The 62,466-nt window shown below is 39.3% G+C and overlaps 1 protein-coding gene across 1 annotated transcript; it reads right to left on the bottom strand.

The window, feature by feature from the left end:
* Nucleotides 1-13,998: 13,998 nt before the first annotated feature.
* LOC149822704 (DEA(D/H)-box RNA helicase family protein) lies at nucleotides 13,999-44,441 on the bottom strand. The gene is made up of 9 exons (XM_089980000.1): nucleotides 44,348-44,441; nucleotides 43,248-43,897; nucleotides 18,052-18,327; nucleotides 17,651-17,974; nucleotides 16,911-17,102; nucleotides 16,680-16,835; nucleotides 16,246-16,613; nucleotides 15,993-16,150; nucleotides 13,999-14,538 (listed from the first exon to the last, which is right to left on the bottom strand). The coding sequence occupies exons 2-9, from the start codon at nucleotides 43,614-43,616 to the stop codon at nucleotides 14,159-14,161; spliced, it is 2,223 nt and encodes a 740-aa protein (XP_089836126.1). The 5' UTR covers nucleotides 43,617-43,897; nucleotides 44,348-44,441; the 3' UTR covers nucleotides 13,999-14,158.
* Nucleotides 44,442-62,466: the final 18,025 nt, after the last annotated feature.

The raw sequence follows: 62,466 nt of genomic DNA, 5'->3' as shown, positions 1-62,466 counted from the left end.
TTGATTCTTTATGTCTTTGTGTATTGTTGATTTTGCATAAATAATCTCGCATTTGGTTAGAGAGAATAGCAGAATAACAATATTAATGGATTGTGTATTGTTGATTTTGTATAAAGGATCTCTCATTTGGTTAGAGAGAATAGCAGAATAACAATATTAAAAAACCAATAGAATGGGTTAGATACCAACGTATTTATAAAGATAATCTTAATATGCTAAAGCACTGATAATAAATTGTATTGTAGTACATGAAAATATTATATTTCATAGAGAGGTGTTCATCTCCATGACTCATATGATTCATTCTTGTTATACAGGATAACATGTGAACCCATTAAATTGAGATAATGGTATGAACCTCGATTTAATGCACTTTTAGTGTCAATGAGTCAAGTGAGAGAATGTTGAACATTTTGGGTCTGGGTCAAACTCATCATGTGACTCGGTTTGACATTATTAGTGGGCTAGTTAGTAGGTGAAGGTTACGTGTATATGGAGAGACCACATTCACGTAACCACCCCTATCTTTCCTTATAAAAGGCAAAGAAAGACATAACGTATGATGAGAGCAATCAGCCCTTTAACCCCCACTACAAGAAAAATGTTAATTAGCGACAGAAATTTGCGACGGATTTTTTCCGTCGCAAATTAGCGACAGATTAGCTAGAGAAAACTTTCTTCATGAATCCGTCGCTAAGTAGCGACGGATTAGCGATGAAAGTTGTTTCATAGCTAATCTGTCGCTAATTAGCGACGGATTAACGACAACAAATTTTTCGTCGCTAATTCTCAATACAAGAAAAACATTTTAGAGAGGGATTTAGCGAGGGAATTTTTTCGTCGCTAATTAGCGACGAAAAAATTCTCTCGCTAAATCCCTCGCTAATTTTCAATTTAAACCGAGCGCAGAATTTTCCCTCTCTCCCCGTTCGAAATTTAAATCGATCGCGCTCGATTTAAACCGAGCGGCGTTGGAGAGCATGTACATGAGAGTGGTGGACGGCGACGCCGGAGGACGATCGGCGATCGCTGGAGGACGTCGGTGCCGGTTCACGGAGGACGGTGACGCCGGAGGACGGTCGGCGATCGTTGGAGGACGTCGGTGCCGGTTCACGGAGGACGACGACGTCGGTTCACGGAGGACGGTGACGCCGGAGGACGGTCGATGATCGCTGGAGGACGTCGGCGCCGGTTCACGGAGGACGACGATGCCGGTTCATGGAGGACGGCGACGCTGGTTCACGGAGGATGACGGCGACGTCGGTTCACGGAAGATGACGGCGCCGGTTCATGGAGGACGGCGATGCCGGAGAGCATCGGTTCACGGAGGCTGGTTCTGTGCATGCAATGCCTGTCGGGTGCGGTATAAGTCTGGCTTATTGCTGCCGGAATACCGCCCGACAGGGATCAATTTTCTTTTATTTATTTTTTTAAAATTTAGCGACGGATTAGCGATGGATAATGTTCATCACTAATCTGTCGCAAATTAGCGACGAAATTAATGACAGATAAGTTTTTCTGCTAATTAGCGAGCAAAAAATCGCGATGGCCTCTATCCATCGCTAATCCTTCGCTAAGCCGTCGCTAAACAGTTTAGCGACGGATTAGCGATGGATATAGGCCGTCGCTAATCCACGATTTTCTTGTAGTACCCATACAGTGCCCACATTCTGATATTTGCTGGGTTCAGTGTTCTGCTCACCGTCGACCTAAGGCCTGGGCTCATTGTGGGTATCGACCGGCTGAGGAGAACACCGAGCACCCGCACATCGTTTCAATGGCGTCTTCAGGTACGCGCATTTACATTTTGGTTATGTTTATGTGAATACGCCAACAACGTCGTCTTGTATCCTTCAACCAGGGAAGGATTACTGTTCGTTTAGTGGAGGATATTGGGCAGTGCTGCGATGCTGTGAATGAAATCAGTAAAAGCTATGCACACGCAGCCAAGGGAGAGGTCAGCCCTACGATCTCCATTAATAATATAGCAATATCTTAAGGGGGAGGCTGGTTTGGTGGACTAGTTCGGCTGCGAAGAAGGTGAGACTGGGGGTTTTCAAGCATGAAAGGTTGGAAGACATGGAGGCCTCATCAGAGGGTGTACACTGGCGACAGATAGATGTCAATCTGGCTTTTCTCTCCTCCCGTAAAGACCATATTTTGTGCATAGACCAGAAGTCATTCAAGAGAACATGGCTTTCGTCGCTGACCAGATGTGTGCAATCCGGAGGGCTCTTTTGGCAAGATCTTCTACCGATCTCGTCCTGGACCATCAACGATGTGTTGCTGGGCGCGTTCCTGTTCGCCAGGGTGATTCCATGCTGCGGCTCATGAAGATTACTACCCGTCTTAGACCTGAAACACCGGGTTGGTGGTGTTCCCGTTGCGCGACCTTGAACGCACTATCCTCCTCGCATTGTCTACGCTGAGTCTTTGATCGTGACTCACGTCACCCACACCTTTTCACCGTTGTGCCGGTTGATGATCGGCCTACAGCACGAGGCGCCATGGATGAACAAGTTTGGACGGTGGTCAAGTCAAGAAGGACGAAGCGTTTGGAAAGGAGGGCGTGTCATGCCATAGAATCGAGAATGGTCTCCGGGGACTGGACGTGTCCCTCTTTCAAATATCGTAATTTCTGACGAAGAAGGCGCTGTCGTTTGTGAAAGAATGGTTATGCTCCTTCGACTTCTGACGTATCTCTGAAGATCTGCGTGCAGGATGAAACTCTGAAAGTTCGTCCCTCTTCATCTTGCTCCACTGCTAACGTCGCTGAAGTGGCCTCTGCAGTCCCCGCCGGTGACCCTATGCATCCCCGTACCTATCCTCATGATGGAGTCATCTTCTTCGGCCAAATACGTTGTCCCCTGCAAGGAGAAATGAGAAGGGGATCATTCTTCGACAGCCTACCTGAGCCAAGTGCCACAGTCCGTTGTTGGTCAGAGCATGCACATAGCCGGAAACTCCCTGGTGCGTCAATGACCGCCGTGAAGGCCTCCAGAAGTGTAGCGCGATCTTCAAAGAGCAATCATGGGTTGGATCAGATTGCTATCTACAAGGTTAGTAACCGTAGCGGCGTAGCCAACAAAATATTCTTTCCTTTTTTGGGCCAATGAGAATTCTGGCCTCTCGAAAATGGAAGGATTAAATAAAAAGGCCTAAAACATTCTGTTCACTTTTTTCAAAAACCACAAACCGTTACACCGTCTTTTTTTGGCATGGACCCGATCTGGAAGCTCCAAAAGGTAACATATTGGGCTCGGGCTCCAAAACTATCGTTAATTCGGATCTTTGGGTGGATCTTGGAGCACCTTGCTCGGATCAGAGCTAGGATCTGAATCCTATTTTGGCTCCAGTAACTACAGACGAGCTGTTTAGTTGAAAATGCTTGGAGCCTGCTCAGTCTTAGTCCCAATACTATGAGCCGATACAGCAAGTCGAGCTCAGTGCCGCACGGACTAAGTCGGGCCCGATGTGCGAAGCAGGTTATATGTTCCCCCCGCCAAAACACACAGGTGCGTGTTCTCGGGTTTGAATGAGCGCCACGTATGTAAGCACGTGGGGCTCATTTCCCCGTGTGTGTCAGCATCACTTAGCATCGGAATCTGGTGTGTTTGCAAAAACTTAAGTACCCTTTCCCGTCATTAGCACCATAAAACAATGTTTTGAGTAAAGGACAAAAATGTCCTCCCACCAAAAAGGGTTAAAATCATCATCGTTTTCGCCCTAAGAAGTAAACTCCTTTGCTTTAATAGAAGCTCCTCGCAATATGTCGCCCTAAACGTTCTGGATCATCCTTTAGTGATGTACCATCTACTGTAACAAGAGCTTCGATTAACGACACACCCTTTGTTGTCGTCTGCTGTCGCTGGAGCACCCTTTGTTGCCGTCTGCTATCGTCGGAGCACCCTTTATCGTCGTTTGCTACCGTCAGAGCACCCTTTGCCATCACCATCGTCTATTATCGTCGGAGCACCCTTTGTCGTCGTCTGTTCATGAAAAATAGTTGAACTACCAGAAAAATCAGCATTCTATCTATTGTTCATCATGATACGAGGGTGCAAACATCGAACTAAGTAGACAGAGAATAGTGATTTACAGCAGAGATAATGATGACAACGTCAAACTGAGTAAGTAGCGATTTACAATAGAAATCAGATAAGAGAGTAGCGATTTACAGTAGAAATCAAATCAGAGAGTAGCGATTTACAATAAAAATCAGATAAGAGAGTAATGATTTACAGTAGAAATCAAATCAGAGAGTAGCAATTTACAGTAGAAATCAAATCAGAGAGTAATGATTTACAGTAGAAATCAGATAAGAGAGTAGTGATTTACAGTAGAAATCAAATCAGAGAGTAGCGATTTACAGTAAAAATCAGATCAAATTAAAGAGTAGCGATTTACAGTAAAAATCAAATCAGAGAGTAGCAATTTACAGTAGAAATCAGATAAGAGAGTAGCGATTTACAGTATAAACTAAATCAGAGAGTAGCGATTTACAGTAAAAATCAGATCAAAGAGTAGCGATTTATAGTAGAAATCAAATCAGAGAGTAACGATTTACACTAGAAATCAGATCAAAGAGTAGCGATTTACAATAGAAATCAAATCAGAGAGTAGTGATTTACAGTAGAAATCAGATAAGAGAGTAACGATTTACGGTAGAAATCAAATCGGAGAATAGCGATTTACAGTACAAATCAGATAAAAAAGTAGCGATTTACAGTAGAAATCAAATCAAAGAATAGCGATTTATAGTATAAATCAGATTTCTATTGTAAATCCCTACTCTCTAATCTGATTTCTACTGTAAATCGCTACTCTCTGATTTGATTTCTATTGTAAATCGCTACTCTCTAATCTGATTTCTACTGTAAATCGCTACTTTCTTATCTGATTTCTACTGTAAATCGTTACTCTCTGATTTGATTTCTATCGTAAATCGCTACTCTCTGATCTAATTTTTACTATAAATCGTTATTCTCTTATTTGATTTCTACTATAAATCGCTACTCTCTTATCTGATTTTTACTGTAAATCGCTCTTTTTAACAGAGAGAATAAAAAAAAACACGGTCGCTCAGAGAGAAATCTTATAGCTCTTTTCAATAGTTACAAGAAAGAAAGAATTTATAAAAGGCAAGGGCGACAACCCTAAACCTAAACAAGTTGGGTTTGATCCATAAGAAACTGAGTCTCAAACATAAGCCCAAAAATAAATTTCTTCTGGGGGGCATTGCCCCCCCCTGGACCCCCGCCCGCTGACCGTGCAATGGGATCCGCGCCGGGGGAACCCTTGAACCCCCCTTTCTGTAAGGAAAAAAAACTATGAATCAAGCTCCACAACTCATCAGGCAGGAACGAGAAGGCGACCATGTGTTGTAACACAAACTAAAAACAAAGGCGAAACGTGCAAATCTATTTACGGGGAGCGGGAGGACATTTTCATCCAATGCATATCTATCTTACCAGAGGACATTTCGTCAAAAGCATATCTACCTTTTTTATATGTTATTTTATTATAAAGTCATCGTGGGCAACATTGGCATGTGAATTATTATGGCTCCCAAGATATTCCTTCGTACATAGTGGAACACGCAATTTGTGTTTCGGGGAGAACACACACTACCCTCTCCCTGATGTGCCCTAGCTGGGACTCAACGCTGGTGTAGGTTGACGCACCGGTTCTGCTGGACTTGGTGATGTTGACAGTACCCTCATCAAATCAGTTCCCGCTTACCAATGATCTTGATCCAATGCATGATTCTCCCTCTTCTTTTCCGTCTAGTTGTGCTGGCAAGAATGTTGCTGCAACAAAAGTTTTAACGGACACCGACAACGCTAATAATGATTTCGAGGATGAGCGCACCCTTAGTGAGATTCTCAGTGCTATCAAACTCAGTCTAGACACTACCTCTCTGTCCTTGATGATTTCAAATCTTTAAGCTACAAAACGACGAGTCTGGACTAGACTAGTGTCGGACACTTAGCCACATGATGCTCCATGCTTAGCATGGAAGGGTTAATTCTAAATTTGTTACTTATGAAGATAATGATGTGGAATGCCTGAGGGGCCAGGTGGTCGAGCAAAGCAAGTGTTTGTTTCCAGTGTAATCAAGCATAAAAAGTCAGATATAATTTGTATTCAAGAGACAAAGACGTCGGAAATTGAAAGGCCTTTTATGGAGGATTTATGGCGGAGGTGCTCATATGTAGAACAATCCACTATAGGAACATCTGGGGGCATTCTAATTGCTTGGAGGGACAATTTGGACAGCTTGGTAGTGTATGTTGGATTGCATTTAATTTCGGTCTTTTTTTGGGGTGGGGGAACTCAGCTTAGCTTTCTGTTAACCTCGGTTTATGGGCCCTACACTAGTGCTACCAAAAAAGAATTTTGGGCTGAACTGAGAAAAATCAAAGAAGAGCTAGATCCAAAAATGATGATTTATTGGTGCATCGGTGGTGATTTCAACTTCATCCTTAGGCTGAGATATTCGAATCGTTCATAGTTATTCACAAGGAACATATGTTGCTTTGCTGATTTTATGGATGGTATGCAATTATCGAACCTTCACATGGATGGCTCAAAATTCACATGGTCTAATAAGTGAGCATCGCCAGTAATGAGGAAGCTGGACCATTTTTTGGTTTCATCTAATATGATACATCAACTCCATGACTTGAGTGCTTCGGTGGATCCGATTATCCAATGATTTTGATGTCTTGGGGGGAGGGTCTCTTTCGCAAGAGCTTTGCTTTATGATGGAAATGTGGTGGTTCCGAGAACCCAGCTTTATTGAGCTCCTATGAGAATGGTGGAATTCAGTCCTTTTACTAAGTGGTTGGAGTGCCCAAATAATTTATGCAAAGTTAGGTTTTTTTAAGCAGAATCTCGTAGAGTGGAGTAAATTAAAGTGTCTTGCGAAGTTCAAGGATATAAAAGGGTGGGAAGCTAGATTGCAACTCTTGTAATCCCTTGAAGAGTCAACTATTGATGTTGAGGGGGCATCCAATTTGAAATTGAAAAAGCAAAATCTTATAAACCTTATGGGCAAATGAAGAATTCGTGATTGTATGCAATGGAAGCAATGGGCTAAGGCTCATTGGCTAAAGTCAGAAGAAATGAACTCCCAGTATTTTCACCAATGTACCTCTTCAAGGAGGACAAATGATGTCACCTCTCTAGTCATTAATGGGGCGAGAGTAGAAGGATTGCATATTCTTCCATGTGTTACCCAATACTTCAAGGATCAATTTTTGAAGGTGGTGGAGGCGGTATATGATTTGTCCCTCTTAGCTTTCAATCATTTAAATGAATCGGCAAGGGCAGATATCTCTTTTGTGTTCTCATTAGAAGAAATTAAACAAGTTATTTTGTCCCTCCTGAATGGTAAGGCTTCGGGTCTAGATGCCTTTTCCATCAAATTCTACAAGCATATGTGGGACACCTTGAAAGGGGAGTTGTTGTAAATGATGATGAACTTTTATATGCACGAAAATTCCAATGACCTTGGGTAAATCTTTGGTGATTCTCGTTCCTAAGGAACCGCACCCCGAGGACTTAAGTCAGTTTAGAACACTTTCTTTGGTGGGCATCATTTTTAAGCTTATTTCAAAAGTGTTGGCTACAAGAATGAAGAGTATTATTGGGTGGCTCATATCGGAATCACAATGTGCATTCATTCTGGGGAGAAGACTTCATGATGCATGTGTTATTGCTCATGAGACCATCCACTCTATCAATCTTCAAGGTACTTATTAATTTATCCTTAAAATTGATCTTGAAAAAGCATTTGACTCTCTTGATTGGAGGTTCTTGTTGAGTTATTTGCAATGCATGGGTTTTGGGGACAAGTGGTTACATTGGATCAAGGGGTTGTTGAACGTCACCTTGATTGTGATGTCTATTAATGGTGAAAAGGGTGAGTTCTTTAAACCCAAAAGGAGATTGAGGCAAGGTGATCCTATCTCCCCTTTTCTCTTCATTATTGCCATGGAAGCGTTGTCGATTATGATCTCCAATGCAGAGAGGGCTATAATATTCAAAAGTTGTATGGTATTGGATTCTATCTCATTTTCGCACCTCCTCTTTATGGATAACCTATTAATCTTTGGTGAGGCATCAGAGGCTAACAAGTGAAACCTATGGATCATCCTAAAATGTTTTTCTGAAATCTCTGGGCTATATATAAATGAAGAGAAGTCTCAAGTTATAGTGCTTAACGACCCTCGTGGGGGCTTTCAACACTTGGCCTCATCTATTTTTAATTATGAAGTGGGTGCCCTTCCAATGAAATACTTAAGCCTTTCACTACACTTTGGGGTTTCTAGGAAGCATCATTGGAGTGTGATTGATGATAGAATCACTCAGAAGATTCAATCATGTGCCTCTCGGCTCCTTTCAAGAATGAGTAGAATCAGTCTAGTGTGTTTCAACATCTCTTGTTTGGCAATTCATTTTCTACAAGTCTTTACGATTCCAAAAAAGGTAGAGAAAATGATTAATTCTCTATTTCAAAAGTTTATTTGGCATGGGTCTTTGAAGAGCAAGGCTAAGGTTTGGCCTCTATATCTCAACCTCTAGCTTTTGGGGAGTTGGGAGTACACAATTTGAAAATATTTAATAAAGCTATTTTGGTAAAATGGCTATGGTGAATCTCTAGCAGTGATGGTACTATTAGTCTTATCTTTGTGAATAAATACGCCTTGAAAGGGTGGTCTTGGTGTTGGTCCAAAAATCATAAATGGGTAAGAGAATCCGGTAGTTTGAAGGGTTAGATATCGGTGTTAAAAACATTCAATGGGGGGGTTAAAATTAAAATAGGATGTGGTGTTCATACTCTTTTTTGGCAAGAACCTTGACATGAGGAACTCAAATTAAGAGACTTGTACCCTCTTCCTTATGAGCTTTCTCGTGCCAAATATGGTAAGGTGCATGATTTTTAGTTCCCCTCCTCGGGTGTGTGGGAAGTTGTGTTGTATAGATATCCTTTGGAGTTGGCATTTCAGAAATGGAGTGCCCTTATGAACTCCCTTCGGGTAATCTCTTTTTGACACGAGCATGGAGGAAAAAGTAGTTCTCTAGGAAGGCTCCCCAGAATGTTTCTCAGGGAATGACTTCCACTCCAGGGAAACAGACTCCTCAAGTCGTGTCCCACCACTTTCGGGCATTGTCTTTTAACCGGTATGTCTCAAAGTCGGTCTTTTTCTTATCTAACACGAATAATACTCAGAATATTAGCTTAATCTCCTCGATCTAGCTCCCAACAAGCTCTAGATCGGCCTTTCCTACGAAGGTCAGGGGGTCTAGTTTTAAAATTTTCTTATATGTGACCCTGCTCTGATAATAGCTCACCCCTGCGGGTGCAACATGATCCTGTTGGGCACGTACTTAGCTCCTAAGGGTTGTGGTCAAAGTGTTGAGGGTTTCCATGATGAATCCCCTTTGTTCTGCCCATTCGTCGGGTGCTTCTTCATTCATTCAGTGAGTCATCCTTTCCAAAAGAAATTTTTTTATCAATGATAAACACCAAAAGGATTTAAGCAAAATACTTATTGTGCGATGCGGATGTCGGACGGTCAAGAATCACATTTTTTCTTTGTTGGCTCTGACACCAAAGTTGTAATGCCCCAAAATCCTAACTTATAAAATTTTAAAACTTTTATAGGTTAAACCTTTTTCAGGGTTTGAAAAGATAGCATAGTGGAACAAATGTTTGAAAATACCATGTTAGCGAACTCTGGGTGGGTCACGAGAGAAAAGTTCAGCAATTTCACACAAACATTCAACCCACATTCAATTCTTTACAAAATGTCCACATCAAAATTCCAAAATGTGCCACAGAGAGAGATTGGATCTTTGATGCCATTGTATCACTGGGCCATCGCTTGTCATGCTCGCTTACTCATCCCCTGTAATGATAAGGGGTTAGACTGCAACCAGCCTGGTAGGTACAACGATGTCACAAGGTTATACAAAACCAATATAGTATTAAGTATCGTTCAAAAATAACGTATCACATGCAATTTTAACAATCAAGGAGTTCGTATAAGTGGAGCAACGTTTTTATTCTAAACAAGCAATGTGTGCATCATGTTATTGTTTCGATATTTACCTACCTATGGGTATGCACAGGAGAAATTGTAAAAACAACTAAGATCATTCAGGGATTTGTTATTTTATGTGAATTGATAATCTGAATGACTAGTTGAGTCTGATCCAAAGAGAACAACATAGCAGTTAAGAGAGAATTCTCCAAAGGCAATGATCAACTAAGGATGCATTCATACTTCTGCATAAGTCATAGGATCTACCACCTAGGATAATAATTGGTAACCTTGACCCCTAACTTCGATGACTAGGGATACTGAGTCATTGCCAATCGAGAAACATAGTTATTAACAACTTGTTTATCAGAGCTTATGCCTCATATCCTCTCTCTTGATAGAATACAAAGATGAATGAGTTTATCGGGTTTTTATTAAGGAGGAATATTGTACATGCCTAACCATTTAGAAATCCTCTACCTGTTCAGGGTAGGTTCACAAGTTTATTCATTTAAGCCACCTATTCACCATGCTCTAGTCTTTTAAACCAAATCGAGCATCTTACCTATGAAGGCGATGATTTTAAGTGATTATGTTTAAAAACCTAAAAAACCTTCAGTGTTTTGCATAAAATCTAAAACCTTTCACTCAGGGGTTTCATCATCAAACATCATCTTGTGTGGAAAAGGGGTATTTGCAGTGCTTGAGCATTTAGAATCAGCCATCATACATATATCCTATAAATATATGCAATTATTATGCAGTTATAATTATAAGCAAAGTAGGTATGCTAAATGTATATGTGCCAAATAAATATGTATATTATATATGTACTATTTATATAACGCGTAAGTATTACATAAAAGCATGGCGATGTACAAAAATGCATACATGCCCAAATAGATGCATGTGTAATCATAAAATAAGCATGGCAATGTACTAGTTGGGCCCAACTCAAAATATATATATATATATATATATATATATATATATATATATATATATATATATATATATATATATATATATATATATATATATATATATATATATATATATATATGGAGTGTATAGGTTTGGCCAAATCTTACTAAAACCTTATTTTAAGGTAGATTAAGATTGAACTGGATCCAAATCCAATCTTAAAACAATTGGGTTATGTTTTTTGTTGGGTTGGGTTCGAAAACCCCAAGTTATCTTATGTGAAGCCTACTTTGGGCTTTGTTTGGATCTTGGATCCAAACATAACCATTCATATATCTGTTTCAATATATTCATATATATATATATATATATATATATATATATATATATATATATATATATATATATATATATATATATATATTAAGGATTTTGTATGTTTGATAATTGGTCCATATTTTTGGATCCAATGCTAGACCCATAGTGTTTATCAATATGGATCTCATCTGAATCCAACTTGCTTTGACATTGGATCTATCTTATGGATCCAATCTTTATGTCCTGAGATACAACTCTAAATTATTCTAAACCATGACCGAGTCCATCGAATGGATTTGAGTCCTTGTTATGATGTTTTATAAATTTGAATCATACATCGGATCCAAACTCATTTAATTAGGAGATTCAGTAGATCCTATGTATGTCAAATGTATAACTTGAACTGGCTTCCATGGGGGTTGATGATCGTGAATCCTACATCAAGATCCAGATCTACGGATGTTTAAAAAGCTCATAAAAGTTAAATAACTTGATAAACATTCAAAATTTTATTGATTATCAACTGTCGGTGAATTTCTCATAAAAATACCAAGAATAATCACTTATTAAAAAATTTATGGACTTTGCAATTGTAGCTCAAACTCCGCCACATGTATCTGAGCATAAGGTCCCTTTAGACCACCGTGGTAGGGAAATGGTTCATATTTGACCTTACGGGACAGCCTCAGTCCACGTTTGTTAGGAACAACTTATTGCTACATTCATAAATTTCCACAAGGTCGGTCCATTGCAGGTTCACATTTGAATTTTAACCCCAAAGAGTACAAGAGGCTGACAACAGAGTATGGGACATATCGTCGCATCATCCCTCGAACTGGCAAATGGTAGTGCACTATTAAGGCGTACAACTATAGCTCAAAATCTGTTACATGTATTTGTGTGTAAGGTCCCTTTAGACTGTTGTGGTAGAGAAAGGGTTCACAATTTGACCCTACGGGACTGCCTCAGTTCATGCTTACTGAAAACATCTTACTATTACGTTCACAAATTTTCACGGGGTCGATGCAACGCAGGTTCACATTCGACTCATTTGCTCGATCTCAATAGTACGAGTCAATGTCACTCCATCTTTCAGGCATAACTATTAAGTGCAACTTTTTTTATCTTTTGAAAACTTTTTCTCAATGCATATCATTTAACAAAATAAGTGCACATGATGGCCATTATTAAATCAATAGTTTGCACGCGGGTCAATACCCATAATTTTCATATTATTCAATCATGCATATCACGTTATTACAATTACAATTTAAACACGATTAACAGAAATTCTGAGTTTCAACACGGAATGAACACATTGGGTCACTACCCATCAATTCATTTTATTCAATCATGCATATAACAATTCAGGCATATTTGCCCAATGTGCGACTTCCACAGCCAAGAAGCAGTCTTTATGTGGATGGTGTGGATGCACCGCCAGAAAAGTAAATACAAGCTGGGTTATTGTGTTATTTCTGTTGGTTGATTATCGTTGTCACTGCATCGAGGCTAGGGAAGCAAATGGTTTGAATTCAGGTGAGATGTGGCCAAGTATCATATCTGACTACTCGGATGTTTGCTAAACTGATGGCCATGGGGCCGGGTGCCAGATGGGCTTCCGGGTACCAAGCCCGATTAGATAATCAGGCTCGAATCGGCCAGGGCCGGGGCCCGACCCATTAACTGGGTGGAGCCTAAAGGGCCCCGCTCGAGCCCAAGTATGACTGAATCGGGCCGGGCTCGGGCCTTTATCGGCCCGGCCTGATGGCCACCCCTAAAACGGATTCAAATTTGGATTGGGACAGTGAAGTTCATCCCAAATCCACTTTTTTACATGTAAACAGATTTCAATAACCGTCAAATGTGGATATTCATCCAATTTGATTGGCAAAAACTCAAAACAATATCCGCATCCAATTATAATCATATATGGTTTTGGCTTACCAAATTAAATGTGATACATTGACATTCCTAGTTGAGGCAAACATTGCAATATTCCAATTATCCTACTTCACCAAGCACCTTCCATGAGTTGCAGATTTCTTTCATGTCTTTCCGGGCCACGATCTCCACTACTCGTCGCTAGCTTTGGTGAGCAGAATGGATGAAAATCATGCAGTTCCCACAAATTGTTAGCCATTCTGGGGTTGCCATGGTAAATGGCAAAGAAGGCCAAGACCGTCGTACAAAGGGCCTAGCAGAGGGCTGGCTAGAGATGATAGACAGAGAGACTGAAGATTGTGCAAAACCGCTTATCAAAATGGTTATGAAGATTGTGCAAAACAGCACGCAATTTTCATAAAGCCTGTGCATGCATCAAATTGCATGAAGAGGGGCTACAGCCTACATATTATTATTAGTTACCTTAACCTCGTGCACCTTTCTTTCTTTCAGGAAAAGAAAAGGTTGCAACTTTTTATACAGATTCTAAGGCAGGGATGTAACTTCTTATACGGAAATTCAAAGGCAGGGCTCTTCCACAAGCATCATGATCAAAGTACTTTTGCTTAAATCTGAGCGGCCAAGAAAAGTACGACAATCGCATATTCAGACTCGACGATTAGAAGCGACTAATTTTTATCTCGGGTGAAACCTAACCAGTAGGGGCCAGCATCTTGAACCACTTTTTCTCGAGTTCAGAAACCAAATATTCACAAACAACACGTCATTAATAACAAATAAATCAGCAAAAATACCAACGAACCAAAAAAGTACTTACATTTACCGTCACTGACATTGTTTGCATGAAAAATAGCATAAATTACTTCTCTTTCAATACACAATAAAGGGGGGTAAGGATCAGGGAGAAGGGTCAAAAAGGGAAAGGAGAGGGAAAAGAGAACCATCGCCAAAATCTCAATCTAGGAGGAACTCTGCAAAGAATTCAACAATTTGAGAGCTAAAGCTTCTTGCTCTGACAGTGAAATCGAGTCTGGATTCAGACCCACATCCCTCTTCATTCTCTTGTTCTTGACACCATCATCATCGGAACTTTCACCATCATCTGAACTCTCGCTCTTGAAGTATACCTTTGATCCTTTCATAGATTGGTTCAAATGATTGTTAACTTCTCTATCAGAACCAGCAGCCTCATCTTCATTGTCCACTTCATCCATCAACCTTTTCTTGTACTTCGTTTTCTCTTGAATTCTTTTCTCACGCAAGCGCCGTTTCAAAAGTACCTTATCCTCCTGATCTCGAACCTTCATTTCCTCTCTCAGCTTCTGGTACCGCTCTTTTACTGTTGGACCAATCATTTGTCCAAAAGAGATTTCAGACTACCAATGAAACATAGATAATAGAAAGCATTCTCTACATGCAAACTATTTAAAAAGAAAAGAAAAACAAAACCTATACAGGTTACAAGTTGCTCAGCATGAGACTGGTTATTAGCAACATGCCTACATAGAGCACTTCTTGAAAACGGATGCTAGTACATGTTACGTGGGTGACATATGAAAGATCTTCTTTGTTAATCTTTTTTTTTTGAGAGAGAGAGAGAGATTGGGTGCATTCACAAGCATATAAGAAATTGTGAAACAGCTTCTGCTTCATTCTGGCCAAGAGCAGCTGTACTCACATAAACAAGAAAAAGGATTGAATTTGATGACATACGATGTTGCACACCATATGTCCATCTAGCTGTCCAAGCAACTTCATCCCGGCCATTCATATTCCCTCACCTCCTATACTCACAATAGGACAACAATAACAGCCACTCTCCTTTCCCTCCTGCTGCATGGCCCTTCTCCTGCTGCTGTCTGCAGGTGTTCTCAGGCACTCAGCCCCAACTCTCTTTTCAGTCCCCTCCTTTCCCTTGTGAATGGCTCTCCTCCCACAATACAACCTTAGTTAATAAAAGATGCCACCGCAACAGAGGGCCTCCGGCCAGTAATAGCCATGAGGTGGGAGGGGTTGTTAGCAGCCATCTAAAGGTGGAGTCAAGGAGGGAAATGGGGGTTTGGTGCAGGAACAGGATGGGGAGCATTTGGAGTAGATGTGGAGAATGGTGAGGACAGTTGATCCATTGTCGGCAGAAGTGGCAGCTCATGCATCCGTCATGTCCAAGAAAGGGGAATGGCGAGCGTCACCTAACGTCGGCAGGGGTTCATTTGGACAGTGAGGACTCATGAAGACAGATGGATAGGATGGACATGACGAATAACATCATGGGCATGTTGGATTTGGTCACAGGAGGTGATGAACAATCACAGCTGAGAAAGTAGAAACTGTGATTGTTGGTCACAAGGTCAACCTTGTGACCAACTTTCACAATGCTCAAGGCCAAACAATCACAGCTGGCAATCACAACTTGTACTTTTTCATGTTTCACTAAGTTTTGTGATTGTGATTTACAATCACAGCACCCTGAGAAAATTAAAGAATCACAGGGCATCGTAAACATGCCCCATATGTCAATCCTTTTTCTGTAAACACACACAAATTTCTCAAAACAAAATCTAAAGAAAAGCCTAGTTGCATACACTGGCATCTTTAAATTTGCCTTGCACACCCTCAAGTTTGACTGAGAGAAACTGGGTTTGTGTGTGCATGAAAGCACATGTTATTTCAACATCAATCAAAAACTATGCTTTGCATCAGAGCATGGAGTAATTGGTCAAGTACCAACAGAAATATTTCTTCAACATGTAAGGCTGTAGGTGTTCCCAAGAATCAATAGTAGAAGAGAAATACCTTTGTCGTGTTCAATCACACTATCCTCAATTATTGCATCGGCATATGCAGCAAGAGGAGGCAGAGCATTTCCCTCTTCATCAAATACAAACTTTGTACCAGCTGGACGATCAACACTGATCTTCAACTTCTTCTTCTTCAGAATTCTTGTGGACAAACTAGAACAAAAAAGCTAAACCCTTTTCAGGGGGAATTCATAAATATAATTCACTAAAAAGTTTAATCATAAAGAGCCATGGGATCTTAAACATACGCAGAAGTGTTATCATCATGTCCATTTTCAGTGAATGCCTTTTTTGGCAAAAGGATGTCACCTTCAATTTGTTCATCTTTAGCATGACTTGCTTCTATCCTCGGTACTTGAACTTCACCTACATGAATATTTTCTCTACCTTGAAGCTTCTCATTCAGAAATCGGCATTTTGGGGCCATAGGCAGACCATAAGAGATGGAGAATTCTGCTATTGGCAAGCTATTCCAATCAAATTCTTTACGAACTTGCCGCTTTAAGGACTTCAGGTATGTGACAAAAGCTCTTTCAGCTAGTCTCCGCAATTCTGGATATTTGACTAGCAAAGCTGACAAGGCTCCGGAAATTGAATGAATTTTGTTCTCATTTGCCTGAAAATCACACATTAGTACTCACAAAGGCGGTTGATTCCTTGGGAATCTTGAAAGAGATTTTACCTTCCACATATGCACCGGAATTTTTGCTTCCTGTAAATTTGTTATCACTTTCCTCTCTGAGGGCATCAAGAATAAAAGTGCTCTCCCTCCAGCCAAGAATCGAGCAGTACGACCAACTCGATGAATGTAAGCTGCAACATCTTCAGGGCAGTCCACCTATGAAAATCAAATATATCAACAAACTGTCAACATATGGATCAATAGTTATAGAATGACACATGGATAAATTACCTGCACAACCCATTCGACTGCAGGAAAATCAAGCCCTCTTGACACCACATCTGTTGAGAAGAGAACTGAGCGCTTCTCTTCACAATACTGGAAAAATATTGCCATACGTTTATTTTGATTCATACGACCATGAAGGCACTTCAAAGGAATGCCAGGCCGCAGTTTCCTGAAAGCTTCATACACAAATTTTACCTGTTGATTAACAAATAAACAATCATATGAGCAGGACCAAATTGACTTGGATTTAAAACCTTAAATGGATAAAGATTTGCTTTCTGCCTGCTTTGCACAACAATATGGGACCGGTTTGGGTTCAGGAAAATGGACATGACATGGCCTGAACCCCAAGGCAAACTGAAGGATGGATGACTCGTGCCTAAATGGAGGGACATGCACAACCTACCTCAACAGTGATGACAAACCTAGGTTTGAACTCTGAAGGAACCAAAACCGACTCGGACCAGATCTAAAGGCACTCCAACAATAGGAAGAATTGATCCTTAAAATAAATTCATGCCAAGTAGCATCTACCCAACTTGGCACCAGAACTATTCAAGGAACCAAAATTGACTAGATCATATCTAAAGGCACTCAAGAGACATGAAGAATGGATGGTCCATGCAAAATTCAAGACAAGTATCATCTAACATACTTGTCAGAAGAAGTGCTCGAGTCCCACCCAACAAGTCCCAAGTGGGGTCATTGGTCTACAACTTCTTATTAGCAAAGATTAACATTACCTGCTTGCAGGTTGAAAGGAAAACAAGTATTTTAGCATTAAGATGTGATTTGATAAAACTCCACAGCATGTCCAATTTTTTATCAAGAGGAACAACCATTGAACGTTGCAACAAACGCTCGGGGGTGGCAGTCATGGATTCTTCATGCACTGATAATCGCTCAGGATCCTTCAGACTCAGCCTAGCAAGATCATCAACAGACTTGGTCTGGGTAGCAGAGAAAAGCAAAGTCTGGCGCTGCTTTGGTAGCTGTGAAATAATTGCATTTAAATCTTTTTTGAATGTTGAGTCAAGAATCCGATCTGCCTCATCAAGCACCAAAATCTGTTTCCCATTAAAAAACAAAATCAGCATTAGTGAAACCAAGTATGCTATTTCAAGTAGAAGAATTGGGTCTCCACCTGCAGCTGTGAGCAATCAAAATTTGGGGTCTCGTCCATGTGTTGAAGAAGTCGACCAGGAGTGCAGACCAATATATTCATGTCATTCACATGTTCCTTCTCTATGTCGACACTTCTGGAACCACCAATTAGACGGCCTGCACTAAAACCATGGTATTTTCCAACCGTCTCCAATACGTTGAAAAGTTGTGAAGCCAACTCCCTCGTAGGAGACAATATAATACATCCAACACCATCTTCTGGACCCCATCTTGCTCTATATAGTTTCTCTAGAACCTGAAATTGTGAAGAATAAGAATAAAACCCTGAATGCATGACTTACATCAAAATACTCTAGTAATATTTTAATGCCCATACTCAAGTTGTACCAGTAGCATTTGACACTCTTTGACTTTCGATGTTTTAATATGCAGTTTGCAATTCTTTCCAGGCCCATAAAAATAAGTGCACACGATAAACTTATTTAATTTAACCACCAAAGATGAACATGACGTTAAAGAGAGAAATAAAATTGAAAAAAAAAATCCAAGACCCTCTCCCAACAGAAAATTAATCACAAGCAGTAGTTCCTGCAATGAAATAAAATTTGAAGATAACAGTTAACAATTCCAATAACTGTTAAATATGTATATGTAAATGAATATATTTCTGTACTGTATTGTACCACTTGTACAACATACTGTACTGTATTGTACTACTGTACTGTATTGTACTGTATTGTACAGCATATTGTACTGTATTGTACTGTATTGTACAGCATACTGTACTGTATTGTACTATTGTACTGTATTGTACAGCATACTGTACTGTATTGTACTATTGTACTGTATTGTACCACTCGTACAACATATAAATATCAATGGAAAGGGGAGAAGACATTACGCCCAACATTTTTTTCTCTCTTCCTTCTTACCTCTCTCTCTATCTCTTGCTACGATAGTAAGGTGACTCCCACATCTGATTTCTCACATGGTATCAGAGCCAAGGGCGTGGTAATCACGATCATCTGGAAGGCCCCTAAGGACCTTGACGTGCGTTTTTGGGCGTTCTCAAGGAAAGTGTTTTTTTTTTCATCTTTTCTCTGTTGTTTCTCCGTTGAATCACTATATTTCGACGTCGTTTCTTCATTTCCTCATATCGTGCATCTTTTTCTTCTTACATATTCTGTTATCCCCAATTTTATCAACCCTAATTTCTGTTTTCCCCAAATTTGGGAACCCTCATTTCTCAAAAGTGCCTCTTTTCTCAAACTTCTTGTGATTTCTTATCTATTTCTTGCAATATAGTTGATAAATCGTACATTCTGCACGATTAACTAAAAAATCGTGATTTCCAAAACTCAAAAATTTCTGTCCGTACGGTTCTGTCCGTACAACCTACGAATTTCTGTCGTGCTGTTTGATTCATCTTTGATCTTCTTCCTTATGGATTCTAAAATCAGCCCCGGATTTCTTTCTCAACTTGTTTCTCACAAATTAACTCATGATAACTACTTACTTTGGAAACGCCAAATTCTGCCGTTTATCCGAAGTCATGGTCTTTCCGGGCATCTGGATGGGGGATCACCCGCCCCACCTATGACTATTACGCAAGAGGTAACTGGTAATGATGGGAAGGTGAGTTGCATTGCTATTCCAAATCCTGCGTATGATGTTTGGTTTCAGAAGGACCAATCTGTGGTTGCCTATTTGACTGCCACGTTATCTGATCGTATATTACAAACTATCTCTGACCATTTTACTGCTGCAGAACTATGGAGACATCTTGCTCACTCTTATTCACAGGTTTCTGAATCACGTGCACTTCAACTGAAATGGCAGTTCCAATCTATGCGAAAGGGAACTAAGACCATTACTGAATTTCTAGGGGATATCAAAATTATCATTGATCAGTTGGCCGCTATTGGATATCCTGTTTCTGACAGAGATGTTCAGCAGGTATTGGGAAGCCTTGGGCCCCAATATCGTATGTTTTGCACTGCATTACAGGTTGCCTCTACACTTCCATGCTTTGAGGATTTACAGGCCAAACTCCTACAGTATGAAGTTAGTTTGACTCAAGATCATCTTATTGATGATCCTCATCCTGTCATGTTTACATCTGGGTCTACCTCATTTCGTCCACCTGCTGCTCATATGGGCCGTGGAGGACTCCTTCCTACTCCTACTGCTCCACCTGCCACTAGAGGTACCCGTGTCCCTACTTGCTTCCATTGCAACAAGCGTGGCCATGTGAAAGCAGATTGTTGGCACAACCCACAGAATCGCAACAAGGCAGGGAGGCCAGGACCAAGAGCTGGACAGATGAATGTTAGACAGTTTCAGGGGCAGCCGCAGGGAAATTTTCGAGCACATCAGGGTACTGATCAGGGACAGAGTGCAGGGTTGCCACATGATGTGCAACAAATTCTGATGACTGCATTTAACAACATGAATTTGCGTCAGAATGATGATGGAGTTTGGTATATTGATTCTGGAGCAGCCGCACATGTTACTTCTGATGCAGGTAAACTTTCCAACATGGTTCCTTATATTGGCACTGGCACTATTGTCACGGGAGATGGTTCCCACCACCCTATTTCTCATACTGGAAATGCAGCTCTCTCTTTGTCACAATCTACACTACCATTGAAAAATGTCTTACTCACTCCTGCCATTGAGAAAAACATTTTATCTGTTTCTAAATTGGTTGATGAAACAAATTCATCCATGGAATTTACTCCGTCTTCTGTTTGTCTTAAGGACCTTCGAACCAAGAAGATGCTCGCTAAGGGTGAACGACGCGGAAACATGTATGTCTTCGAAGCAGCCCCCGGGACTTTGAAGACGTCATCTACCGTGTCTCCATCTTTTCCTGCTTATTTGAGTCAGTCTTCTTCTGTTATGCAATGTAATAAGCCAGTTTCTTGGCATCGTCGGTTAGGTCATTGTAGTCAAGGGTTCCTTGACAAATTGTCTTCTCAGGGTTTTATTCCCAAAGTCAAATTAGATCATAAGTGTCCTAGTTGTAATGTCTGCAAGAGTCATGTACTTCCCTTTCAAAGTATCAATAAAAGAGCTTCCAAGTCATTTGAAATTATTCACTCTGATGTTTGGGGCCCAGCTCCTGTTTCATCTCTATCTGGCTCTCGTTATTATGTGTTATTTCTTGACTCTTTCACTCGTTACACTTGGATTTACTTTATGAAATCTAAATCTGAAGTGTTCAAACTTTTCAAACAATTCCATGCTCTTGTTCAGAACCTTTTCAATTCAAATATCACTTATTTCCAGTGTGATGGTGGTGGAGAATACATATCTCATGATTTTAGTGAATATTTAAAGGACCATGGCATCACACGTAACTCCTCTTGTCCTTACACTCCACAACAGAATGGAGTAGCAGAACGTAAGCATCGGCATATTGTTGAAACCGCGTTAAGTATGATGCACAATATTGATATTTCTTTCTCTCTTTGGACTGAGGCCTTTCACACTGCAGTGCATATCATTAACAGGTTGCCTATGGAATTATTAGGAGATCAGTCTCCTTATTATTTGCTTCACGGTTCTCACCCTTCTTATGATGATTTGCATGCTTTCGGATGCATTTGTTATGTCCATGTGGATCATTCTTTACGTAACAAGTTTCAGGACAGAGCAGTTCAGTGCAGATTTCTGGGATATGCCGATGGGTATAAAGGATATAGATGTTATGATCCTATTTTGGGTAAGATTAAGGTGTCTAGAAATGTTGTTTTTGATGATGACCATTTCAGCACTTGTGATACTTCTCAGGTATATGAGCAAACTACTTATGATCCATGGCTTTGTGATACTTTGCTATATGACTCTATCAGAGATCCTGTTGTTGATGAACCAATTCAGTTTGAAGCAGACAACTCCATCATCCAGGATGCACCTTCACGGTTTTCAGGTTTGGTTTATGCCCGTCGAGGAGCCCCTTCAACTCCATCTCACGAGGCTCCCCCTCTTCGACGATCCACACGTGAAAGGCATCCTATCCATCGTTGGGTTAGTTACAACAATTTTTCTCTTGACTTTCAGTTGTTTCTAACCAATGTGGCCAAAGAGAAAGAGCCGTCTACTTTCCATCAGGCAGCCCATTCTCGAGCTTGGGTTGAAGCTATGAACGAAGAAATGGCAGCACTTCATGAATGTCATACATGGGATATTGTTCCTCGACCTGTTGATAGAAATGTTGTTGGTTCCAAATGGGTTTACAAGATCAAGCGTAAACCAGATGGTAGCATTGAAAGATATAAAGCTCGCCTTGTTGCACGCGGATTCACACAACAATATGGGCAAGATTATGAGGAAACTTTTAGCCCTGTTGTCAAAATTGGCACCATTCGTGTGATCCTCACTTTGGCACTTCAGCATGGTTGGTCTCTTAACCAGTTGGATGTCAAGAATGCGTTCCTACATGGGGACTTGAAGGAAGAGGTGTATATGGAGCAACCTCCTGGATATAGTGAACATGATGCGGCTACATGGGTTTGTAAATTGAGAAGGTCTCTTTATGGTTTAAAACAGGCATCTCGGTCTTGGTTTGAGAGTTTCTCCATGGAAATTCAGCAGCATGGCTTTTCTAAGAGTATACTTGATCATTCTTTATTTATGTATAAGAATGATCATGTTACTACTTGGGTTCTTATATATGTTGATGACATCATTATCATTGGGAGTGATGATGCACATATTGCCTTGGTCAAGTCTTTACTCATGGCCAAATTCAAGATGAAGGACTTAGGCCCATTGCGATACTTCTTGGGAGTTGAAGTCGATAGACAAGATGATCGACTCACTCTAAGTCAACACAAGTATACTCTTGACATTCTTCACACCACTGGTATGATTAATTGTAAACCTCTCAGCACCCCATCTGTCTTAAATCATAAGTTTAGTGCAAAAGAAGGTCAATTATATCATGATTCCACTTTATATCGCCGCATTGTTGGTATGTTGCAATATCTTACATTTACAAGACCTGACATTGCTTATGCTGTAAATCAAGCATCTCAGTTTATGCATGCTCCCACTGATTGTCATATGGAATGTATTAAGCGTATTCTCAGATATCTGAAAGGGACTATTGGAGATGGATTGCTCTATCACAAAGATGAAAGCTTCACTACAGGACACCGTTTACTTACATATTGTGATGCAGATTGGGGTGGGGACCCTGATGAGCGTAGGTCGGTTTCAGGATATTGTGTTTTTATTGGCCCAAATATTGTCACTTGGAGTAGTAAGAAACAAAAGGCCATTGCTAAATCCAGCACTGAGGCAGAGTACAGGGCAATGGCAGCAGGGACAACTGATGTCACTTGGGTACGGCATCTTCTTCAAGAGTTGAATGAACCTATCTCTTCCTCTCTGCTTTTATGTGATAATCAAAGTGCCATTAATATTTCTTTTAACCCTATTCATCATTGTCGCACGAAGCACATTGAGATTGATCAGCATTTTGTTAGACAAAAGATTGAAACAGAAGAAATTGAGGCTTCGTATGTCAGATCAGAAGACCAAGTAGCAGACATCTTCACCAAAGGATTGGTTAGTCATCAATTTTGGTTACTTAAGGGCAAGTTGAGCATGATTGAAGATCATCCTCAACTTGAGGGAGGCTGTTAAATATGTATATGTAAATGAATATATTTCTGTACTGTATTGTACCACTTGTACAGCATACTGTACTGTATTGTACTACTGTACTGCATTGTACTGTATTGTACAGCATACTGTACTGTATTGTACTACTGTACTGTATTGTACTGTATTGTACAGCATACTGTACTGTATTGTACTATTATACTGTATTGTACTGTATTGTACAGCATACTGTACTGTATTGTACTATTGTACTGTATTGTACCACTCGTACAACATATAAATATCAATGGAAAGGGGAGAAGACATTACGCCCAACATTTTTTTCTCTCTTCCCTCTTACCTCTCTCTCTATCTCTTGCTACGATAGTAAGGTGACTCCCACATCTGATTTCTCACAATAACCACCACCATCATCATTACTTAGCATTCGTCTCCATCTACGTGGGTTCAGTTCTATATCCATTCTTATGTAAATCGAAAAGTTAAATCATCTAACAATGTTTCATGTCCTACTTCACGCCTTTTCCAAGCATATTCGTTTGGATGACACCCAAAACACAGTTTTAAACTGGATTTTGGGTGTAAACTGAGTTTTATGCCCAAAAATCAAGTTTTGATAAAACTTGGGTAAGTGAAAAAAGGGGACCCCACCCCCAGGTTTGCAACCTGGTTTATCAGGGGGGGCTCCCAACAACCTCTCTCTCTCTTAGTTGTCAAAGGCAGCGCCTAGGCTTTTGGTGGGGCCCTTTTTTACTGCCTAGGCTGTCCCGAACTAGGTGTGGGAGCAGTTAAGACCTTTTTCTTTGTTTTTTTAACTTCGTTGACTGTGCCAAGGGGCAAGTGTAAAAGGTTCCCCTTTTCACTCGCTCTCGGTTTCTCTCTCTCACTCTCGGTTTGCTCTCTCCATCCCTCCCTCGGTTTTCTTTTTCTCTTTTTTCCCCCCTTATTTTTTTCCTTCTTCCCTTTTCTTTTTTCCTTTTTTATTTCTTCTTCCTGCTTTTTCTCTCTCTCTCTCTCTCTCTCTCTCTCTCTCTCTCTCTCTCTCTCTCTCTCTCTCTCTCTCTATATATATATATATATATATATATATATATATATATATATATATATATATATATATTTGTGTGTGTGTGTGTGTGTAATTCATATAATTCTAAGTTATATTTCTGGTTGACTGTTTCTGAGTTATATATATTGTGTAATTCATATATAATCTGTTTTCTTATCTTTTTAACAGTTCACACACACAGATGTTGATCCACACATATATATCTGCTTTTTGTGTGTAAATATATATAATTATATATATTAACATTTTATAAGCATATATTATATATGACTATATGAAATTATGTATATTTATATATTGTATAGTTTATGTATGTATTGTTTCTGCTTTATATTTCTGTTTGTCTCAGTTATTATCTGTTTTAGTGGCCTTTATTTACATTGTCAGTTGCATGGTTTGTTTATTCCATGGTTGTATGTATCATACCGTATGATACATATCATTACTTTTATGTTTTGTGATACGATACAAACTCGTATCTTGATCCCGTATCTGGTGTATAGTATGATACACCCATGTATCGTGTTGTATCGTACGATACAATATCGACACACTTAAAAAAGGCCGAAAGTTGTCTTTTTTTCATTTTGGGTTTAAAAGGGCTCGTGGGGGGCGCGTTCTTCACAAACCCTAGGTCTGTAAGATCAATTTGGAGGCTGATTCGTGCGTAAGGGAATGGCTTTTGTGATTTTATCAAGAGTGCATTTCCACCATTTTTTCACTCAAAGAAGTAGGTTAAAGTACAAAATCCTTATTTTTTTGCTTCTTATTGAGTGTTTTTGGGGAAAAGTATGTTTGGTGCTTCTTATTGAGTTTTTGAATTGGTTATGTTTTATTTTAGATCATTCGATGTCGTCTTCACGTTCATGTCATATTAGAGATGATCCTACATGGCAATACTATAAAAGCATTGATGATGTACCACGACTAGGGTTACCATTGAATTTGAGATGTTTGTTTTATGATGCTATTATTATAGGTGGACTGCATAGATTTAAGCAATATATTGTAGGTCAAGATTAGAATGTACGTCCTTGTGATTTTGCATCTATTCATGCAACTTTTCGTGTTGATGTTATTACTGAATTAGAAGAAATTCGAAGAAGAATTTTGCAAAATGCAAAGATGAAGGACTTCCAACCATTGTTCCAGATTCTGAAGATGATGATAATGATGACTTGCTTGCTAAAAAAATGGCTAAACATAAAGAGATAATCAAACATCAGTTGGATGCAGAAATGAGGAAATACCATTTTGACTCCTGATGTTTGGCAAATAGGCTCTAGAAGATAGTTTAATTTTAGGATCTTTATAGTTTAGAACTTTAGAGATGAAGATTGGCATGTAAGACGTTAGTTAAATGTAATGTTTTTAGTTATCATGAACTCTTAGTAGTTTAGTTATGACTTATGACATTTTAGTATGACTTATATGAATTTAATATTGACAGTTAGTTGGTTAAATGTAATACTTTAATTGTGTTTAAAATTTAAATTATGTAGTTGTCTTTTATTTACATTGTCGGTTATCAGTTGCATGGTTTGTTATTAATTTAAATTATGTAGTTGCCTTTATATGTGATTTTATGGTAGTATTTTGTGCAATTCATCATTGTTTTATGTGATATGATTTTTTTTAGAATTTATGCTACTTTTTCTAGATTTTTTTGGGATTTTTTGAATATTTTATTAAAAATTTACGATATGATACGGTGTTACTTTGGGCCCGATCAATATAGGTAACGATACGATACTTACAACCTTGGTTTATTCAATTGTTCATTTCTTGTTATTTGTCTATTGCTTATTTTATTATTGTTGTTAATTTTTTTGTATACATGATTTTATTTTTTTATATTGTTAGTTGTAATGTTCGACGACATGTTATGTTTTGTCTATTGCTTATTGTTGATTGATATACATATTTGTTATTTATTTTAGCAGTTTGTTTACATATTTTGTATATTTTTTTAATTTTTTTAATTGGGGTACCGACTAGTCTGCCTAGTCCCTGACTAGTCATTTTAGGGGCTCACCGTCTACCGCCCTTGACAACTAAGCTCCCTACACATTAAATCTGGCTACTTTCTAACCGACGAGGGCGGTACCAGATGGCCACTTTGCCAAGGGTGATCAGCCAAAAAATGGTCATAAAACTTTTTTTCTTGCGTTTTTTGTTTTGGCCGTGGCTGGCCAGGAAATGGCGAGCATGGATGCCTAAAGTAATTAGGAAAAAAGATGGGTACCAAAAAAGAAAATTTTGAGATGTAAACATGGTCTAGATATGCTGCAGTTCCAGAAGATGTCACCATATACTCTGAAACAACTAAGACCATGTTTAGATGGCATCAGATGGTTGTTGATATCCAACCTAAGCTAATGGAGCTAACTCCAAGGTTAAACGACATGAACATGCTCTTTGGATCAATGAAGTTGTCGTCTAGGAAGGAGAATGACATTACCCAACTCCAGAAAACCAAAGAAGGGGGCGAGCAGCAGTCTTGTACAACACTCAAAAGGGGTTCTTTCATGACAATCAAGAAGAGTCCTAGTCAATCCGGTGCCCACCTATCATGGAGCCTAGGTGCTATCCGGGCATGGATGAGAAATCATTACGAAGCTACAACCTAGACACGTCCACACAAGCTAAGCAGCCAGATTGCAGCATGTTTAAAGGGTACTGACTGCATGGCTGAGGCCTACACATGCAAGTCAACAAGCATATTGTGCCAGATCGAAATGTTTGACCCATGGGGAGGACAAAATGGTGTAGCAAATTCAGAGTTGGAGGTGTCAAATTCCTCCTTAGCTCAAGCACTCAATGTTTAAACACCACAGGAAACATATACGACTTATTTGATGAAACATTGCAACTGGTTGAACAGATATTCGGGACACTCGAGAAGGGCACATGCAACCTGTTTGATGAAAGGCTCCTGCCAGAGGATTACCATTGGGTTACGAAGATGTCAAAGTTTCCACTAGAGGAAGACTTGGATAGTATACAAAAGATGTTTGATGAAATGCTTCAAAGGAAACAGATGGAACAATCTAAGCCCTAAAACCAATGTCAGTCTATTTGATCAGCCAAGGAGATAAAAATTTCAATCTTCAAGATTTTGACGTGTTAACTTGTTTCTAATGAATTTTCTATTAAAGGCTGAAGTGATATATAAATATATATATGATTTTTGTTTGTATATATGTAAGTTTTTGTAAAGTTTTCCATAAAAGCTTGAAAGCATGTTTTTAGCATTACTGATTATGTAATTTGTTATTTATATATGTATGTGTTGTGCTTTTGTCTTTTTTCTGTGAAAGGCAGAAAATATGATTTTTTTTGTGTATAAATATATATATATATATATATATATATTAATGATGCTATGAATAATATGTGTGTGTAGGGATGGCAGTGGGGCGGAGCGGGCGGGGGACAAGGTTTCCACCCCCGCCCCGCCTCAAAATTTTATCCTCCACCCCCGCCTTCATCCTCGTTTCATGTCCTCCACCCCCGCCCCGTCCTCGTCCCCGTCCCCGTCCCCGTCCCCGTTTCCGCCTTCATCCCCGTTTCATGTCCTCCACCACGATCGACGCAATCTGCGCCCGGTATGCCTCCTCGAAGGCGGAGTTGAACCGCCTGAAAGCCCGCCTCGCGCTTTCGGCATCGATCACCACCGGCATCTCCGCCATGGCCGCCACGACCTCGCTCCACGCCATGCGCTCGTAGTTAGCGACGTACTGCCGAAGCTTCTTGGTGTGCATTCGCACCCAAGCGTCGCCGAGGACGAGTCGGAGATCGGAGCTCTGCACCTTAACGATGATGTACTGAAGATTGTTCGTAAGGAAGAGGTAGGAGAGGGGTACGTCTCGGTAGAGCTCCGCCCTCCCGTCGAGCTTGCAGAGGAGGCTGAGTATGAGGGTGGAGACCTCCCCCTGCGACGGCCAACGGTGGTCGGCGACGGCCCGGCTACAATGATAATGTGGATGGGGAAGGGGAAGAGGCGACGGCCCGGCTCGGCGGCTCCAGGGTTAGGAAATTAGGGAAGGGAGTTAGGGTTAGTAAACAATAAAAATATAAAGGGTTGGGGGCGGGGATGGGGCGGGGCCGGGACGGGGATGGGGCGGGGCGGGGCCGGGACGGGGATGGGGATGGGGCGGGGCCGGGGCAGGGATGGGCCGGGGCAGGGCCGGGGCGGGGATGGGGCGGGGCGGGGGAACGTGTCAGTCCATCCCCGCCTCCACCCCCGGACGGGGATGGATTTTAACCTTCGTCCCCGCCTCCATCCCCGTTTCATACCCTTCATCCCCGGTCCAGGCGGGGCGGGGCCCCGCTTTCCCACGGTCCACTGCCATCCCTATGTGTGTGTATGTTACAATCAATTTTCCTGTGAAAGGCTGAAAGCATATTTTATTGATTATACTGAATATGTTATGAATAATTGAAAATATATATATTGGTTACATATATTTTGTAAAAGCATGTGTAATTGTGAATTTGTCTGATGAAAACATCTTATTACCAAAAGAATTAAACATATTTATATATATATCTTGTATAATTTTTATTTATCTTTTAATTGGGGTATCGACTAGTCCCGCCTACTTCTCGACTAGTCTTTTCGAGGGTCTACCGACTAGGCACTGCCTAGCACTTTTGACTACATAGGTTATGCCCTCTAATTATGATGCATGGTTTGGTAAGGTTCAAGCAACAAGAGTTGGTGTCAAGCAACACTAGGGTCATGGGGTCGAATTGGAAAGCATTGCAAATCAATTGCAAGTTAGAAGCCTATGCATTGCAACTGTGTATCAGGTACAAAAATTTCCGAGTTGGAGATACTGTCTTTCCCTGTTGTGGAGATTTACGGTCTAAGCTATAGTAAGTTCACACACAACAAGTTCGACGAAATGATTCATCCAAGAGTCATTCGTTGGAAAGCACAGTGTGATGGATGTGAATTGAGGAAATTGGAAGAGAGGGAGCTTTCACACTTGAGGACATTGGACCACCACAACAACTGCAGAAGAACTGGAAGACTACACTCTGCACACCAAGTGTTTGGCAAGATGCCTTGTGGTAAACGGATCATGAGGCCTGGCATACAAGGGGAACAAAAAACTTGTGATGCACTCGGTGAATTTTGTTCATTGGCTGCTAGCAGCACTGCTAGAGTTGTGGGAGTTCTTTCCCAGTGCCATGTCTGTGGTAAAAAGGATAATCTATTTCCTAATGAGAAGAATTATTTCAAAAGTTGAGGGACGAACGAATCAATTACTGCAGGTGAAGTTGAACAGTTTTCCAAATTGTCTGGCTGTTATGTTCTAGGGAAAGCAGGTAGCAAGGAGAAGATTGATCTCGTGAATGGTGAACATCACCTGGATGCTGCTTTACAAAGATGTCAGTACAACCTTGAGCAGCATCAATAAAGGCATCAACTGCAGCAACAACACCCTAGGCTTGTTTCCCTCTTGATGGACACACTCCCAATACATGATGAACCATGGAATGGCAATGAAGAGGCTAAAAGCCTCTTAGTGGTTGTTGGGAGGTGCTTGAGTCTGGTTGCTCAGACAGCTGGAACTACAATTCTCAACCTTGTAATACCAATTGTCAAAGACATGTCAGAGCCATATCAAAGGCTAAAGATGGACGAGCATATTGCACGATAGTCTATAAATCAAGCTTAGTGTAATGGAGGTTGAGAATGACGGCGTTAAGATTGCCACTGCAACGGCCTTACAGAGAATTTTCAAATTCCTCATGCACCTACATGCAAAGATTTTAGAGTTGTTCATGTCAACCTATTCCAGACCATTCTTCTTCTAACTGAAGGTACCAAAGGTGTACCTAATTATGTTGAGGTGTGGCACTGTCCACATCCACCCCAAAGGATTTGATCAAGAACATTCTTTCAAGGATTTCTTTCATATTGTTGCTAGTACCCTAGCACAAGCGGCTCAACCGGAAGCCTGGATGAACCACTCTCAGTTAAGATGGAGTTAAGTCATGCTTCATGTTTACCATGCAACAATGGACAAGAGACTTTCAGATGTTGGTGAGCCTTGAATGTGCATAAAATCCTCAGGAAGGAGGTCCTAATTGCATACTTCAAGGCAACAAGATGAACTTTCATGTTGCACATCTTGCTTCAAAAATAAGTATAATGCAGAAAGTGATAGGCAAGGATACAACAGCTTTGCTACTGTGTTGGGAAGGACTGATAATCAATATGTCAAGGGGGGGGGGGGGGGGGGGAAGCTGCAAGATGAATGTGATCAAAGATGGATTGACCATGGTAAGACAGGTTTTGGGAGGCAGTGAACAATTTAGGATGCCATGATAGAGATAGGATAGTCATATTACAAGATACCAAACACACCTAGTAGTAAGCTAAGCTAGAAAATGCTTGTGGCAATCGTGCTGAAGAGGGAACATCTAAATTGCTACAGATAGGCCTACAAGGGAGCAAATCATTCTACTTGTCACTCCATACAAAGCTATGCCGGCGGTATGGAGCCAACCATCACCAAGCTTCTCATAAAGAAGAGCAGAGATGAGTTGTTTAAGCATGGTATTGCAGACATTATTGGTGATGGTAGCGTGTTTTGGGATGGGCAGCTCCTAGATCCTTGGCATCATAACAGGGCAGATTCAGTCCAAGTGCTAGACTAGTTTATGCAGTTCAAAATATGCATGGGGTTGAGCAAGTTGTGGGCACATTTTCCTTCAAGTTTGTCACTGCATTATCATGTGGATTGCATGTGTTAAGATGTGTGTGTATATATATATATATATATATCCTTTAGAGGTATTTTCGTCATTTTAATCATGTAATAGGGACTGTTCATTAGGAACAGTTTTTCCTTTTTTTATTTATTTTTCCTTTTTTCTAGTTTGCCCTTTTAAGCAAGGCCTCTATGGTCTTTTGACCACAGAGTTGTTGGAGGCTCTCCAACAGTCATAAATATGACCGTTGGGAGCTCGCAATGACTATTGGGAGCTCCCATTTGGTCTCTCTCTCCCTTGTAATGTGGATATAAAAGGGCTTTGTTCCCTCATTTGTTAATGCTTCGCTTAAGCATTCATGCTCAATAATATTAATATTTTTTATATTTTGTATTCTTCTTTTTAGTTCCTTAATGTCTTGAATGCACTTACTGCTTGTGTTGTGCCTTTGTGCTCTTGTGTTGTCTCTTAGTTGGACTTATGCATGTGCATATGTACTTTGTGTTTATGATCTTGTAAGCCCTTAGAGGACCTCGTTTTGTATTTCTGCATATTTCATTACATGGTATTAGAGACAAGAAATCATTCTTGGTATTTTTGCCTCTTTTGGGTCTTGTGATTCTTTGGTTCGAGTTTGTGCTTTGTGAAGGATTCATGATCATTGTATGGCTTGTATTAAAAGAAAATCTTTACCCGGTATGTATCTTATATCTTTAAGTGTTTCTTGTATTTTCTATCTCATGCATTATGCATGAGAAAGCACTCATTTTCCTTATCTTTAAAAAATTATTTGTTATTAAAAACTAAAAATTTTAAACTTTTCTTTTTAAAATTATCGTTGGATTTATTTTTTATAAGGTTTATAATTTTTGTTTGACCTTGTAAAATTATATGTGTATGCTTTTATGAGATCTAGTCTGAATCTTAGTTTTTTCAAAACTTGATTTATTTGATATGTACGTATATGATCTAATATTCTTGAGCATGCATTGTTGGCATTTAGACACTTTATTTGAACAATTCATGGTTATAAATATCAAATCATGTTCGTATTTATTATTAAACTTTGTTGTGTTTCCTTTTGAAAAATTGTCATATATTTTAAAATAATTTGAAATGGTGTGTCCTTTACAAGTATGATCTTATGAAATTGTGCTTAACTTGAGTTTAATTTTTCTCTCTTTACTCTTGGTGTATTTTTATGTGAAACTTAAAGTAGCTTGAGGTATTAAAAATTATGATCTAGCTTATGATTAAATAATTTTTATCTTGATATTTGATCCTTGTGTAATTGTGATTACCTCAAATGATGAATGAGATTATCTATTTGTGCATAAGGTATTGAGCATGATTTCTTATAGGATTCATTCACTTTAATAAATGTCGCTTGTTGGTCCTTTTGTAGTCCTTATGATTGTGTAATTTTTTTTAGACTCGTGGCTCTATAATGAACATTATTTTACATGTTTTGCATGAGATTAAATATTATATTTTTTATTGCATACTTAGTTTTTTGAGAATTATGAGAAACTTCTTTGTGTTTGCCCTTTGTAGGTGTTATAAGTGTTTCCCTCATGGTTTAATTTTGTACTTGTCTATTATTGATGGATGTGATTGTGGACTTAGATTTTTGGTGGACATGTGTGTTCTTGATTAAAGACTATTGATTCATTGCATACTTGTTAATTTTTATATTGTGCCCTTAGTGACTTAATATATCACTTGCATATATGCCTAAATATATTTCAAGTTATTTAGATTATTGCATATACATGAGTTTTTTATTTCTTTGTGTGTATCCATGATTAGTTGCACTTGGTTTTCTATATGGTTATTTGAAAATCTCTATATATGTTTTGACCTTCTTTAATAATATGTCATTGATTGTCTCATAGTAGATTTAGAGTGAGCTATCTCTTTATATAGCTTGCTTATATTGACATTTGCATATGATTGCATCAATTGACATCTTGTGCATATGATTACACTATATTCAGTCTAAGTTTTTAATCTACCGTTATTGGATTTGATTTGAAACTTTGTTTTTCAAATCAGTTCTTATATTTGAACTCACTTATTTGGAAAATGATTTTCGTGAGTATTTATTGCCTTCTTATGGCATTTGTTGTGTCCTTCACAAAATTTTAAATGATGCATCATTTCTCTTAGCCTTATCATTGTTGAACCAGAGTTCGTTTGTGGGGGTGAGTTGTGTGTACCTCAGTTATGTCAGTTTAGATTGTCAACTTATAGTTTGGAAATAACTAATGTTTGTTTGATATCTGGTTTTATGTGTGTTGTATCGCTCATTTTATTTGGCCATTATTATGTTGGATGCTTATAATTATGTTTATCCGTGATAGCCATCTATTTTTAAAATCATGGTGCTTCGATAGATTGTTAAAATTGATATTCTTATTTGTTTCAAATCGGTTCTTATATTTGAACTCACTTATTTGGAAAATGATTTGTATGAGTATTTATTGTCTTCTTATGAAATTTGTTGTGTTCATCACAGAATTTTATAGGATGCATCATTTCTCTCGGCCTTGTTATTGTTGAACAAGAGTTCATTTGTGGGGGTGACTTGTGTGCACCTCAGTTATGTCAGTTTAGATTGTCAGCATATAGTTTGGCTCTAACTAGCGATTGTTTGATCTCTGGTTTTATGAGTGTGTTGTATCACTCATTTTATTTAGCTATTATTATGTAGGATGCTTATAATTATGTTTATCCGTGATGGCCATCTATTTTTTAAACCATGGTGTTTCAAAATATTATTAAAATTGATATCCTTATTGATGGCATTAGTCTGTTTCCATTACAAGCTTTTTTTACCTTGGGTGTCTTTTTTTTTATGCATCTTATTTAAGTGTCATTATATGTAGATAAGAGATGTTTATTCACACCTTCGTGTGTATTTTTAGCTCATTAGTAGCATTGTGATTATACTCTTGATCTAGTCGATGATATACAAAAAATGTTTATACACACCTTTGTGTATGTCTTTAGCCCTTTAATGGCATTATGTTTATGCTCTTGTTCTAGTCATTGATAGACTTGATTTTTGAGGTTTGGAGGTCTTGTGAGGTGATTGTTTGTAGTGGTCAAACTATTGTTGAGGTTTGCAAAATATCACTTGCTATTTATGGGATTTTAATCTCTTCATATTTTTTGCAAATTAGTGTTGCAAATATCGTTCCCTTTGTTATGTGGCATTTTTAAAAAAATCTCTCCATGAAATTACTAAACTTTTACTACTTGTTTTTCCTTATATGAAAAATGTTTATTGAGAAAAATTCATGCATTTCATTGATAACATATATATGTATATATGTTTTAGAATTGTTATTTGGTTCTCTATACTTAAACTCATTCTAGGTTGTGAATGAATTCTAATAGATAGTGATTTATGAGATTACTTTCATTCATTATTATGCACATAAAATATATTATTATATATATATAATGAAATAAGAACAAAAGCAAACAAGAGCTTCTTATGGGCTTATAAGAACACAACCAACCCACAAAAGAACCACTATGGATCAATCCACACCACCCACACAAGGGCTAAGAGATAAAAATTAAAGCTTTTGTATTACACAATGCTTTGAGAAAAACATAAACATATACAAGGGGAGAACCCCTACTTATAACAAGGCAAAGAGATAGGGTGCAACCCAACTAGCTGTTGGGCAGAGCAGCTCCACCAGCTAGTTGGAGCTGTCCCAATCAAATGACATCTAAAAAGCAAAAACAAAAAACAAATAAAAAAATAAAAAGACAATCAGCCCCTAATGGGTTGACCTTTATTATGAAGTAAAAAGACCGAAGCTTACATACATATGGACATATGTATATATTAATACATATGTATAGATATACATATCTATATATACATATAAATATATGTATCTTAACACCTCCCTCAAACTCACGATGTAACAACCGAGAGTTTACCAAGTAAGAAGTGAAATACAAGAGATAGGAGCGCTTTAGTAAAGGAAGTTCGTTAGCTGATACTCATATGGTACATATGGCAACGTGATAGTCTTCTTCAGAAATTTCTCATGAACATAGTGGCAATCCATTTCAATGTGTTTGGTCTTTTCATGGAATGTATGATTGCTCGCAATGTATACTACACTCTTATTGTCACAACATAATCTCGAGGGTTCTGTAATGTGAACTCTCAAGTCTTCTAACAATTGTCTCAACTATACTGATTCAGAACTAATTGTCATCGTGGCACGGTACTCTGCTTCAATGGAAGAGAGACACCTTTTGTTGTTTCTTGCATCTCCATGAAATTAGAGTCACCTACAAAAACACAAGAATTAGTGGTTGAGCATTAATCATTCACATCCCCTCCTTAGTTAGAATCAGAATATGTAATAACTTCTAACGGGAAGGGGGGGAAAATAACCCATAATTAATACAAAATTTAATATATCTAATAATTCTCAGTACAACACTTATATGTATTGTAATGGGAGCATGCTGAAATTAACTAACAGAATGAATAACATGAGAAATATCATGACGAGTAATAGAGAGGCAAGATAAAGCTTCAATCATTTGTCTATATGGAGTTGGATCCTTCAGAAATTCTCCATCATCTTTTTTCATCTTTGCATAGATGACCTCTGAAGTATCAACTTGTTTTTCCTCTGAGAGTCATGATCGTTTGATGATATCTACTGCATACTTAGTCTATGATAACAAGTAACCACGACATGAGTAAGTCACTTTTATTTCAAGAAGGTACCGCAAAAAACCAAGGTTTTTCATATTAAAGTTGGTTTTGAGCACATCTTTGATATAACTAACTCTCTGCTTATCACCTTCTGTGATAATCATATCATCAACGTAGAGAAGCAATATCATCATTCTTGCATTACAAGACTTTTAAAATAATGCAGCGTCAATATAACACGATTTAAAACCAAGTTGTGTCATCACACTATTGAATCGATCATACCATGCCTTGGGGGTTTGTTTTAAGTCATGTGCTAAACATAATCTTGATGGGGAATCCATGTAAACTTTCTCATTGAGATTGTCATTCAAAAATGCATTTTTCACATCCATTTGAAAGATTGATCATTTTTTAATTGAGGCTATAAAAATAAGAGTTCTAATAGTAGTTATTTGAGCTACTAGAGCAAATGTCTCATCGTAGTTTATTACATATTCTTGACTATATTCTTTGGCTACTAGTCTAGCTTTATATCTTTTTAATGTCCCATTGCTTTTAGTTTTAATCTTATAGACCCATCTAAATCCTATAGTTTTCTTCTTTTTAGGTAGTGTTTGAATTTTTCAAGTTTTTGCCTTTTGTAAAGCTTTTAATTCATCGTTCATTGTCTTAATTCGTTCTTGATGATTTTTACCATTACGGTAAGATGATGGTTCTATATATGAATGTATAGCTCTCAGACATGCTCTATATTTAGGTTCAAAAGAATCATAGGATACAAATCTACTAAAAGCCTTTGAAATTCTTATGGATCTTGTAACACTAAAGAAATCTATATCGTGATTTTGAGAATATTTTTCTAAAGCACGTGGTGGATGGTCTTCGATTCATCAATTATAGGTTTGAATCTATGTCACAAGGACTCTTCTAACAGGGCATCGCACCCGCGTCGCACCCACACTCAGGCGGGTGCGACACTTGGACACAACTTCCTTTGTGTTAGGTGAAGTCAACCACACCGCGGTCCATTTTAATCCAAAAGTAGATTCAGTTAACCCTAATCAAGTTCATTTTTATCTATATTATATATATATATACATAAATGCACACAAATACACGTAGTGTTAACTTAAAACTGTTAAAAATTATATATATACTCCCTGCACCCAAGTTTTTTTAAAGTGCCGCATTGCCACATCCGCACCCATACCCACAGCTATGTGACATAGGTTTGAATTTTACTATGAGGTTGGTCTATATTATCAAGACCCTCATTTACATTCTCATGTGCATCATGAGTGTCCTCATTGTCACTCTCATGCACATCATGAATGTCATCACAACTATCATGCGCATTGGCAAGGTTAAAAAGAAAAGAAAAGTCACAATGCTCTTGGATTTTAGCTTTTTACCAAATCCATTTTCATTTTCAAGAAAAGTGACATTTATTGAGACATATGGTTTGTTCCTTTTAATTTCGTAACATCTGTACCCTTTTTTATTTTCGGCATAACCTAGGAAAACACAAGGAATAGCTTTTGAGAAAAGTTTGTCATTTTTGTCGGAGAGGGCAAAGCATTTACAACCAAAGATTCTCAACCTTTTGTAATTGGGAGATGTTTTAAATAATTTTTCAATAGTTTTTTAAGGCATTCTATTTATCAAATAAATCACCGTAAGAGCGGTTTCAGCCCAAAACATTTTTGAAACATGTCTTGATATAAGAAGTGTTCGAGTAGTCTCAACAATATGTCTATGCTTCCTTTAGGCTAGTCCATTTTGTTGAGTATAAGGATATGATTTTTTTATGAATAACCCTATGTAAGTCTTGATTTTTTTAAATCCTTTGATACAAATTCTTCTCCGGAATCAGTTCTAAAGATTTTAATATTAGTTTTAAATTGAGTCTTTGTATAACAATAAAATTTTTGAAAACAATCAAATACTTTAGATTTGTATTTAAGAAAATATATCCAAGAGTGTCTACTACAATCATCCACAAAAACAACATAATACGATACTCCTTCTTTGGATATAATCGGAGTCGGTCCTCATATATCTGAATGTACCAACTTAAATGGTTTCTTTGATATAAAGACTAGGCCCAAAAGGTAATGATTTCATTTTACCAAGAATGCAATCTTCACAAACAAAATCCTATTTTTTATAACTTGTAAGAAATGAAAATAAATGTAATTTTGTCACACTAGGAAGTCCTAGTCTCTTGTGTCAATTTTCTATATCTTTCTTTTCCACAAAATTACAAAAAGTATGTTTTGATAATTCAAGATTGTCCATAACATACAAAAGTATGTTTTTTCCTTCTTTTAGGGCAATAAGGCTTCATATGACCCGGTTCATTTCAATGATACCATATTAGTTTGCCGCTCTTCTTTTATTCAAGATCGCCTCTTTTGTCGTTTTGGCTCCTTCCATAATTATTGAAATTTCTTCCATTCTCATTATTTCTTTCAAAGTGAAGGGGCTTATAAGCCCTTGTGAGATTTTTGGGCCTTGACATAGCAAGCACGAATTCTTCTTCCTTTGAAGATGATGGTTTTTTCAACCTATTTTCCTCTACAGTTAATTCTTCAAGAGTTTCAACTATGGTAAGTATACCTCTTCTATGAAGAAGGGTCGATTTGGTTCCTTCAAATTCAAGTCTAAGCCCATTAACAAATTGGTAAAAATGTTCCATTTTAATTTGTTTTTCACGGAGTTCTAGATCTTGGGGGCAATGCAACTTTAGCTGTAGAAGAGCCAATGCATCCCAAAGAAGAGAGGGCATTGTAGTATTCCCTAATACTCATCTCTCCTTAGGTCATAGTTGTCACTTATTTTACATATTGCATATGTGAGCTATATCCTTGAGACGATATATATCTTTAAGATACTTCCATGCATCACTAGCAAAATCAAAATTTGCTAAGTTAGAGCATTTTTTGATGTCAACACTATTGATGAGCAATCCGATTATCTTGGAATGACCTATCCTCCATTCTTTCCATTTTTTTCATATTCGATGACAGCCTTGGACATCTCTTTTCCTTGAAGAGTCGCTACTTTTTCATTTTTCATCTTTGTAAGTATAAGTTTAGGCTCTCTTTCGGTGCCACCAACCAAACCCCATAGACCCTTTTCCTATATTTACTATGGATGCCCACATCACATAGTATCATTGCCTTACGGGAATTGAGACGACCACTTCTCTTTCATCTTCCATTTTTACAATAATGAGAGAGAGAGAAAAAAAAAGGTAGTAAGAATTTTGTTGAAGAGAACTTTGATGGTGTGATTCCCAATGCAACGATCGAGCGAACCGATACTCCACCAATCTCATAATCCTCCTCTTGGCCTTTTCGAATGAATCACAACCCAAGAGCAGCAAGGCAATACCATGTAATGAAATAAGAACAAAAGCAAACAAGAGCTTCTTATGGGCTAATAAGAACACAATCAACCCATAAAAGAACCACTTATGGATCAATCCATACCACCCACACAAGGGCCAAGAGATAAAAAATAAAGCCTTTATATTACACAATGCTTTGAGAAAAGCATAAACATATAAAGGGGAGAACCCCTATTTATAACAAGGAAAAGAGCACATTTGTGACAGTTGGGAGCAGCTCCAACAGCTAGTTGGAGATGTCCCAATCAAATGGCATCAAAAAAGCAAAAAACAAAAAAAAAATAAAAAATAAAAAGACAGTCAGCTCTTAATGGCTTGACCTCTATTACAAAGTAAAAATACCAAAATACCCAGGGGTATTTCAATTTACATACACACATATATATATATATATATATGTTTCAAATTGATTATATTGTTGATTGTTCACATTGTTGCATGCATAAATTTAATTAACTCCACTTTTTCTTGAGGGTTCCTTTTTAGTGTTATACTTTATATGCATGTTTTTGGTATAAATTGATGATTTGTTTTATTTGAAGAGATTTTCTAAAAATTTGGGATATTATTAATACATGATTGTTTATATCTTCTTAATAATTAATATGTTCTTTAGTGATTAAATTTTCTTATGATCAATATTTATGTTTTCTTGAAAAATATATTGATTTTGGGTTTATGATTGTATAAATTTGATTTCATAAAAAATTCTCTTTTGAGGTATGTTCCTCCTCCGATCTTTCTTAATGATTGTCTAATGTTTCTAAAAATTATTTTGTTTAAAAATTTTACTTGAGTGTTATTCTTGTTCAAAATATACATATATATTTTTTGAAACTTCATTATTATTTTGGTTAGAATACCTTCTTTTGTGTAGTTGGGACTTTTGTTTTGTTTTCTCTATAGGTTCTTAAAGATGTGACGGATTGAGAAAGGAATATCTTCAATGTGTCATGAAGATGGAGATAGCCGATAAAGGCGTTTGGAGATGATCACCAATAATGACATTTGAAGACTTGAATTTGTAATGTGTCATAAAGATGGAGATTTTCCTTAAAGACACTTAAAAACTTAGATCCTACCCATTGATTCTTTGTTGTATTTCCAAACTTTCAGTATATCACACCGTAAGTTTGAGGGAGAGTGTTAAGATATATATATATATATATATATATATATATATATATATATATATATAAATATATATATATATATATTATTTATAATAATGTAATAGATAAATATCCTCTAGGGATATTTTTGTCATTTTACTCATGTAATAGGGATTGTTCATTAGGAATAGTTTTTCCCTTTTTTATTTGTGTTTCCTTTTTTCTAATTTGCCCTTTTAAGCAAGGGCTCTATGGTCTTTTGACCATAGAGTCATTGGAGGCTCTCCAACGGTCATAAATATGACTGTTGGGAGCTCCCAACGACTATTGAGAGCTCTCTCTCTCTCTCTCTCTCTCTCTCTTGTAATGTGTATATAAAGGGGCTTTGTTCCCCCTCATTTGTCAATGCTTTTCTTAAGCATTCATGCTCAATAATATTAATATTTTTTATATTTTGTGTTCTCTTTAGTTCCTTAATGTCTTAAATGCACTTAGTGCTTGTGTTGTGCCTTTATGCTCCGGTGTTGTCCCTTGGTTGGACTTATGCATGTGCATATGCACTTTGTGTTTATGATCTTGTAAGCCCTTAAAGGACCTCATTTTGTATTTCTGCATATTTCATTACAGCATGGCCAAGTGCCTCCTATTTTCCTTATTGGGTCTCCAATGACGGGAATAAACTACCTTGCAGACATGTAGATGCATCATTAGTTGTCAAAAGTGGTGCCTAGGCATCACCTAGTCGCAGGGTCACCGCGTAGGCTTATGGGTCTAGGTAGTAGGGCCCTTTTTTCACATAAGTTGCCTAGGCGAAGCCTAAGTTGACCCCATCTAGGCCACAGGGACATGGTTGTCATTTTTAAAAAAATTTGCCTTCTTCCTTTCTTTTGTTTTTTTCTTTTTATACTTTCTCCCGCCCCAACAGTTTTCTTTTTTGTTCTCTCATTTTCTTCTTCTTTTGCTTTTCTTTTTTACCGTTTTTTTTTCTTTTGTTTTCTTCCTCCTTTCACCCCTTCACCTTCTCTTCTTCTTCCTTTTTCTCCTTTTTTTTTCTTCTTCCTCCTCTCACCCTTCCACTCGCTTCTTTTTTTTCTTTTTTCCTTCAGTTATATATATATATATATATATGAGAACGGGGTTCATTTTGTCCCCTTTTTCTTTAAGCCACCGTTAAGACCTTCCAAATATCAAAGTTTTAGGTGTTTTATTCTCAATTTGAACCATTAGATGTGTAATACTTATTTGTTGAGAAACAAACTTTGTTTCAAAATGATTTGATGTAAAAATGTGAACATTTTATCATGAAATTTTAATACGATATCGACGACGATTTTTTTGCCTCTTTAAAATACACATCTGAGCATAAAGATGCTTAATCAATTACATGTTCTTCATTCAGCAACAATCATAAACACATCTAATGGTTCAGATTGTGCATAAAACATCTAAAAAACGTGATTTTTAGAGGGTCCTAACAGTGACCTAACGAAACAAGGGCAAGATAACCCTCTCTCTCTCTCTCTCTCTCTCTCTCTCTCTCTCTCTCTCTCTCTCTCTCTCTCTCTCTCTCTCTCTCTCTCTCTCTCTCTCTTGGCTGGGGTATATAAGTGTTTAGGTCTCAGATTGAAGACAAGGAGAGTTTTGAAGGGGTGGGGAATGTTACAACCCCAAACCAATGGGATCGACCAAAGTAAGGAATAGTGGTATATAGGGTGATAAGGCTTGGACTTGGGTATTGTATTTGGGTTGTGAGTATAGGTAAGCAATCAGATCGGATTGCTTAGGTCCATATTCATGGTATAGGATGGGATTTTTAAATAAAAGGGGGGATTTTCTCTTGTAAGAACCTATCATCTATGTCACACGGACTCTTCTAACAAGGCACCGCACCCGCGTCGCACCCAAGCGGGTGCGACACTTGGACACAGTTTCCTTTGTGTTAGGTGAAGTCAACCACACTGAGGTTCATTTCTATCCAAAAGTAGATTCAGTTAACCCTAATCAAGTCCATATATATATATATATATATATATATATATATATATATATATATATATATATATATATATATATATATCCTCCTTGCACCCCACACCAAAGTTTTTTTAAAGTACCGCGTCGCCGCATCCGCACCCGTACCCGCACCTATGTGACATAGCCTATCATGAATATAACATTTTAGGGTGTTTGGAGGATGTTTTTCCTCTAAGTGAAACAATACTCTCTCTCTCTCTCTCTCTCTCTCTCTCTCTCTCTCTCTCTCTCTCTCTCTCTCTCTCTCTCTCTCTCTCTCTCTCTCTTTGTTACGATCCTCGATAGTAACAATGCTCTGTGGACTTATCATTAAATATGGCCCAAAACTAAACTAGTGAGTAGTGACCAATATGTGGTTTTCCTAAGCAACACAACGCAAAATTATGAACTCAGTTGTGGCAATCACTATAATAAAGCCAAGGAAGGAAAACACAGGTAAAGGAAAAAACCAAAAAGACAAACAAGAGAGAGCAACCAAAGTCAAGGTAGAAAAATGAATCTGAAGAGAGAGAGAGGCACTCACAGGGATGATGAAAGCTAGAGTCTTCCCAGAGCCAGTCTTGGCAGCGCCAAGTACGTCCCTCCCACACAAGGAATGAGGGAGGGTAGCCCTCTGGATCTCACTCATCACCGTGAACTCATCCCCTAGCCCATCCTTGGACCTCTTGGACAAGGGCAATCGGTCGAACCGCGTACAACCCACATAGGGGGAGAAGGAGTCCTTGCCCGTCTGACCCATGGGCCCATCTTCTGCAACACTGGAAACAGAGAGCGGGTTCGTCCCTGAATCAGGTTTCCCCCACTCGATCCACGACTCGAGCAACTCAATCTCCTCTACCTCATTGGTCATACCACCCTGCTTCTTACTGTTCCCGGGCTTGCGCTTCCTCATGATCGTGGTCTCCCGCTACAATTGATGCTGCGGCAGCGGTTGATGGATTGGAGGGAGATTAGAGATTGAGGGGCTCTCCACGAGAGTAGAGATAAATCACAAATTTGGGAAGCCCAGACTCGGGAGACGCAACAGCATTTTTTTCCAACAATATCGGGTGTGGTGAGACGACCGACGGACCCAGTGGAAGGCCTAATCCCTCCCTTTCTTTAAGTTTAACCCACTGGGGGGGATGGGCCTTCCTCTTCTTTTTTGGCTTCCTTGAGAGACGGTGTCTTCTTCTGTACAAGCAAAAAAGTTTTGGTTCTTTCAACCTCCACACGCAACAGATGGGACGTAATCGAAAAAAAATGGCCAAAAAGCAAAATCCAAACGATCTACGCGGCACTAAATTATATGCTTTCTAGTGCGAGAGGGGAAGCCACACTACGTTTTTTTATGCCAACGCCGGCGTATATAATCCATGGAGGAGGAGGAGAGAGAGAGAGACCTGAATTTTTAACCTCACGCAGTGCTAGCGAAAAGATTTGACATAAATCAACTCGATTTCGATTGATAATTAAACCCATGAATACTAAATGGATTTGCAAACATAAAACCTTGAACTACGCAGCAAAGCAAAACTACAAGATGAAACAGTTGGAAGAAAACGTATCAACAACCACATGGAATTCCTTTGGAGGTGATGGGTACTAAGAATAAGAACCAGAGAGTGAGCTGAATGAACTTACAAGTTCCTGTCAAAGACGCTCTATGCCATTTCTTCTTCTTCTTCTTGGTGGTTTTGTATGGTGTGGCGGTGGGACAGGAAAGTAATGAGGCAACTCCAGAGAAAAGAATGCGTTGATACGAAGCCTAGCCTGGCTTTTGTACTGGTAAGCGCCAAATGAAATGTGACCAGCGCACCCTCACCCTACCCTTCAAATTGCCAAAATTGTCCCACGAGTCACTCAGAGAGGGATAGTGAAAGGATCAGGTGCAATGTGAGTACACACTTCATGTGTGCTGCTACACCTAATCACCTTTCATTTGTGGGGCCCAAGCAACGATGATGGGTGACCATGTGCCTGTTTTGACAAACCGCCAGCTGACTTAAGCCGATCAGATAACAGCAAAAGCTACTCAACTTGGTTCAGCTTCTATAGACTTGTCCACATCATTATATATTGATCATGCATAAATTACATGTATTTTTATATAATGTATGCATGGATTTTATTGATTTTACTATTAAAATACTTATAATTGAGAAATTTTGATATTTTTATGTGTAAAAAGTTTTTGGTGTAAATTTTGTCCAAATCAGGTATAATTGAAGCATTCTAGAGTTATTTCAAAGTAATTGGAACAAAGATTCGAAGTCAAGATCCAAATCTTACACGTTCAAATCTCAAATTCTGGGCAAAAGTTAAAAGGTCTAAAGTACCCTCCATAAAGGGGGTCACCTTAGAAGTGTTATGAAATAATGGTATTTGTAGTATAGTTTTAGAAATAAGTATTACTTTTGAGTATTTTTTAAAATAAAATGTTAAAAGTGTTTTTAAAATTTTTAAAATTTTTTTTTTAGGTTATCATTATAAAAATTTAGAAATTATCTTTCTTCATTCTTTCCCAACGTGGGGAACTCTCTCTCCCTTTTTTTTCTTCTTTTTTCTTTTCTTCTTTCTTCTTCCTTGTTTCTTTCTTCCTCTCCACGTGAGTTTCATGTACAACAGTCATCTAGCATCACAGCTCATGTTGTGGGTAGCCTTTGAGACACAGTACCATCATAGGAGAGATCCGCTATTTTCTCAACCAAATCTAAAATTGAAAGCCACCATCAGTAAGTTCTTTCTTTTACCTCTTCTTTAGATTTTTATGGTGTCTTGCATGTAGATCAGATTTTATTTTTATTTTTTTACATATTTAGATCTACTATCTGAGATTTTTGTGCATTAAGATTGTTTAGTATCATTTAGAATCATTGTTTTATGTTTTAGAATTTTTATTTTTGCCGAAAAACTCTTTTCTTCACCGGTTGAATTTTCTGTGTAAGACCTGAATTTTTTAGTCTGATAAACAAACTGTTTCAGCTTATTCAAAAAAGGTTTAAGACTGAAATTTTAGTGTGTGTTATTGTATGTGTCAAGAGTATTTTCTTTAAATTTTAGCTCAATCCGACTAGGGGTTGGTATTTTACAGTCATTTTGCTGAAGCTAATTTTCTGGCTTTACAGAAATTCGACCTCTAGTTCTGAATTTTTTGATCTGATAAATAGATTATTTCGGCTGATCTAGAAGGAGTTTAATGCTGAAATTTTAGTATGTGTTAGATGTACATGTCTAAAGTATTTTCTTCAAATTTTAGCTCAATTTGACCAAGGGTTGGGATTTTATGACCATTATACTGAAGTTGGTTTTTTTGCTCTGTAAAAAATCGACTTTCGATTTTAGTTGTAGCGATTTTTGGAAATTAATATTATTTTTATTTTTTTTAATTAAGTATCTTGGAGTGTATTTGGTGAGTTTTTTGTGTCTTAATTGAGTTATTTTGTATGTGTCAAGTGCTAGTTTTCGTCAGAAAATCAGAACCTAAAGTTAAGTTTTGAGTGCTTAAGTTAAGTATAGTTGAGTCTTTGTCGGGTCACTAACATAGTATAGAAATAGTTGTCTTTTGAGTTTCCATTTTGTGTGATTGCAAGTAGTGGCCTCGACAAGCACCAAGGTGGACAAGGTGGTTGAAGTGGACGCACTAAAGTTCCTTGTACACAGGTTGAAGGACGCTAGCTCGTGGTTACATTTAGAGTTTTTATAGTTAGGGCATTAAGCCATTTCTATCATTTTCAAGTTGTAATCCATTTAAATTTTATTTTCACTCATGTTTTTCTAATAGGCTTTGTGTGTATTTGGTTTCATTTTTTATTTATTTTTTAGACAATAAAGAGTGTGCTTTATTTGGAATACTTGTTCTTATCTCGTTCCCTATGGTTCAACTTAGACTTCACCACTTTTGTGTGAGCCAGTTATTTAGATTTAGTGTGTGGTTTATACTTGATTATTATTGAAAATATCTTTTAAAATATTTTAAAAAAAAAGTAGACACCATATATTTTGTATATATAGCATTTCTGACAAAAACGACTTTGTCAGCTTATTTGGTAAAGTATTTTGCTTGTAACCACCAATAGATTAAGAGTTTTATTTTTAGTGTAGAACATGCATAACATTTTTCTTTTTTAAAGTAGACAAGCTGAACAAATGGCTTTCATCTCATTCAACTTGCTTAGCAGCCCTATCTAGCCTCATGTTAAATCATTGAATCACTTGAAATGTATTTTTGATTGCCTCAAACCTAGGGATGGCAGTGGACCAGGGCAGGTGTGAGGGACAAGCTCTCTAGCCCCATTTGTTCTCAAACTTTTGCCCTCCATCTCCGCTTCTAATCCCAAGGAGTTTGGTAGGTTTTGATTTTCATTTCTATTCTCAGTCTATTTCTTGTTTCATATCCTCCATCCCCGTCGCAAATGGGGCGAGTTTGAATGAAACCCCTTTATCCATTCGTGGTATAAAATTTAAATGGTTCTTTTTTAGAGTCATTAGAAGAAGTAAAGAGGAGATAAATGTGACTCATTTTTAGGGTTAGGAAGTAGGAACTTAAACTTAGATATATATAATTTAAATATTATTTTAAAATATAATAGGGGTATATTAGTAATTTTATTAATAAGGATCAGGGACGGGCCTGCGGGCCTTCAGATTATCCTTCATTTTTCCTTTAACATTCATTATTGTATTAAACACATTATCAAACACATTTTTCTCCACATGCATTACATCCAAATTATGTCGTATCAATAGGGCTGGCCAATATGGTAGTTCCCAAAAAATAGATTTCTTTGTCTAATTGTGATCCTTTCTAAGTCCAAGGAAGGGTGTCGGACTACGGGTATCTATTAATACATCTGAAAAGTATTGCAATCTTTTTAAAATCTCTATGCCAGACAATCTTGTGGGTGGACCTTCTATTTCAGTTGTGCCTGCTCGAAACACATTCATTTGTCGTCGGAGCGGATGGTCGCTGGGTCGAAATTGACGATGGCACTCAAACTAGCAAGGCTTCCTTCCATGCGTCAATCTAAAAGTTTTTGTATCCTCCATGCAGTACGGACATGCCAATCTCCCATGTGTGCTCCAACCAGATAACATACCATATGCAGGGAAGTCACTGATTGGCCATAGAACAACGACCTTCATATTGAAATTTTGTTTTTTGTGGGAATCATACGTGGTAACACCGTCATCCCACAGTACTTTTAGTTCATCAATCAATGACCTTAAATATACATCAAGATTTTGTCCATGTGAGGTCAGACCAGGGATCGATAGAGACAAGAAAAGATTTGGACGCTTCATACACAAGCTTGGTGGAAGGTTGTATGGAGTTACAAATACTGGCCAACATGAGTATGAAGTTGATCTACCCCCAAATGGATTAAATCCATCTGTACATACACCAAGTCTAACATTTCATACTTCTGTTGCAAAGTTCTGATGAGTACGATCAAAGTGCTTCCAAGCTTCCGCGTCAACAGGATGCGTGATCTTGTCTTCATCATGTTGAACTTTATTTGCATGCCATCTTATGTATTTAGTTGTCCTTGAAGACATATACAATTGTTGCGATCTAGAAGTGATAAGAAAGTAGCAGAGCGACTTGTATAAAACTTCTTTTGATCTCATGCTACTATTGCCTCTTGTCTTTGGCTTGAACCGAGAATGCCCACATGACAGGCATGATATGTTGTTTTCATGATCCTTGAAATACAACATGCAGTGATTTGCACAAACATCTATCTTTTTATACCTTATACCTAGAGCGTTGACCATAACCTTCGCACGATAGAAATTTTGTGACAATTTCTCATCTTTGGGCAACATACTCTTCACAATCATGCACAAACGGTCAAAACATGATTGACTCAAATTATACTCAGACTTCAAATTCATTAGTTGAAGAACTGCAGACAAGATAATGTGACTCTCGCAACCGTTCTAAAGTGGCTCATCAGCATCTCTAAGTAAATCATAAAATCTACTAGCTGCATCGTTTGGTGATTTTTCATCTACTGCAGTTGTTACAACACTAGGACCCATAGTAGAACCCAGTTTTGTTTCTGCGGCATCAAATATCAAATCCATATATGGATTATCGTGCACCACATTCACTCGTGCATCAAAATTGTTTCTAAATTCTTCACCATGAAATGTTCAATTCTAATAATCACCCATAAAACCATTTCTGTATAGGTGATGTCTAACGTCATAAGGTTCTATAAATCGATTATTCTTACAAATCTTGTACAGACACCTAATCCGACATGTGGGATCCACTGTACTAACACTTGCCGTTGCAAATTCAATAAAACTTTCAACATTATCCATATATTCATGCGATAACTCATTGTCAACTATCCTACAGTACATCCATTCACGGTTTGCAGTCATTTTGTCGTATGATGTTACAAACAGTATCCTAACCATTTAAAAGAGAATCATCAGAATGTTATGATGAAGAAAATATCAAATTTATTATGCAATATATGATGTCATACAATCACAAGAATTATGATGCATGCATTGATAACTTAATATTTTCATGTGCAAACTATTCATAACACGATACATTTATTTGAAGCATGCTTTTATTATACAATTTTACATGTAAGTCATAATCAAATTGAAAGTAACTACATGCAAGCATGGATACAATCACATCAAACATTACAATACATCAAAAACATTCATATCAAAAAAATGTCAAACATGTACCTGCAACAAACATACTCCAATATCCCGCTAACTACTACAATGCCTAGCATGAAATTCGTACTCCAAAAATAAGAACACTTTTATTCTCATACATTAAAATCATGTTCAGCATGATCTCAAAACTCCAACAAAGCAGTTCTAGATATCAACAACTAAGTGAGTGTGTGAATAGTAAAGTGTTGCATTCAATAAATTAAATAACATGTGATGCGCTTGCATCACTTACTCACCACGGGTATTTACCCGATTTGCATTATTTTTGTCACTTACTTACCACAGGTGGCGGGGCACAAGCGGGATCCGTTGAGAAATCTGCAAGAGACACTGTGTTAAAATGAAGTTACCATCTGCCGAAAGGAAAAAATTTAGAATAAATATCGAAGTCGGATAGGATTTCGGTGAGGCAGAACGCCTCCCAGGCGTCGACCACCTCTCCGTTAGGCCCAACAGGTTTTCAAGTTCGGTCGGCTAGTTAGTAGGCCAACAATGTACGACAGCAGCACGAGGTCTCCGGAGGCAGCGATCGTCCCCCAGAGCGGCAGGCATGGGGTGATGCCGTGGTTCAGGAACCCGACGATCGTCGGGTGCCCCTCAGTCTGTCGCCCTCCCTGTCAAAAAAAAAAAATGAGGTAGGAGGGGCGACCCCCTACCAGAAAAAAAATGAGGCAGGGGGGCGATCGCCTGCCCGAATAAAAAAATGAGGCAAGGGGGGCGACCCCCTGCTGGAAAAAAGAGGCAGGGGTCCCCCCCTGCCAAAAAAAAAAAAGAGGCAGGGAAAAAATGAGGCAGGTGCCCCCCCTGCTAAAAAAAAAAGAACGAGGCAGGGGGGGCGACCCCCTGCCGGAAAAAAAAAATGACCCACTTACATGGGAGACGTCGGGCGACGGAACGAGGGGCGATGGGTCGGGGAAGGGACGGGCGGCGAAACAGGGGCGATGGGCCGGGCGACGGACCGGAGAGCGACGGGCGGCGGGCCGGAGAGTGCATCGGGCGGGAGAGGGCGGCGACCGAAGGAGTGCGTCAGGCAGGAGAGATGAAACAGGAAAGAGAAAGATGGGTTCTGATTAGGGATTTACGGAAAACTTAGGAACGGATTTGGCGACGGGCTACTTCCGTCGCAACTCCGTCGTAAATTTACATGACCAGTTAGCAACAAAATATTTCTATCACTAACGTCGTCGCTACGTAGCGACGAAAAAACCTTCGTCGTCAAATCCGTCACTAAATGCTGCAGGTATTGCGACAAAAACCTGACGTCGCTAAGCCGTCGCTAATTAGCGACAGATTTGGCGACTGAAGTTTTTTCTGTCGCTATTTTTGTAAATATTACGGATTTTAGCGACGAATTTGTTTCTCTCGTTAATCCACCGCAAAGTTGCAACAGAAAAAATATGTCGCAAACTTCCGTCGTTAATGGCCATTTTTCTTGTAGTGGTACCTGGCCCCGCATCCAGCACCAGACTTGGGTGTGTCAGATGATATGTGATATAGGGGATGCCAGTTTCAAAAGTCCATTTGAAGCTCATTGCCTTCGATTTGGCGGAGGGTTTGGACCTATCGACATCCTGCTCCTGGATGCCACCATCTTTGCTTCTATGGCTCAGGATCTAGGGAAGAGATACACTTCTTTTCATTGATTCCTCCATGATAGGTGACTGCTCTGTTTCTCTTTCTTGTTTTTTTGTTTTAACCCAAGAGTACACAATTTTTCAAAATGGAAGGAAAAGGCTTACACCAAGCCTAAGGTTGACACAATCACCCAAAGCCAAATAGAGGAGAAAAAAAAGGGTGAGTGTTTCAAGTGTGGAGAAAAGTAGCATCTGGGCCACAAATGTCAAGCTATGAGAATTCTCCAAATAGTATAATCGGATGAAGAAGAATCCAAAGACACTAGTGAAGAAGTCATAAGCGAAGAAGAAGACAACCCAAACATTGAGTATCATGTCTTATCGGGGATTTCGAGTCCCCATTCTATGCGCCTAGATGGAAAACTGAATGGCCATGAAGTGAATGTCCTTATAGATACGAGAGCCACTTATAGTTTTATACAATATGAGGTGGCATTAAAATAGGAATGTCTTATGAAGAAACATCCACTCTTTGAAGTCATCATTGGAGATGAAGGGTGTCTAAAGTATGTGCATGTATGTCAAGATGCATTCCTATCCTTCTAACAAACCAACTTCAAGGCTAATTTGTATGTCCTTCCTATCAAGGGAGTGGACGTAGTCTTAGGCATGAGTTGGCTAAAGAGCCTTGGGAGAGTCTCATGGGACTTCAAACATGAAAATGTCTTTCCAAGTGGAGACAAAGAAGTGATGCTTAAAGCTCATAAAGCTAAAGAAAGAAATGAGGTGGATGAGAAAAGCTAAAGCAAGAAATGGGGTGGATGAGAAGAAAGCCTTAAAACTCTTTCAAAGTTCTCAATGTGCGGCACTATGTATGGTTCAAAAGATTGAAGATCAGTTAAAAGAGGAGGAGCTGGTACCTCCCCCACATAGCTTGAATTTTAGAGGAATTTGATGATGTATTTCACAAGCCAAAGAGCCTACCTCCGCCACACACATATTATCATTGCATTGAGTTGGCACCCAACTCTATGCCAATAAATGTTGGACTATATCGGTATGTGGTATCCCAAAAGATGCTATTGAAGAACTTGTGAAAGAAATGTTAGACAATGGGATCATTCGGGCTAGCTCAAGTCCTTTCTCTTCACCCATTTTACTTGTAAAGAAGAAAGATGACTCTTGAAGATTTAGAATAGATTATAAAGCTCTCAACATCATCACTACAAAGGCTAAGCATCTTATTCTGGTGATTGAAGAACTCTTGGATGAATTACATGGGGTGAAGTATTTCACCAAGCTTAACTTACGAGCAGGTTATCACCAAATTCGCATGGCCAAAGGAGACATCCACAAAATAGATTTTCACACCCATGATGGGCAATACGATTTTCTTGTTATACCGTTTGGCCTCACCAATGCATTGGCTACATTCCAAAGAATAATGAATCACATCTTCCGGCCCCGTCTTTGGAAACACATTTTAGTTTTCTTCAATGATATACTTGTATATAGTAAAGAGTGGAAATAGCACTTGGAACATGTGAGGGAAGTATTGCAGTTCATGAGAGACCATACTCTCTATGCTAAGAAGTCAAAATGTTTATTTGGGCATGAACAAGTCTCCTACCTTGGGCATATTGTCACACAATCAAGATTAAAGGCAGATCCCGATAACATCAAGCAAATGATAGAATGGCCTCTAGCTACGACACTCAAGGCCTTACGGGGACTTTTAGGCCTAATCGGTTATTACCGAATATTCGTTAAAAACTATGGGTTGAATGCAGCTCCACTCACTATGATGCTTCCCAAAAATGCATTCACTTGGATGCCTAAGTCAAGAGGCGCTTTTGAGACCCTAAAAAAGGCTATGATTAGTGCATCCGTCCTCATTCTTCCAGATTTCTCATAAATGTTTGTCATTGAAATGAATGCTAGTGATGTTGGCATTGGCACAATACTTATGCAAGGTGAGCATCTTATAGCTTACATGAGCAAAACCATTATCAAGAAAGGTAACACTCAAAGTGCTTATGATTGAGAAATGTTAGCCATTCTTCTCGCCATTGAGAAAAGGTGACCTTATGTATTGATAAGAAGGTTCTTGGTCATGATAGGAGCTTGAAATATCTTCTTGACAACCATGGATTATAAAATTACAAAGTTATGACTTTGAGTTAGAATACAAGAAAGCAACGCACACTGGCTGACACACTTTTCTAGAGTTCATGAAGAGCAGCTGAACAATATTTAGATTGGATTGCTTGTGGACAAGGACAAGGGAGCATGGTGGACTGAAAGGACCCACACAGATGCACCATTCAGTTTGGCCCTGTGCGCACCCGCACAGGCCTAGGCCGACCATGGTGCACATGTGCAAGTCAATGCAACAACACACAACGGACACAGGGAGAGAGCGCGTGAGTAGACGTGTGACATGGTGCATGACAGGGCGCCAAAGTCAACACCTCCACCTCAGCACCTTGTGGATTTTCCACAAAAGGCCATTTAGTTGAGAAGCAGAACATGTCATGCTGAACATGAGCTTTTTGCTCATGCCGACATTGTGGCCATCTGTTTGCATTTTGGATGAATGCCACGTAGCATATAACTGTTCTGTTGACTTTTTAACTTTTCAAAATACAAAACGGACGGCCACGATGTTGGCATGAGCAAAAAAGTTCATGTTCAGCATGACCTGATCTGCTTCCATTTAGTTGAGGTAAACAACTTACCACCTTTGGTTTTGCACTTTTTTAAGTGGATTTGGTTTTGGTTGTTTGTAAACCACTCATGAGGAGTATAAATACCTCAAGTAGTGTCATTTGTAGAGGATTTTGAAATTTGAATAAGAAATTGTTCCCTTCTTTGGAGAAAAATCTCTTAGGCTACTCAAAATGAGTAGAGGGCTTTAAGCCTTAGGCCAATCGAGTCCTTGAGACTCAATTGGAGGAGTCGACCTCACAAGTGAGCTATGCTATTGACATGGCGCAGTGTCCGATCGACACTTCGGCAAGTGTAGGCGCACATCACGCAAGCTATGGCCTTCTCCGACGTGTTTGAAGAGACTCCAAGCCTCTCAGGCGCTTCTACAAGGTCGAGCAATGGATTGATTACTGAATTGAAGAGGACAGACTATAGAAACTCTTTATTCAACATCTTCTTGGTGGATTTAGTGTTAAAGGTGAGAGATCTATCAAAACTGAGTTTAATTGATGAATAAATGTGTAATTGAGCTATAGATCTTGTGAATAAATGTATATCGGATGTTCTGAGAGAAATTTGAGCTAAATGTATGTGTAATTGAGGAGAAATGACTCGAACTAGCCATCTGCCAAAAGTTCTCAAGTAGTCGGCGGTAGATTTGAGCATAGAAGTCCAGATCTAGAACGATTCACAACTTAATTGTGAAATTCGACCCCAGATTCAAGTTCTTCAGTTCGAGAGTTCCAATATCAAGTATTTGAACGCTCGATTTGATGGAGAATTGTCGTCGGAATCATCATTTGAAGTTCAGCGGTCATCGGATTTCGGCTAGCTTTTAGACGACTTTGATCGCCATTTCCCAGCGATCTGTTTGTGCATTTTTGGCGTTCTGATAATTTTTGTTGGCAACATGTATGTGATCTTCAACGTTGTATCATGCATTTTGTGATTCAACGTACTTCATTTTCAAGAACTGCACACACGCACATTTAGTCCCTACACAGGCATGTGCCATTCACGGTGATGCCTTACACCTTGGTTGTCATTTTTTGGCTAAACATCGATGTTCTCTTCAATTCTACAGGCACACCTTGGGTGCTGGTCCAATTGGTCCAGGGTGATTCTCAAGATTCACATCCTATCCTATGGCTCCTTTGTAAACTCAAGGTTCAGTCTGTGCACAACAGAGTGCATGCCTGCACCTAGTGCTCCTGTTCCTATGCTGCATCCACCCACGGCAGAGCGTTTGCACACTCCTTGTGTTGTGCAATCTATGCACCCTTGACAAGTGGCAGCCCTAGCTGAGTAGCCACTCAGTTGAGCCACACCTTAGGGTCGAATATCCCCACAAAGCTTTGTGTGATGTGGGTGATTCCACTAGGCATCGAAGGTCACTTGCTTGGTAGACTATCCCGGGCGGTTAGTACTGGTGAGTCCCTTGCAAGGGAGGCATTATAGCATACCTTAATTAGAGTGCGCAGTAAAAGAGGAGACAACACCTGTGGTTGCAGTAAGCCCACGCGCGCGTGCTACCGCGGCACGGGTTCAGCCCAGAGCACAGGCCTGTGCGCGTCCTATTTGGACCAGTCAGCTTGAATGAGGCATATCCAGAAATCCATGTGTGCATTTTGACTAAATTTTGGATATGATGTGCTCAAGACACTATATTTGAGTGTGTCCAAATTTGAGGTCACCGGAATTCCGTAAGTAGGGTTTGCATGCCCAAAGTGACCAAAATAGCCTTATAACCTAGCTTTAGAGCTAGCCGCACCCCCCTATTTGCCTTGTATTTGCTTTTGTTGGTGTGGTTTGTGAGGATGGACCCTCTTGTGCAGGTTCCCCGATGTCTGTGCATGCGCACAAGAGTACAGGCCACTTTTTCCCAGTCGAGCTTGGCCTTTGACTTCTGCATCACATTAGTGTGTTTTGAGAAAAAACACACTCGAGCCTATGTCGTTGCCACGAGTACCTAAGCAGGTCCCATCAATTGGTATTAGAGTCGATCAAGGCTCAAACATGCCCATAGAGTATGAGAGGGCTACACACGAATTGTTGAAAGAAACAAATATGTGGACACTTGAGCGAGTAACTTCTTTGGAGCAAAACTTGGATAATCGGTTTGCGGGTTTAGAGGACTCCATTCGAGAGCTTACACACTCTATGACAATTATGATAGAGAGAACCTAAGAGAGAGGTACTCCGTGACATTCTCATGAGCCAAGAGGTAGACAAAATTGACACGTAGAGGAGCAATCTGTGCATGACGAGTCCCCTTGAGAACGAGAGGATGAGTATGTTTGGAGGACGTTTCTCCTCGAAGTGAAACAATCTTTTCTCTCTCTTCTTCTCTCCATCTCCCTCTCTACCCTTGTTACCATCCTTCATCGTAAGAATGCTCTATGAACATACCATAAAATATGGCCCAAAACTAAACTAGTGATCAAATATGTAGTCTTTCCATGCAACACAACACAAAATTATGAACTCAGTTGCAACTGTCACGGGCTTATTTCTTTTATAGGCCAGCACGACGTGATGGTCCTTCCTTACCGTCGTAAGCCTTTCGGTCTCTCACTCACATCTAATTTGTCACAGCCATAAAATGCTTTGCAAACCCGCGATGTGCCAAACTGCCCAATCTGGCTAGCCTAACGACCAAAGGCTGCGCACCAACACTTTTTCATGTGCTGAATCATTTTCATTGGCCCTGTGCACCACCTCGTGCGCAACAGCCTAGCGGAAGCTGATCAAATGCATATTCTATATAATCCATGTCACTTAGTGCATAGTCATCCCATGTCAGCTATCACTTCCAAAAATGGTACAAACTTGCCTTAGCCTTGCGTGCCATGGAGTGTATTGCGATTCCATGCACACACCACAACAAAACCTCACCACTGAAGGAACAAGATCTTGTGGCTTCCAGTCCGAAGACCAATTGATGTTTGAACACCAAAGCAAAGAGCACCACCCAAACTCATTCGTCGGTGACTAGAAATTCTCTCGCCTAGCCCCGAGTCACCATACTCGGTTGGAATCATCTAAGGTGATCTCTGAGGGAATTAGCCCTAACCCACACACACCCCCATGCGTCCAAACACTACGCGTGGGTAAATTCTGCAAACTGAGAGGTCCTTAACCAAATCTCCAAAGGCAATATCCTATGATCCGCTGACACTGCTTAACCAAACAACGCTCCGCGTCTGTGCCACCATACAACGATGCACTAACAACAATATCGTTGCCTATCGTGTTCCATGCTACCACCGCACGTCACCGATCAAGCCAACATACACCACACATTCCTACAGTCGATGCATTTTCTACTCGATAGAGCTCCGCACTGCAAGGTGCCCTATTCTGAAAGTTCGGTCTAGGACATTCTCCCCCACCCAAACCATTGTCATCCTCGACAATGCTGGTGCAAGTAAGAATATAGTCTTAATAGATATGTCAATTTTCCTTGGTACTTATGTTTGGTTTACTCTTTTTCTTCAGCCTACTAAACTTGTTTTGGTTTCTATCCACTATCGTCGTAACCTTTAACATGTCAAGTCTCATTCCTTAATGCGCCTCTGATCACTTAGACAACAATTTTCTACTTTATAAATAATGAGCATTCTTTGCTCGTGAGACCCCAGTTCAATCTCATACACAAGCGGATCATCGTCGCCCACACGACAAACTTGTCATCTTTATACTCATGGTTGGGGTGCTTTCTAACCCCACCAAGGGCAATTTCAAGACCTTCGTGGTCCTTGCAGAGAATGACGACCACCAACGCGTGTCGTAGGGATATCAAATCTCTTAAAGCACCAACTTGCAATTTTTTAACGGTCTAAACTAGTCCTCAAGTGGGGGACGAATACTTGCGTATCACCCTAAAGTGGTCCATCAAAGTGTCATCCTGGGCACTCGTCTTCATAAGGTCACCTTGGCCCAACACTGCAACCTTCATCTAGAGCAAGCACATTGTAACTCTCTCCTGGAGTAAGCAAAACGTTCTCGCAAAAACCAAATCGATGAGTAAAAAACAACTATTTTTGCACATGCAATTCATAGAGAAACTGCCAACTCAAGGAACCAAAACAATGAGCATTCTGCTCAAGATGGGCACTCCGCTAACCCACAATCTTGGGAGAAAATATAGAAGTTTAGTTGAGTCTCCCATACCAAAAGGTGCAAATCCATCCAACCGAATTTGACATGCATTCTCTGCATGCATAAGGCCAACGCCACGCTCTACCTGCGAGCCTAACACACAACTGATAGGAATCTTTGGCTTATCTATGTTCTCTTAGCCAATTGAATAACAACCTTGTACTTCTGCTTACCATGGTTAAGATGTCCCATACCATCCTGCCAACATCTTGCTTCTATGTTCGGTTAACAATACTTCAGCTGCGCAAATTTGCATAACCAAGATAAACCATCTCTGTCCTTTTCAGTGTCGTACACAATGAACAACAAGGTCTCTGTAAATTTTTCTGCTATGATGCCAATTTGTCATGGGCCTATTTCTTTCATAGGTTAGTGCGGCGCAACAGTCCTTCCTTATCACCGCAAGTCTTTCGGTCGCTCACTCGTATCTAATTTGTTACGGGCATAGAATGCTTCACAAACCTGCAACGCGCCAAACTGCCTAATATGGCCAGTCTAACAGTCAAAGGTTGTGCACCAACACTTTTCCATGTGTTGAATCATTTTCATTGGCCCTGCACACCACCTCGTGTGCAGCTACATAGCGAAAGCTGATCAAATGCGTATTCTATATAGTTCATGCCATTTAGTGCATAGTCGTCCCATACCAGCTATCACTTCCGAAAATGGCACAAACTTGCCTTGAACTTGCATGCCATGGAATTTATTGCGACTCCATGCGTATGTCGCAATAAAACCTCACCACTGAAGGAACAAGACCTTGCGACCCTCAGTTCGAAGACCTGTTGATGATTGAACACCATAGCAAAGAGCACCACCCAGACTCATTCACCAGAGCCTAGGCATTCTCTCGCCTAGCCCCGAGTCACCATACTCGATTGGAATCACTTAAGGTGATCCCTAGAAGAATTAGCCCTAACCCATACGCACTCCCATGCATCCAAACGCTATGCATGAGACACTCTTGCAAGCCAAGAGGTTCTTAACCAAATCTCCAAAGACAACATCCTTTGATCCGCTGGCACTGCTTAACCAAACAACGCTCCACGTCTGTGCTGCCATACAACGATGCACTAACGATGATACCATTGCCTATCACGTTCCTTGCTACCACCGCACATCACCGATCAAGCCAATGCACATCGCGCATTCCTACAGTTAATGTATTTTCCACTCGATAGAGCTCCGTACAGCAACTTGCCCTATTCCGAAAGTTCGGTTCAGGTCAATATAATAAAACCAAGGAAGGAAATAACAGTTAAAGGAAAAACAAGAGAGAGCAACCAAAGTCAAGGCAGAAAAATGAATCTGAAGAGAGACATAGAAGACTCACAGGGATGGTGAAAGCTAGAGACTTCTTAGAGCCAGTCTTGGCAGTGCCAGGTACATGCCTCCCATACAAGGAATGAGGGAGGGTTGCCCTCTGGATCTCACTCATCACCTGAACTCATCCCCCAACCCATCCTTGGACCTCTTTGATAAGGGCAATCGATCAAACCGCGTAGAACCCACATAGGGGAAGGAGTCCTTGCCCATCTGACCCAACAATATTAGGTGGGGTGAAACGACCGACAAACCTAATACACATTTTCACATGAAGAGTTCTTAAGTTTGGTTTTGTAAGAGCAAGAAACTGGTGGGACCCTAATTTTTGGATCGTTTTAGAAGACACTTGCTCCTTAAAATTCTAGCGCGCGGAATGAACTTAGACCATGTATGCAAGTGTAGTGTGTGCGAGTGATGTCTTTCACTAAGTTCTGCACTTATTACAGGTCTTGTAGGGAGTTTTCGTCTAGCTAACTAGCTAGCGTACAAGGTTCACAAACAACCACTTGAACTGGCCGATCGGCTTATGCAACCAATGTTGCTCCTTCAAGGCATAACCTCCACACTGCTCATACATGCAGGGAGGTTCTATGCTTGTGTTGTCGCGAAGGACCAGCTTACACAGTCAAGTCATAATGCATTGCACTAGGCAAGTGCAAGAAGACACATGGAAGGGTTGTTGCAGTTAGCAACGAAATATTTCTGTCACAACTCCATCGTAAATTTACATGACCAGTTAGCAACGAAATATTTCTGTCGCTAACGTCGTCGCTACGTAGCGACGGAAAAACCTTCGTCGTCAACTCTGTCGCTAAATGCTGCAGGTATTGCGACAAAAACCTGACGTCGCTAAGCCGTCACTAATTAGCGACGGATTTGGCGACTGAAGTTTTTCTGTCGCTATTTTCGTAAATATTACGGATTTTAGTGACAAATTTGTTTCTCTCGTTAATCCACCGCAAAGTTGCAACAGAAAAAATATGTCGCAAACTTCCGTCGCTAATGGCCATTTTTCTTGTAGTGGTACCTGGCCCCGCATCCAGCACCAGACTTGGGTGTGTCAGATGATATGTGATATAGGGGATGCCAGTTTCAAAAGTCCATTTGAAGCTCATTGCCTTCGATTTGGCGGAGGGTTTGGACCTATCGACATCCTGCTCCTGGATGCCACCATCGTTGCTTCTATGGCTCAGGATCTAGGGAAGAGATACACTTCTTTTCATTGATTCCTCCATGATAGGTGACTGCTCTGTTTCTCTTTCTTGTTTTTTTGTTTTAACCCAAGAGTACACAATTTTTCAAAATGGAAGGAAAAGGCTTACACCAGCCTAAGGTTGACACAATCACCCAAAGCCAAATAGAGGAGAAAAAAAAGGGTGAGTGTTTCAAGTGTGGAGAAAAGTGGCATCTGGGGCACAAATGTCAAGCTATGAGAATTCTCCAAATAGTATAAGCGGATGAAGAAGAATCCGAAGACACTAGTGAAGAAGTCCTAAGTGAAGAAGAAGACAACCCAAACATTGAGTATCATGTCTTATCGGGGATTTCGAGTCCCCATTCTATGCGCCTAGATGGAAAACTGAATGGCCATGAAGTGAATGTCCTTATAGATACGAGAGCCACTTATAGTTTTATACAATATGAGGTGGCATTAAAATAGAAATGTCTTATGAAGAAACATCCACTCTTTGAAGTCATCATTGGAGATGAAGGGTGTCTAAAGTATGTGCATGTATGTCAAGATGCATTGCTATCCTTCTAACAAACCAACTTCAAGGCTAATTTGTATGTCCTTCCTATCAAGGGAGTGGACGTAGTCTTAGGCATGAGTTGGCTAAAGAGCCTTGGGAGAGTCTCATGGGACTTCAAACATGAAAATGTCTTTCCAAGTGGAGACAAAGAAGTGATGCTTAAAGCTCATAAAGCTAAAGCAAGAAATGAGGTGGATGAGAAAAGCTAAAGCAAGAAATGGGGTGGATGAGAAGAAAGCCTTAAAACTCTTTCAAAGCTCTCAATGTGCGGCACTATGTATGGTTCAAAAGATTGAAGATCAGTTAAAAGAGGAGGAGCTGGTACCTCCCCCACATAGCTTGCATTTTAGAGGAATTTGATGATGTATTTCACAAGCCAAAGAGCCTACCTCCGCCACACACATATTATCATCGCATTGAGTTGGCACCCAACTCTATGCCAATAAATGTTGGACTATATCGGTATGCGGTATCCCAAAAGATGCTATTGAAGAACTTGTGAAAGAAATGTTAGACAATGGGATCATTCGGGCTAGCTCAAGTCCTTTCTCTTCACCCATTTTACTTGTAAAGAAGAAAGATGACTCTTGAAGATTTGGAATAGATTATAAAGCTCTCAACATCATCACTATAAAGGCTAAGCATTTTATTCTGGTGATTGAATAACTCTTGAATGAATTACATGGGGTGAAGTATTTCACCAAGCTTAACTTACGAGCATGTTATCACCAAATTCACATGGCCAAAGGAGACATTCACAAAATAGATTTTCACACCCATGATGGGCAATACGAGTTTCTTGTTATACCGTTTGGCCTCACCAATGCATTGGCTACATTCCAAAGAATAATGAATGACATCTTTCGGCCCCGTCTTTGGAAACACATTTTAGTTTTCTTTAATGATATACTTGTATATAGTAAAGGGTGGAAAGAGCACTTGGAACATGTGAGGGAAGTATTGCAGATCATGAGAGACCATACTCTCTATGCTAAGAAGTCAAAATGTTTATTTGGGCATGAACAAGTCTCCTACCTTGGGCATATTGTCACACAATCAAGATTAAAGGCAGATCCCGATAACATCAAGCAAATGATAGAATGGCCTCTACCTACGACACTCAAGGCCTTACGGGGACTTTTAGGCCTAACCGGTTATTACCGAATATTCGTTAAAAACTAAGGATGATGTGAAAACCTGAGAAAGTTCAATGACTCAAAAGGAGTGCAAAAGGATCATCATGGGAAAACACCCAGATATCAGACTGCCAAAGTTGCCAGAAGTCATCTTTTCTCATGCAAAATTCTTTTATCAATATCTCTTCACTACTTGCTTTTATGAAATTAAGAATATTTCTTCTCTTCTCATATCAAGGAACTGAATAGCTTCCTTGAAGAAAATCATCAGCGCTAAAATTTTGAATTTGACTCTTTAGATCGAGGAGTTAACCTCGTTGGAGGAAATACTCTAGGTAAAAGAGGGAATATCTTTTGCACATATGTGCACATTTTCAAGCGTTTGAGTCAAC

The sequence above is a fragment of the Nuphar pumila genome, chromosome 11, assembly GCF_984573655.1.
Source record: "Nuphar pumila chromosome 11, dmNupPumi1.hap1.1, whole genome shotgun sequence".
In the NCBI taxonomy this organism is placed as follows: Eukaryota; Viridiplantae; Streptophyta; class Magnoliopsida; order Nymphaeales; family Nymphaeaceae; genus Nuphar; species Nuphar pumila.
This window is presented reverse-complemented; position numbering and strand designations above follow the sequence as displayed.

Bases quoted from the DNA above. Each gene is read 5' to 3' on its own strand.
- LOC149822704 (XM_089980000.1), bottom strand. From the start codon at position 43,616: ATGAGGAAGCGCAAGCCCGGGAACAGTAAGAAGCAGGGTGGTATGACC. The intron at 16,614-16,679 runs GTAAAATCTCTT...TGTGATTTTCAG, and splicing joins TTCCGGTGCATATGTGGAAG to GCAAATGAGAACAAAATTCA. The intron at 14,539-15,992 runs GTATTTCTCTTC...TTGGTCCAACAG, and splicing joins TGTGATTGAACACGACAAAG to TAAAAGAGCGGTACCAGAAG.